The 72,089-nt window shown below is 43.6% G+C and overlaps 2 protein-coding genes across 2 annotated transcripts; one reads left to right on the top strand and one right to left on the bottom strand.

Annotated features, from left to right (window-relative positions):
• The first annotated feature begins 31,035 nt into the window (after positions 1-31,035).
• On the top strand, positions 31,036-33,857 carry LOC136463994 (myb family transcription factor MOF1-like). Its single transcript, XM_066462954.1, has 6 exons — positions 31,036-31,255; positions 31,441-31,517; positions 31,679-31,715; positions 32,097-32,184; positions 32,311-32,566; positions 33,531-33,857. Exons 1-6 carry the CDS (start codon positions 31,120-31,122, stop codon positions 33,855-33,857), a joined length of 921 nt encoding a protein of 306 aa, XP_066319051.1. The 5' UTR covers positions 31,036-31,119.
• Positions 33,858-35,875: 2,018 nt separating this feature from the next.
• On the bottom strand, positions 35,876-40,414 carry LOC136463993 (uncharacterized). The gene is made up of 7 exons (XM_066462953.1): positions 40,014-40,414; positions 39,252-39,298; positions 38,613-38,766; positions 38,303-38,495; positions 37,549-37,675; positions 37,038-37,202; positions 35,876-36,184 (listed from the first exon to the last, which is right to left on the bottom strand). The coding sequence occupies exons 1-7, from the start codon at positions 40,285-40,287 to the stop codon at positions 36,029-36,031; spliced, it is 1,116 nt and encodes a 371-aa protein (XP_066319050.1). The 5' UTR covers positions 40,288-40,414; the 3' UTR covers positions 35,876-36,028.
• Between the last annotated feature and the right edge of the window lie 31,675 nt (positions 40,415-72,089).

Below are 72,089 nucleotides of genomic sequence, written 5' to 3'. Positions count from 1 at the left end.
TATGCTCATCCGAGCTCTAGGTTGAGTCATCGTGGCTTCCACCAGCGTAACACCATTGTCCTGCCCTGCCAAGCCGCCATGGCCGCTGCCATCGTCGCTAGCGCCGACGAGAGGTCCCACCAAGTAGTGCAATCGACACGTTAAGTCACGGGGATCGCCTAGTGAAGATGTCATTACCGGCGAGTTCACCGTTGGCGAGCTTTGGCCGCGCCACCGTCGCGCAGCGTAGCTGCTCTGTTCTCGTCTCACTGACGCGTGGGTCCTCTAACCAGCGGGTCCCACCGGTCAGCGGCAGTGAGAGTATAGGATAGTTCACTTAATTCTAGATTTTGTACTGTTTTGTAATTTTTAGATCTCCAATTTGGTAGCTTCAAAAATTATGAAATAAATTTGGTAATGTTCCCTAGGACGTGTAGTGTTTAGGAAAAATATTATCTTAACACTTACAGTAGAAATTTTGGAAGATTTAAATGTAGATTTGAAATGTGTTTTTGAATGCATGCAAACTTGTTTATTTTATATCTAGAGTTCGTGTGCTCCAAAAATTATGAAATTTTTGTGGTAATCTATTATTGACTTTTATGAGCTCTGATAAAAATTTGATGATCAGTGCATGCATAGATTTATAGTTATAGATTTTTCTTTTATAAATAGGTAATCCTTGTATGAATTTTCATAAATTATTTAGGAATCCAATATTCATGAAATTTGTTGGAGGTTATCCTAGTACCATATGGATGCTAAGAAAAATAGGAAATCTGTTGCTTGACACTTTTTACTAGGGTTTTCTATTTTTGCTATTGTAAGCCTTTTTGTCTTGTCATTTTTTTATAGAATGTTTTACTAAATAAAATGGCATGAAACTTTTACAGTGGTCTTTTGATAGCATTATTAAGGCACTGTAAATTTTTGAGAATTTATGAAGTACATCTGGTATATGTTTATTATTTAACCTAAGTATTTAAATAAAATAATAAAGGCATTTAAAGAAATAGCTTGGGCTTCACCATTATATTTTCTTGAGTGTATTTGGTGTGCTTAAACTATTGGTAGACCTTGTGTTGTAAAAATTTGAATACTCATATGTAGTAGAAGTATGGTTGCGTCATAATGCGAATTAGAATAGTTTCTGGATAGATTCTGGAGTTTGATAAGTTGCATGATAAAAATGATGTTTTCTGTAAAAATGGTTAATAACAAAGTTGTAGGTAATTTTATAAGCTTTCCAGAAAGTCCTGGATCACTACATTTGGATAATTAGAACTCCAGTTATGAATAAAACAAGTAGCTGTTGTTTGTGAAGTAGTAGATGCATTATCGAAGTAATTAATTACATAATCAAGAAGAGATATGCACCTACTCAGTAGAACATGATGCACTTATTAACATATGTGCATTTGCAATATCTTATGCCATATTCATGCATCTAGGATCGGAGGAAGAAATAACGTTGCTGGAATTCGACGAGGTAGAGGAAGGGGACCAGCAGGAGAATCCTCAAGTCTCAGCTCCCGAAGGCGTGGAGCAGAATCCTGAAGAGCTTCTGGAGTGTCCTGACCACCGCCCCACTTTCTTTCTACGAGGCAAGCCCCGAAGCATTCTAAGTCTCCCAGTATTTTACAAAGGATTACTTAAGTACTTATGATTGATGCATTAGGTTATAAGAGTTGAATGTAACCACTTGATGCATATACATTCCTTGTCCAGATATTACACCTTTAATCGGTATAGGTCCAGGATCGAATATATGCTTAGCCATACTTAGACCGGTAGAAGTCGGGTGATGTCCTATCACCTGCGAGATATAGGTGGATACCGAAGCACGGTTGGCTATATTTGCTATCGTGGAACAGAACCATGGAGTAAAAGAAAATTGAGGCCGGGCGGAGTCTATGTGTAGGATGACTTATGTGATTCCATCTATGCCGATCAAGGACCGTACCATTGTTGGAACTTCTAACAAGATTGAACGCATGCCTATCACTTAGCTGGCCGGATAACTCGTTTCGACTGTGAAGCCGAGTAGCTCAACTCAGGCCGGGACCCGTTCTGTTGTGCGCTCCTTCCAGGGGGCGATCAGACTGAGCCCAAGGGCAGGCTAGGCCTGAACGTCCTGGCATCTGGTGTCCTAGATTGTGCGGTGCGGTATGGACCCACGAAATGTAGACCTGAGTTATACCAAAGGTGACCTAAGGCTACCTTCGCGCGGTATGCCTAGGTTTGTGTTAGGAATAAATTCCCAGCTGGTTGAAATCAATTTGAATCGCCGTCTGTCCCGAATAGTGAGAAACTTGGCTAGCTCCAACATCGTAGTAACTGTGTTATGGAACATGATGGTTAGGATGAATATGGAATTACAATACCTGCTATGGTTACTATTGTATGCTTTTAAATCTATATACCATATGTTTGGCATAGGATAGTTGCTAATCTAGAAATGGATAGTTACAATTAACTTGATAAAGGAATCATAATTGTACAACTAAGTCAATTGTTTTTATGCAAAATGTTGTCAAGTTATCTCCACTTATATAGCCTTGCATAATCCTTGGAGTAGATTTATTTCTGGTTTATGACGGGTAAGTCTAGCTAAGTACCTTCTCGTACTTAGGGTTTTATTTCCCTTTGTTGCAGATGGCACTGTGTATCATGGTTATTGCAAGAGTTGCTTCTATCCCACCGTGGATGAGGAGTAAGCCTTAGGCAGGCTTCTTTATTAATTCCTATCTTTGCTTTTGTGGACCATGATCCTACTTGGCACTGTATCAAACTATGTTGGAAACTTTATTTTCAAACTTAATTGCTTCTGCTTTATCTATCAAACTCGGTGTGTAATAACTTTTATCCGTACTCTGATGATGAAAATGTATCTGTGAACTTTATGTAATATGTGGCATGTATGTTGAATCATGTACGATCTTGGTTGTTGTAAATCGTTTATCAAGACCCGTCGTGGTACTCAACAGACTACTGAGTTTATATGGGTTCAAGTATGATAGTGCGACCGCTTGCGGGCTGCCATTATACTTGTACTCTTATAAATTGGTCGATTCTGCAACAGCTGGCATCAGAGCAAGATTCAACGTTAATTGTCACAAGTGTATTTAAAACAAAAGTTTTTGTTTTCCATAACCCCTTCTCTAGCAACTAATAGTTATATTAATAGGTATTTGAAACCTAAAGTGTGCCAATAATCACTTTCCTTATGCCCAAATTAAGGACTATTAGGTGGCTATTTAAGTACTAACATGGGGGTTTTTACTTCATCGTCCATATGGCGTGCTATTGTATGGATGACATTCACTTGAATGGTAATGTATGAATCAAATGCCTCTACACCAAGGTAAGGTGATGAGAGCATGACCGTAGGATGTGAGCGTGCGGTCGGGGAGAGTTAGCTTTGGTACGACTATGTATGCATGCTTGCATGTGTATATGGCACGTATTTAATTATGGGTTTAAATTATTATCGGGTAGCTTGATACGGAAGTATATGTATGGGTATACATATATGGAAGTATTTAAATTATATTCTGCATATTTCATTATGGGTTGGGCTGAAATGAAATTCTTATGCAGGTACACTAACAACAAAACGTGTAGCTCGACTAGTTACGCTATATATGAGAGAATGTATGTATGCCACCGTGTCTACCGTTAGAAATAAATTTTTCCTAAGTTTGTGAGGACGTACAGAATGAGCATGCATCATGATAATTACCATTCATAGAATTAAATTGTTCCTCCCCTTATAAATTTCTTACTCGATTATATAACTCTTATCCATTATGGCCTTATCTCACCAAGTCTACATGTTGATGGTACAGATGGCAACACCTATCGGATGTGAGAATTTCCTAAATGTTTTCAGAACACCTACCCTCTTGTGGAGAGTTCTGCACATCGCAGGGTACCAAGAGCCACCCCTTTACCATTGGATCGAAGAGTACTTGGAAGGACAGTCATGGTACGAGGTGTGGCTCACTATTCTAGCCCACACACAACCGCCCTTCTGGCAGGAGTGGAAGGCAGAATCAGAAGGAAAGACTCCTTAGGAGGCTACCCAAGTTGTGGCCTTTGAGGTTCTGAGGCAAATCTGTCAGCAACATGGAGATGCACTTATCGGCAGTGCAGCGAGTGTATTTCCTTGGGTGGATCCATCCACCACAAATTGGGAACAATGTAGCCAAAATGCTTTGATCAGAGATCAGGATGAGCACGTGAATAGCTCTAGTCCTTCCATGAGTGCAATGTTTGCCGTGATGAAGATGTTTTGTGCACGCCAGGACACTAGGGATTTCTGGCAGGAATCATATGCCACCTGCATGGACAAACTCATGAGAGCTAAAGCCACGCAAAACAAGCTCAAGAAGTGTGTGAGCAAGCAAAAGAAAGCCGCAAGTAAAGCCCGAAGGGAATCTGACCAAGCTTATGAAGCTTTGGGCGCTCTTTATGCCCAAATGGAACATGTGGATCAGTAGAGAGTAGCAGCTCAAGAAGCTAGAGCTAATGATCAAGCTGTACTTGCAGGACTATGGGAGCAGTTGGAGACCACCCATGCAGAGGTGTCCACAGCTAGACGTTAGCGTGATGTAGTAGAAAACCATGTCACTAACATAAGGATAGAGCGAGATAGGCACCGCGACATGAGCCACGCTCAGGATCGTGCTGAAGGGAGCCTATGTCAACAGCTTGCACAAGCTCAACTTCAAGTAATGAATCTTCAGCATGAAGTGCACTATTTGAACAACCAGCTGAACCCTATCCTTGATGGGGAAGAGGATGGTCCAGATATGGAAGAGGATGATGATGAGGAGCCTGAGGAAGGAGATGATCCTATCTCTGACCTCAATAGTGATCATGACAAGGATTAGATCGCGTAGTACTTAGTATAAGTACTTAATGTATCATCGTTGGTTATGTAATGGACTTGTAGTTTGGATTTGGTGTTGGTGATTTGAACTATCATGTAATATGGTTATTTGCATGACTATCGCACGTTCGGTTAAAACCCTAATTCCAATTGAGCTATCTGAGCTCATGATTTGGATATTAACGTGCTATGAGTCTGATGAGCGATCAAATTGGTGGTGTCATGTTGCGAGAATGAATTGGTATGCCTCTGTTTTTATTGTGAATTTGAGAATTTTCTCTAGTAATTTTAGTTTGGCATGATTATGATTCATCTGCAATCTTGTGGCATCAACCAATAATCGCTTATTGTGGCAACTTCGCAGATGACGCACACCCGTGCTGGAGCTAGTGGCAGCCATGATGGCAATAATGATGACTTGCCACCACCACCACCACTGTCTACTCAGGAGTTCTTTACCTAGTTCTTAGGGAGCCAAAGGACAATGGAAGAAGCTCTACACCTCATCGCGCAAAACACTGCTCGTGGCCACCCACATCAACCAGGGGCCGAGCCAAATTAGCACAGTACATTCAAGAAATTTCTGGATACAAAGCCTCCAATCTTCAAGGTGGCTGAGGAACCACTACCGGCTGACGAGTGGCTCAATACCATTGAGCAGAAGTTTCGTCTGCTAAGGGCCATAGAGCATCTAAAAGCTGAGTATGCTTCTCATCAGCTGCAAGGACCAGTAGGGATCTGGTGGACACATTTCCTATCATCTTTGCCTGCTAATGCGCGAGTGACCCGGGAACAGTTTAAGCTGGCTTTTAGGGGACATCATATTCCCCCGGGGCTAATGCACATGAAAGCAGCTAAATTTATGAGGCTCACTCAAGGAACGAAGACCCTCATAGAATATATGCACGCATTCAACAACCTATCTAGATATGCTCCAGGTTTTGTGGATACTAAGGAGAAAAAGATAGAGAGTTTCAAACGGGGTCTGGGTACCAAACTGATGAAGACCATGGCCAATTCTAGGTGTGCCACGTACAATGAGTTTATTAGTGATGCCTTGACCCAAGAAAACCACAATAACATGCATGCCGTTGCTAAGGGTCGCAAGAGGGCATATGAGATAGGTGCCTCCGGATCTTCACAGTCAAAAGCGCCTATCATAGCTAGGCCACAATTCCACCCACCTGCACCCAAGTTTAGGCCTCCACCACCTAAAGCTCAGAATAATAGGCCATAGAAACCATTTCGTAAGGCATTCACTATTGCCTTACCAAAAGGGACTGGCAGTCAGGGGAGCTCCACCGAACCTTAGAATAATCAGCCATGTTTCAACTACAACCAAATGGGTCATTGGGCCAAGGAATGCCCCCACCCCAAGAAGAATGGCAACCCAAATCAGAACAATCAGAGGCAGGCGAACGCAAGGGCATGTCTGGGATACATGCATTATACCGCTGTTGAGGAAGTGCCCGCTAGAGAAGTTGTCACGGCTGGTATGTTTCTCGTCAATAAGCATCCCGCTGTTGTTTTATTTGATTCGGGAGCTTCTCATTCATTTATGAGTCAAGCATTTGCATCTAGACATGATCAAGAAATAATTGAAGTAAACAAAGGGGGCTATAATATAAGTTCAGCAGGGGGTACCATTTCTACCAAAAAGATAGTAAAAAATGTGCTCATCTCTATACAAGGGAGGGAGTACACAACGGATTTGATAATATTACCCGGGTTATCGATAAGTGTAATCTTAGGCATGAATTGGATGAAGGATCATGGTGTTCTTATTGACACCAGCACCCATACTATTATGTTGAGAGAACCCACGGGAGGGAATGCTTTTCTAGTACCACTCTCCCGCAATTTTGAGCTCCAACATTTAGCTTGTGCTATCCAAACCACCACACTTTGTGATATCCCAGTGGTTTGTGAGTTTTTGGATGTATTTCCAGAGGAATTGCTAGGTCTACCACCTGATAGGGATGTGGAATTTAAGATCGAGTTAGTGCTAGGTACGGCACCCATATCAAGAAGGTCTTATAGAATGCCACCCAATGAGTTAGCAGAACTTAAGGTTCAACTACAAGATCTATTGGATAAGGGTCTTATCCAACCTAGCTCATCTCCATGGGGATGTCCAGCCTTGTTTGTGAAAAAGAAGGACAAGTCACTGAGAATGTGTGTAGATTACAGACCACTCAATGCTGTGACCATCAAGAACAAATATCCATTGCCTCGCATCGACATCTTGTTCGATTAGCTTGCGAAGGCAAAGGTATTCTCCAAAATTGACTTGAGATTAGGCTACCATTAGATAAAGATCAGACCGGAGGATATACCTAAAACTGCTTTCTCTACTAGGTATGGCTTATACGAGTATTTGGTTATGTCTTTCAGACTAACAAATGCTCTAGCCTACTTCATATACCTAATGAACTCGGTATTCATGCCTAAACTCGACAAGTTCATAGTCGTGTTTATCGATGATATATTGATTTATTCAGAAAATGAGTCAGATCATGAAGAGCATCTAAGGATTGTTTTATCCAGATTGAGGGTGCATAAGCTATATGTGAAATTTAGCAAGTGTGAATTTTGGTTAAGCAAAGTACCTTTCTTAGGTCACATCTTATCAAGAGATGGAATCTCTGTAGACCCATCAAAAGTACAAGAGGTCATGGATTGGAAAGCCCCAACTTTGGTTCATGAAGTTTGGAGTTTTCTAGGGTTAGTAGGGTATTATCGTTGTTTTATTCTAGATTTCTCAAAGATAGCTAAGCCTATGACCAGACTACTTCAGAAAGATGAGAGGTACAAATGGACACCAGAATGTGAAGCAGCTTTTCACACCCTCAGAACTTTGTTAACTACCGCACCTGTGCTAGCACAACTAGACATTGAAAAGCCTTTCAATGTATTTTGTGATGCATCAAGAATAGGTTTGGGGTGTGTGCATATGCAAAAAGGAAGAGTTTTGCATATGCTTCTCGGCAATTGAGAAAGCATGAAGTCAACTATCCTACACATGATTTAGAACTTGCAGCAGTTGTTCATGCATTAAAGATATGGAGACATTATTTGTTGGGCAATGTATGTCATATATATACTGACCACAAAAGTCTCAAATATATCTTTACCCAACCAGAGCTAAACATGAGACAACGAAGATGGTTAGAGCTAATTAAGGACTACAATTTAGAAGTGCATTACCATCTAGGTAAAGCTAATGTAGTAGCAGGTGCACTCAGTTGAAAGTCCCATTGCAACACTATAGAAGCATTATTGGAAGATGGATTCAACTTGTTACACCCTATGGTACTACATAATATCACGATCAGTTGTTCACTTGAGAGCAAAATCATAGAGCTACAGCAGACAGATGTAGGAATAAGTCACATCAAAAGAAAAATGCAAGAGCAAGAGACCAAGCATTTTAGATTAGACGAAAGAGGTGTTTTATGGTTTGAGGACCGACTTGTGGTACCAAAAGACCGAGAGCTGAGGAATCAAATTTTAGATGAAGCTCACTCATCTAAATTGTCTATCCATCTAGGTAGTAGTAAGATGTACCAAGATTTGAAAACCCATTTTTGGTGGACTAAGATGAAGAAAGAGATTGCAGCCTATGTCGCTAGGTGTGATAACTGCAGTAGAGTAAAAGCTATTCATATGAAATCTACCGGATTACTTCAGCCATTGCCTATTCTAGGTTGGAAATGGAAAGAAATCAGCATGGACTTTATCACAGGCCTTCCAATGATGCCACAAGGTCATGATTCAATATGGGTTATTGTTGATCGTCTCACCAAGTCAGCACATTTTGTCCCAGTTCACACCACATATCACGTGGGGAAGTACACTGAGATGTACGTTTCTCAAATTGTGAGACTACATGGAGTGCCCAGGACCATAATCTCAGATCGAGGACCACAATTCATAGCTCATTTCTGGGAGCACTTACACCAGGCTTTGGGAACCAAGCTAATCAAAAATTCGGCATACCATCTGCAAACTTCAGGACAGACGGAGCGAGTGAACCAAATCCTAGAAGATTTGCTTAGAGCTTGTGTTATATCTTCAAAGGGTTCATGGGAGAAATGGTTACCTTTAGCTGAGTTCTCCTATAACAACAGTTATCAAGCGAGTATCAAGATGGCTCCATTTCAAGCATTGTATGGCAGAAAATGTAGAACTCCATTGAATTGGATTGAGCCCAGTGAAAGGAGATACTTTGGTATTTACTTTGTCAATGAAGCTAAAGAGCAAGTATGTGTCATCCAACAACATATGAAGGCAGCCCAATCAAGACAAAAGAGTTATGCTGATAGAAGAAGAAGACCACTGACTTTTGAAGTGGGTGACTATGTATACTTGAAAGTATCGCCCATGAAAGGTGTGAAGAGATTTGGGATGAAAAAGAAGCTTTCACCTAGATATGTGGGGCCATACAAGATTTTGGAACGAAAGGGAAATGTTGCTTATAAGTTACAACTTCCACCAGAGATGAGTGCAATATTTGATGTCTTCTATATTTCTCAGTTGAAGAAATGTCTTCGAGTACCTAAAGAAGCTATTGCACCCACCAACGTGCAGCTTCAATCGGATTTGACCTATGAAGAAAAGCCAATTTGAGTGTTAGAGGAGATAGAAAGAGTAACATGGAGTAAGATTATTAAGTTCTATAAGGTGGTGTGAAACAATCACAGTGAACAAGATGCTACGTGGGAAAGAGAAGATTATTTACAAGAAGTTTATCCCGCCTTTTTCCAAGAATGGTAGGTCTTGCAAATCTCAGGACGAGATTTTTATAAGGGGGAGGGGTTGTAACACCTCGGGTGTTAGCCTTGCATAACTTGACTTGCATAGCATGAGCATGAGCATCAAGCATTCATAAACAAGCATTTACAATTGAAATATTGGATTGAAACATCTGCAACATTTGCTTGTTATCGCATGTTTCCTTGAACATATGCAACTTTTCTCATTATTTCATGTCTCCATGTGTATATGCATATGATCATGAGGGTACACATGTACTTGGTGGATGTAAGTCACACAAACATGTAGCAACACCTAGGTTAGCAAATAGGACATTGTTCATGGTCACCTTTCATGAACCAACACTTAAGATTTCATGTGATTAAACTAAATAGCACTATGAGTGACTAATACATGAAATAATGGTATGACCTTGCAATTTGCTTAAACATGTTTAGAGTATCATTATGAACAACTTTGATATTCATGCTTAGGGGTAATTAGGTCATTAAGCCATAGTTTGAAGCATACCATTCTTTAAATGTGTCATGTTTGACCAAGTTTGAACTAGGTGTTAGAGACCTTGCATGGAGGTGGTCACTGAAGCAAAGTTGTAGTATTTGATATAAGGAACAATTTTTATTTTTGGGTCATTGAATGATTCAGCTCCTAACATGTTTGAAATTGGATCGCAAGAATCATCAAAACAACAATTTCAACACTTAACAAAAATTTCTAAGTCAAGTTCACCGACAGTGCTGACAGGCCAACCTTGGTCATGATTTTACTCAGTTTTGGTTGCGAATTAGCATGAGTTCATTGAACAAGAATTGTAGATGGTACTTAGGACTACAACTTTTGTTTTGGAATCATTCACTGAATGGCTTTGTATCGGGAGATAATTCAACATGAAAACCCTCTGTTAGACATCCAATTCGGTTTCTGAATCGACTGACCGAACCGTTTCGGTGGCCGACCGGCATAGGGTAGAGCCGCCGTGTGGTGGCCAGCCATGGCCACGCGTCGCTGTTGCCCTGACCACACAGGCCACGATGTGCCTAAGCATGGCATTTGAAGCCCCTACACGCGACCGAGAGCCTCACCTACGCCACATTTCGTTTTGCTTCTCCTGCCTCCCACTCGCTCGCCCACAGCGCCGAAGCAGCAGCGTCGCTCCCCGCCATCGCTGTTGCTAGTCACTGGCTAGCCTCGCCGCTTCTCCATTGCCACAGCAGCTCCACCGCCACCCCAGCAACCCATTGCATCTTCCCCATGCCGCTGATAGCAATCGGTAAGCCACCGCACCACACAACAGCTCGCTGGAGCTCCGCCACCACCTCCGTCACCATGGTCCGACCTAACCCGACCACTACAGGCCACGATAGAGTGCGAGATAGATTCAGCATAGTTCAGTTATGCTCGTCCGAGCTCTAGGTTGAGCCACCGTGGCTTCCACCGGCGTAACGCCATCGTCCCGCCCCGCCGAGCCACCATGGCCACCGCCATCATCGCTAGCGCTGACGAGAGGTCCCACCAAGTAGTCCAATCGACGCGTTAGGTCACGGGGATCGCCTAGTGAAGATGTCATTACCGGCGAGTTCACCGTCAGCGAGCTTTGGCAGCGCCACCATTGCGTAGCGTAGCTGCTCTGTTCTTGTCTCACTGACGCATGGGTCCTCTGACCAGCGGGTCCCACCGGTCAGCGGCAGTGAGAGTATAGGATAGTTCACTTAATTCCAGATTTTGTACTGTTTTGTAATTTTTAGATCTCCAATTTGGTAGCTTCAAAAATTGTGAAATAAATTTGGTAATGTTCCTTAGGAAGTGTAGTGTTTAGGAAAAATATGATCTTGACACTTACAGTAGAAATTTTGGAAGATTTAAATGGAGATTTGAAATGTGTTTTTGAATGCATGCAAACTTGTTTATTTTATATCTAGAGTTCCTGTGCTCCAAAAATTATGAAATTTTTGTGGTAATCTATTCTTGACTTCTATGAGCTCTGATAAAAATTTGATGATCAGTGCATGCATAGATTTGTTGTTATAGATTTTTCTTTTATAAATAGGTAATCCTTGTATGAATTTTCATAAATTATTTAGTAATCCAATATTCATGAAATTTGTTGGAGGTTATCCTAGTACCATATGGATGCTAAGAAAAATAGGAAATCTGTTGCTTGACACTTTTCACTAGGGTTTTCTATTTTTTCTATTGTAAGCCTTTTTGTCTTGTCATTTTTTTATAGAATGTTTTACTAAATAAAATGGCATGAAACTTTTATAGTGATCTTTTGATAGCATTATTAAGGCACTGTAAATTTTTGAGAATTTATGAAGTACATCTGGTATATGTTTATTATTTAACCTAAGTATTTAAATAAAATAATAAAGGCATTTAAAGAAATAGCTTGGGCTTCACCATTATATTTTCTTGAGTGTATTTGGTGTGCTTAAACAGTTGGTCGACCTTGTGTTGTAAAAATTGGAATACTCATATGAAGTAGAAGTATGGTTGCGTCATAATGCGAATTAGAATAGTTTCCGAACAGATTCTGGAGTTTGATAAGTTGCATGATAAAAATGATGTTTGCTGTAAAAATGGTTAATAACATAGTTGTAGGTAATTTTATAAGCTTTCCAGAAAGTCCTAGATCACTGCATTTGGATAATTAGAACTCCAGTTATGAGTAAAATAAATAGCTGCTGTTTGTGAAGTAGTAGATGCATTGTCGAAGTAATTAATTACATAATCAAGAAGAGATATGCACCTACTCAGTAGAACATGATGCACTTGTTAACATATATGCATTTGCAATATCTTATGCCATATTCATGCATCTAGGATCGGAGGAAGAAATAACGTTGCTGGAATTCGACGAGGTAGAGGAAGGGGACCAGTAGGAGAATCCTCAAGTCGCAGCTCCCGAAGGCATGGAGCAGCATCCTGAAGAGCTTATGGAGTGTCCTGACCACTGCCCCACTTCCTTTTTGTGAGGCAAGCCTTGGAGCATTCTAAGTCTCCCAGTATTTTACAAAGGATTACTTAAGTATTTATGATTGATGCATTAGGTTATAAGAGTTGAATGGAACCACTTGATGCATATACATTCCTTGTCCAGATATTACACCTTTAACCGGTATAGGTCTAGGATCGAATATATGCTTAGCCATGCTTAGACCAGTAGAAGTTGGGTGATGTCCTGTCACCTATGAGATATAGGTGGATACCAGAGCACGGTTGGCTATATTTGCTATCATGGAACAGAACCATGGAGTAAAAGAAAATCGAGGTCAGGCGGAGTCTATGCATAGGATGACTCAAGTGATTCTGTCTGTGCCGATCAAGGACCGTACCATTGTTGGAACTTCTGACAAGATTGAACGCATGCCTATCACTTAGCTGACCGGATAACTCATTCCGACCGTGAAGCCGAGTAGCTCAACTTAGGCTGGGACCCGTTCTGTTGTGTGCTCCTTCTAGGGGGCAATCAGACTGAGCCCAAGGTCAGGCTAGGCCTGAATGTCCTGGCATCTGGTGTCCCAGATTGTGTGGCATGGTACGAACCCATGAAATGTAGACCTGAGTTGTACCAAAGGTGGCCTAAGGCTACCTTCGCACGGTATGCCTAGGTTTGTGTTAGGAATAAATTCCCAGCTGGTTGAAATTGTTTCGAATCGTCGTCTCTCCTGGATAGTGAGAAACTTGGCTAGCTCCAACGTTGTAGTAACTATGTTATGGAACATGATGGTTCGGATGAATATGGAATTACAATACCTGCTATGGTTACTATTGTATGCTTTTAAATTGATATACCACATGTTTGGCACAGGATAGTTGCTAATCTAGAAATGGATAGTTACAATTAACTTGATAAAGGAATCGTAATTGTACAACTAAGTCAATTACTTTTATGCAAAATATTGTCAAGTTATCTCCACTTATATAGCCTTGCATAATCCTTGGAGTCGATTTATTTCTGGTTTATGACGTGTAAGTCTAGCTGAGTACCTTCTCGTACTCAGGGTTTTATTTCCCTTTGTTGCAGATGGCACTGTGTATCATGGTTATTGCAAGAGTAGCTTCTATCCCACCGTGGATGAGGAGTAAGCCTTGGGCAGGCTTCTTTATTAATTCCTATCTTTGCTTTTGACCGTGATCCTACTTGGCACTGTATCAAACTATGTTGGAAACTTTATTTTCGAACTTAATTGCTTCCGCTTTATCTATCAAACTCGGTGTGTAATAACTTTTATCCATACTCTGATGATGAAAATATATCTGTGAACTTTATGTAATATGTGGCATGTATGTTGAATCATGTATGATCTTGGTTGTTGTAAATCATTTATCGAGACCCATTGTGGTACTCGACAGACTACCGGGTTTATATGGGTTCAAGTATGACAGTGCGACCGCTTACGGGCTACCATTGTACTTGTACTCTTATAAATTGGTTGGTTCTGTGACAATGAATCACTAAGCACTATGCAAGTGGAGATCACTAAAATGGTGTATCAACACCCTTGATATGTTTTCTCCGCTCCACACACGTCTTTGGCTGATTGGGGGTTGTATTTATAAGCCCCACTGAGAAAGTAGCCGTTGGGGATGAAATCCTGGTTTTTTGCTACTGACCGGATGCTACTGTCATCCTAACCAGACACGTCTAGTCGTCTTGACCATTAGAGCCGTGATCAACTGATCGAACGCTGCCAGCGTCCGATCACTTGCCACCGGACGCGTCTAGTCGTAATTTCACCGCTCTAGAACCTCTCTATACTCGATCGGACACTACTGCCCTACATTCAGTTGATTTGCTGCTAGTGTCCGGTCTAGCATTTGGTCGCTGCTGCTGACGCCTATTGTAGCTGAGTCACTGATCAGAGCGTCTGTTCGATCACCTTCCCGGATCTGGTCCAGCGTCCGATCATTTATGTGAGCTCGTATCTTCGCGATCTTGTGTCCGGCTTGGTTCCTATCTTTATGCTTGGACTTTGCTTGATATCTTAAGTCTTCTCTTGTGCTTCTAGGGTCTTGCTTAAGGTGTTGATCATTGGATCGTCATGTCACCTTCGTCCTAGTCATGTCTTGCACCCTATTGAACTACAAAACAATCACTTGCAAATTCATTAGTCCAATTTGGTTGTGTTGGTCATCAAACACCAAAATCAAAAGTAAATGGGCCTAGGGTCTATTTTCCTTACAGCCACCCCTAGATGGCGTGGTAGGACCCTGGGAAGTCCACTACTTCAAAGGTGAGGACCTCTGAGCAGAAGTTAGCTTGGTCGCCAAACGTGACGGGCAGGTCGATTTGCCCGAGCGGGTATGCCTATGTCCCTAGGATCATGCCGTGGAAGGGAGAGCTCACTGGGTGGAGCTTTGACCGAGGGATGCACATGGCGTTGAGGGTGTCGATGTAGAGGATGTTGAGGCCGCTGCCTCCATCCATCAGCACCTTGGTGAGGTGCTTCTTACGAATAATGGGGTCGATGATGAGTAGGTAGTGACCTAGTCTGACGACGTGGGAAGGATGGTCCCTCTGATCAAAAGTGACTAGAGATTCTGACAAGCTAAGGAAGGAGGGGACGACTGTTTTAGCGATGCATGCTTCTCTATAGCGCACTTTATGCTGGCACTTGGAGTAGATGGGATTGGATCCCCCAAAGATCATGAGGCATTCCTCAGGATTGGGGAAGCCATCCCCATCCTTGTCCATCGTGCCTCCTTTCTTGGCTGTTGGCTCCTTGCCCTTTCCCTCTTTCGGTCTGTCGGCCTATCGCAGAAAGTGCTTGAGGAGCTCATAGTCCTTGTAGAGGTGCTTGACAGGGTAGGCGTGGTTGGTGCATAGGCTATCCATGAGCTTGTCAAAGTGGTCAGGCAGGCCCTACTAGGGCTGCTTGCCCACATGATCAGCTACAACGACCAACATGGAGTTGGCTAGTCAGCACTGATCCTTCTTGTTCTTTTTGCCCCTCTATGTGGAGGGCCCCTTGTCTTGGTCCTCGCGCTTGGCCTTGCCCTTGTCCTAGCCTCCATTGAAGACCGCTTCGACCACCTCCTCATTGGAGGTGTAGTTTGTGGCAACATCGAGCAGGTTGCGGGTGGTACGGGGCTTCAGACAGCCAAGCTTATGGATTAGGGACTCGCAAGTTGTCCCGAAGAGGAATGCGCTGATGACATCTACGTCAACGACATCAGGAAGGGAGTTGCATTGTTTCAAGAATCTATGGATGTAATCCCATAGGAACTCGTTGGGCTCCTACTGGCAGCTCTTGAGGTCCTAGGAGTTCCTAGGGTGGACATATGTCCCCTGGAAAATCCTAACGAAGACCTGGTTGAGGTCCGCCCAGTCACGGATGCTGTCATGTGAGAGAAATTCGAGCCATACTCAAACATGCTCCCCCACGTAGATGGGGAGGTACTGAATGATGAAGTGGTCATCATCCACTCCTCTGGCTAGGCAGGCGAGCCAAAAGTCTTCGAGCCATATACCAAGATTCGTCTCCATGGTATATTTAGCGATGTTGGTAGGCGGTTGGAAGCATTGTGGGAATGACATTCTCTGGATGCTTTGGCCAAATGCCCGTGTGTCATAGAACTGACCAATTTATAAGAGTATAAGTACAATGGCAGCCCGCAAGCAGTTGCACTATCATACTTGAACCCATATAAACCCGGTAGCCCATCGAGTACCACGACGGGTCTCGATAAATGATTTACAACAACCAAGATCATACATGATTCAACATACATGTCACATATTACATAAGGTTCACAGATACATTTTCATCATCAGAGTATGAAACAAAGTTATTACAAACCAAGTTTGATAGATAAAAGTGGAAGCAAAATAAGTTTGAAAGCAGCATTTGCCAACATAGTTTGATATAGAGCCAACATACGATCACAGTCCACAAAAGCATGTAGAAGGATTAAATAAGAAGCCTGCCTAAGGCTTACTCCTCATCCATAGCGGGATAGAAGCAACTCTTGCAATAACCATGATACACAGTGCCATCTATAACAATGGGAAATAAAACCCTGAGTACGAGAAGGTACTCCGCTAGACTTACCTGTCATAAACCAGAAATAAAATGACTCCAAGGATCATGCAAGGCTATATAAGTGGGTATAGCTTGACAACATTTGCACAAAAAGCGATTAACTCAGTTATACAATTATAATTCTGTTATTAAGTTAATTATGACTATCCATCTCTAAATTAGCGAATATCCTATGCCAAACATGTGGTATATCATTTTAAGAGCATACAATAGTAACCATAGCAGGTATTGTAATTCCATGTTTATCTGAACCATCATATTCCATAGTATAGTTACTACGATGTTGGGGCTAGCCAAGTTTCTCACTATCTGGGAGAGACGGCGATTTGAATCGATTTTAACCAGCTGGGAATTTATTCCTAACACAAACCCAGGTAGATCAGATCAACAGTCACCTTAGGTCACCTTTGGTACAACTCAAGTACACATTTCACGGGTTCACCCAGCGCCGCACAATCAGGGACAACCGAATGCCAGGACATCCAGGCCTAGCCTGCCCTTAGGCTTAGTCTGGCTCCCCGCACATCCTTACTACCATCCAGAGTGCACACTCTTATAGAGCAGGGCTTGGCCTAAGTTGAGCTACTCGGCTTCATGGTCGGAACGAGTTATCCGGCCAGCTAAGTGATAGGCATGCGTTCAATCTTGTTAGAAGTGCCAACAACGGTACGGTCCTTAATCAGCACAGACGAAATCACATGAGTCAACCCACCATAGACTCCATCTGGCCTTGATTTACTTTTACCCCGTGGTTCTTTTCCATGATAGCAAATATAGCCAACCATGCTTCGGTATCCACCTATATCTCGCAGGTGACAGGAAATCACCCGACTTCTACCGGTCTAAGCATGGCTAAGCATATACTCGATCCTGGACCTATATAGGGTTAAAGGTAGTATTTCTGGACAAGGAATTAATATGCATCAAGTGGTTCCAATCAACTCTTATAACCTAATGCATCAATCATAAGGACTTGAGTAATATTTTGTGAAAAACTGGGAGACTTAGAATGCTCCGAGGCTTGCCTTTTAGAAAGGAAGTGGGGCGGTGATCAGGGCACTCCGAAAGCTCTTCTGGGGTCTGCTCCTCACCTTCGGGAGCTGTGGCTTGAGGAATCTCCTGCTGGTCCCCTTCCTCTTCTTCGTTGAATTTCAGCAACGTTATCTCCTCTATCGATCCTATATGCATGGATACGGCATAAGATATTGCGAATGCATACATGCTGACAAATATAGTATGATGATACATGATGAATGCATTCTTATAAGTATTCTTAATAGCATGGTGTTAAAGTAATAACAAGTGCATCACATTTTACTGAGTAGGTGCATATCTCTTCTTGATTACTTAATAAAACACTTCAACAATTAATTTACTATACCACAAAACAGCAGCTACTTGTTTTACTCATAACTGAAGTTCTACTTATCCAAATGCGGCGATCTTGGACTTTCTGGAAATCTTATAAAATTATCTACAACTTTCTTTTTAATACTCTCACTGTGATTCAAGAGTTATGTAGGGCAAACAAATCATTCAATCAAATCTGTCCAGAAAGTAAACCTTTCGGACAGCAAACTTGTAACAGCTAGAACTCAAAAACCCTAAGTCCTATGGCAGTGAAAATTTAACACAAAGTAGATTAGTAAGTTATCTACAACTTTGTTATTAACAAGTTTTATAGCAGAGACCATTATCCATATGAAATCACCCACACAATCAAAACTATACATGCAGTCTTGTATTTGAATGATAAAGCGATAATTAGTTATTTGTATACAATCAATGGCTTCTAAGCCTTACCATTGACATCAACAGTTACTATGCATCATAAGAACCATAGAAAACATCATGCTTAATCACAATCTAATTATTTAAATGCCTTTATTAATTTAATTAAATAATTAGGGTAAATAATAAACATATACTAAAGGTGTATCATAAATTCTCAAAAATTTACAGTGGCTTACTAGTGCTACCAATAGACTATTGTAAAAGTTTCATGCCATTTTACCAAGTAAAACATCCTATGCAAAAATGACAAGGCATAAAAGCTTAAAATAGCATAAATAGGAAACCATAGTGAAAAGTGTCAAGCAACAGATTTTATATTTTGATAAAATACTACACTTCCTAAGGAACACTACAAAATTTTGTTCACAAGATTTGGATCTCTACAACCCTACTTATCATTTTTTTCAAAGTTTGCAACAAAACTGAAAACAAATGAACTAGCTTTCTTCATCGAGTCACTGATAACTGGAGCCCTTGGTTCAGTCGACCCCACACGTCAGTTACGGCAATATAGAGCGCAGCGCGGGACAACCGAAGTTCACCGACGGTGACCCTCTCCAGCGATGGCACTGACCCAATGGTGATCCCCATGACCTCCCGCACCTATTGAGCTGATAAGCTGGACCTATTGACGGAGCTAAGCACGGCAGCGGCGTCAATGGCGGCACGGCAGAGTAGGACGACGGTGCTACACCGGCGGTGACCGCTACGACTGGATCTAATGAGTCTACGAGCTGCTGCACACGATGGTGGTTCTAGAGTACCAACCACTATGGTGAAAGGTGGTCGGAGGCGGTGCGGCCACGACGACTTGTCGGGCGTGGTTAGTAAACAAATGTGAGCGCGGTGAGACTCTGGGATGACGGTGGAGTGGCTACGGTGCTCGACGAAGTTGGCACGGTGCTCGGCGGAGTTGGCACGGTGCTCGGCGGAGTTGATGCGATGCTCAGCGAAGTTGATGCGGTGCTCGGTGGAGGTGGCATAGTGCTCGGCGGAGGTGGCGCGGTGCTCAGTGGAGTTGGCGCGGTGCTCGATGGAGGTGGCACGGTGCTGCGGTGGAGTTGCAACGGCACTGCTGCGGTGGTGGAGGAGCGATGTGACGCGGTGCAAGATGAGCGGGGTGGCCGGCAATGGTGATGGCGGCGCTGTCCGCTACTGTGTCTGCTACGGGTGGGCAAAGGAAGAGGTAGAGAACGAAATGGGAGTGCGGGGATGGAGCGGGTGAGTGCTGGGGATGATGAAGGCGCGTTGTGGCTCAACATGGCCTGGCTGCTCAGACTGGCGGTGACGCGCTGCTTCATTCCCTCCATGCGGCAGCCATGCTCTACTGCCAGTCGGCCACTGAAGACCGAACGAGTTGGCCATCAGAGCCTAGAATCGAGCCTGACGACGTGATTTGAAGCAATTAAATCTCTTAATCCGTAGCTTGTTAGTGCAAACGACCTAAACAGAACTCGTAGCCCTAAGTACCAGCTCCAATTACTCTTAAAGAATCATGTGCTAAATCTCAACCAAAACCGAGTAATATCATCACCAATGTGAGCTTGTCAGGACTGTCAGGGTTTATGACTTAGAAAATTTCTCTAAGTGCTGAAAATAGTAAATTGTTGAATCTTGTGAGTCTAATTCAAGCATGTTAGGAGCTAAACCAGTCTATGACCCAAAAATAAAAGGTGTTCCCCTTATCAAATACTACAACTTTGCTTTAGTGACCACATCCATGCAAGGTCTCTATGACATAGTTCAAACTTGGTCAAACACATTACATTCAAAAGATGACTTATACATGAATTATGACTTAGTGACCACTTTAGCCCTAACCGTGAATACCAAAGTTGTTCATAATGATCTTCTAAACATGTTTAAGCTATTTGTAAGGTCACACACTCATTTCATGCATTGGTTACACATAGAGCTATCCAGGTCCACGTGCATAGCATCACTTAAGTACTTGATTAGACAAAATGATCTTCATGAACATTGTTCCACTAGTTATCATAAGTGCAGCTAATATGTTTTAGTGACTCACATCCATCATTTACATGTATTCACTCCTGATCATAGGCATATATACAAGGAAACATAAAATAACAAGCAATGTTGCATGTGTTTCAATCACATGTTTCAATTGTAAAAGCTTTAAATATGAATGATGGATGTTCATGCTCATGCAATGCAAGTCAAATTATGCAAGGCTAACACCTAGGGTGTTACACCATGGTCCCAGGCCATCCGGGCTAGGACTTCAGTCGTTAGGTCGGCAACCATGCCTAGGGTGCGTTTCACCGCTCCCCTCAATGGTCCAGCCAGGACTCGTGCCGCCTACTCTCACCACCGCCCAATGGACATCATTATCATGTTGGGCCTGACACCGGTTGCTGATGACGCTACGAGCGTCTCGGTTCAGCCCGAGGCGTTCGCGCACAGGTGGCCAGTGTGGAACAGGCGCCGGGTCAGGCCGTAGCGTAGCTACGCCCTCCTGTTCCACGCCTGGCGGCCATAATGGTGAGTGGATGGAGCGATTCATCTGGTGCGCTCGCACTCCCCTGGTGGGGAGAGAGCCCGTGAGTCGGTGGTGCAACGTGGAGCTTTCCGCCTATTGAACGGCGGTGGTCTCCACCAGGGCCTGAAGGATCCGATGGACCGCCTGCTCCTATGGGTCCATAGGCTCAGGAAGGTCACACAAAAGCATCGCCACTGATGAGGACATGGCACCTTCGGATAGGAACAATGATTATAAGGTGCGCTCGTTCCTACATTTGCATAGTGGCTTTGGTTATAATTCACTTGGTTCCACATATACATGTTACTATTTGATTGTAGGTTCAAATGTGTTTCATAATGTAAGTTCATCAAAGTTAAACTTTTGGTTCGTCGGCAGCCCGACAGTGCCTCATTGGGAAGGCCATAACTCATCCATCCGGAGTGCGATCGAGGTCAATGAGCACTTGATGGAAAGCTTGTTTGATAAGCTTTCAAATAGATCTGGTTCCATCTCAATATCATATCGGCAAGACCTCCAAATCACCAATATATTCTGTCGCTGTTTCTGCTGGGAGCTACACTGTCGTTATGGGCTTGTTATTCATCCTTGGGACCCTGGCCCAAGTGGGAGCACACCCCAAGGACTTGGAGAACCCACCAAGAAAGCCCTTGGACGTCCTCCTCCTTGGCCACCACCTTAGGAGGCCAGCAAGGACGTCCAAGCCAAGCCAGAGGCCCAGTCCAATCCGAGTTCGAGTCTGCCTCGGCCATCAGGACCAGTCTGCAATAAAACGGACGTCCAGGACACATACGAACTCCGTTTTCGATGATCCACATATGGATGGAAATATAATTTGATAAGGAAGCCAATCCAAGTGGTTTCACATCAAAATCTCTTCGGAATCAACGGGAATCATCGAAACAAGTCAGCATCCAGAATCTGTCAGGGTGCTGCGACACCTTCTTTTGGGCCGTTGGGCCTTGTAACGTGTTGGGACACCTTTAGGACGTGAAGAGGGATCCTTGGACGTCCCTTAGGCTATATAATCAGTAGCCACCACCTACTTTAGGGTTTGAGGGTTTTGCTTAGATTATTCTGTCAAGAAACAGTTTCGCCGTTCTTCGGTTTGTGAGACCCCAACTCGTGAGATTAATCATACATCTGCAATTTGGTTGCGATCTTTCTTGTTCTTGCTTGTGTTCTTCGTTGCGCAGGCAGGGATTAGCCTTCTTGGCAAGGTCAATCTGGTCCGTGACTCGGTTGATAACCAGAGGAGCTGTGGTGCTAAGATTGCAGGGTTCGATCTTTCGATCTGAAGCCGGATCGGTGTGTCATTCTCCGCCACAACGATAGTTACCATCACCTGACGGAAGATCGGGATCCCCGTCCCCATCAAGTGGTATCAGAGCTAAGGTATACCATCAAGTTCACATTTATTCCCTCGTTTGAGTGTTTTTGCTTTTATCCCATAGTCCAATGCCATATTTATTTCCTATCCTATAACCATCCGCGCCATAGCCTTTGCATGATTCAGTTTCAGAGTCCGCTTTGTTGAGTTTGTGTCCTAGGTCAAAGTCTTGTTGCTGGTTTAGATTGTGTTCTTTTCTAGTTTGTGTTGATCCCTTCACCCGCCGCTATTCCGTATCAGCATCGGTTTGCATCTTGTGTCCACTAAATCCCTGATTCGAGCAGCTTCCTTAAAACAGTCATAACTTTTGCATCCGAACTCGAAACGGGACAAATTTTATATCTACGGAGAACGCCAGAAAATTTTAGATCTATTTCATCCCAGCTTTGCTGGGTTCGCAAAAATTAGATTTGCGAAATTCGATTAGGAAAATTGAGTTTCTGAGCCCACAAGTTTTGGTATGCTTTTTAGAGCACAGTTCTAATTTTCTATAGGCCACATCTTTTATTCAATTGAGCTCAAATTTTTTGTGGTTTATTCTTGTGTGCTCCTTGCTGAGAAAAAATATCAAAAGAGCAAAAGCAAGAAAAAAAAAGATTGGACAAAAAAATAAAATAAAAAATAGTAAAAGAGAATAGAAGATATCGAAAAGGAGCACATAAGGAACACTCAATAGCTCTATTGTTTGTGGTACCTTTTGCCTTATTTATATCCGTTGCTACCTTTAATACTTGTTTTCTTTCATCCTTGTTTTCTCTCTTGTTTATCACAACTGGTGATAGGAACACGTATAGGCCAGCAACTAGGACAAGTGCTCTGGACATTTATTCAATATTGCTGTCTGTCACTGACTTGTGTGCCATATATATATATTTGTTCTTTTTCGTGCCTCCCAAGCTCCACATATACTTCAGATCGGTACAGAAAAAGACCCTTGCAATCTCGGTACCACTGCCTCACAGGTATCACGAACCAGCCGCCGGTTGTACCGCCACTGCTTGCGTTGGTAAGAACTTTGTAAGAGCTTGGTAAGACGCTTCCACTTGTTGTGAAAAGTGACACCACTGCAACTACGTAGTCATTTGGTAGGGATAACTTTCACCGTTTGTTCCTTGTTTTTGTGTTTACAATGACAGGTTGTTCGTATCCACCGACTTATGATGGCATAGGTGCTGATGAGTACATGGAGTGGGAAATTGCCATCGATAACATATTTGCTACTCGCTTTATGTGTCCAAGGAGAAAGGTAAAAAATGCAGCTAGTGTTTTGCGACATTCTGCTTTATCTTGGTGGGAGTCTTTAGATCCTTCTGATAAGCCTCAAACTTGGAATGATATGAAACTTCTTATGCGAGAAACCTTTGTTAATCCACCTCCTGTTTTGACTTCATATGATGAGGTGCACCATTTAAAGGAAGAGTCTGTTGTTATTCCTCCTACTATGCCTAACCTTTTACAGGACAATGTAGAAAAGAGCAAGGATGACGTGACAGAAAATGAGAAGCTCACAGCCTCATGTGAACATTCAGAACCATCAACTATTACCCCTGCTGAACATGAGAGCAAAGGTAATGCCCATGATGCTAAACTCACAGAAGGTGAGAGTTCTCTTGATGTGCTGAATTTTTCCACCAATCATGCTATGATAGAGCAAATTTTAGTGGAGCATTCGCTTGATTTACCTTTGCCACAAGATAATTTGCTTGATGTTTCTTATGACAAAGATGACTTGCATGATGATATTTATGTTATACCCATGCAATCATTGAAGAATGATCATGCTATATGTGTGCTGAAAATGAGTACTTGTGCTAAAAATAGACTTGTTATTCATAATGCTAGTGAAGTTAATGAGCTAAAATTATTGTCTTCTTTAAATACTTTGGGTTACATTGAATTTGATGTTCCGTGTAATCTTAGTTCTTTAGAGGAGAAACTTTATGCATATGCTGATTTGCCATGGTTCTCTAGACATACATATCATTTTATTGGAAAATATAATTGCAAAGGAGAGTATATGGTGCATCGTGTCTATATTTGTTCAAATATGAAATCTCCTTATATTGTGCAAAAGTATGATCAACCAAAGGATTGCAATTGCTATAATCTTGTCATGTTGAGTTCCCCTAGTTTTGTTATAAAGAAACATATTAAATTTCAAGAAGGGGAGCAATATTGGCTACTACCAACAATGTTTTCTTCATCTAATCCCAAACCGAGGACGGTTTGTTGTCAAGAAGGGGAGGATGATGAGGACATGGCACCTTCGGATAGGAACAATGATTATAAGGTGCGCTCGTTCCTACATTTGCATAGTGGCTTTGGTTATAATTCACTTGGTTCCACATATACATGTTACTATTTGATTGTAGGTTCAAATGTGTTTCATAATGTAAGTTCATCAAAGTTAAACTTTCGGTTCATCGGTAGCCCGACAGTGCCTCATTGGGAAGGCCATAACTCATCCATTCGGAGTGCGATCGAGGTCAATGAGCACTTGATGGAAATCTTGTTTGATAAGCTTTCAAATAGATCTGGTTCCATCTCAATATCATATCGGCAAGACCTCCAAATCACCAATATATTCTGTCGATGTTTCTGCTGGGAGCTACACTATCGTTATGGGCTTGTTATTCATCCTTGGGACCCTGGCCCAAGTGGGAGCACACCCCAAGGACTTGGAGAACCCACCAAGAAAGCCCTTGGACGTCCTCCTCCTTGGCCACCACCTTAGGAGGCCAGCAAGGACGTCCAAGCCAAGCCAGAGGTCCAGTCCAATCCGAGTTCGAGTCTGCCTCGGCCATCAGGACCAGTCTGCAATAAAACGGACGCCCAGGACACATACGAACTCCGTTTTTGATGATCCACATATGGATGGAAAGATAATTTGATAAGGAAGCCAATCCAAGTGGTTTCATATCAAAATCTCTTCGGAATCAATGGGAATCGTCGAAATAAGTCAGCATCCAGAATCTATCAGGATGCTGTGACACCTTCTTTTGGGCCGTTGGGCCTTGTAATGTGTTGGGACACCTTTAGGATGTGAAGAGGGATCCTTGGATGTCCCTTAGGCTATATAATCAGTAGCCACCACCTACTTTAGGGTTTGAGGGTTTTGCTTAGATTATTCTGTCAAGAAACAGTTTCGCCGTTCTTCGGTTTGTGAGACCCCAACTCGTGAGATTAATCATACATCTGCAATTTGGTTGCGATCTTTCTTGTTCTTGCTTGTGTTCTTCGTTGCGCAGGCAGGGATTAGCCTTCTTGGCAAGGTCAATCTGGTCCGTGACTCGGTTGATAACCAGAGGAGCTGTGGTGCTAAGATTGCAGGGTTCGATCTTTCGATCTGAAGCCGGATCGGTGTGTCATTCTCCGCCACAACAATAGTTACCATCACCTGACGGAAGATCGGGATCCCCGTCCCCATCAGCCACTGCGGTGATGTTCTGTCTAGCCCGAGCGAACTATGGAGGATCGTTCCCCCCGTCGAGGGCAAGCGCGACCCCGGGCGCCGCTCGCCGGGTTATGCGCATGGGGCACAACGTGGTGTGCCGAGCGCGTCGACGTAGGTGGTGGCTGGTTCAGCCGCCTTTGTCATAGCTCCTCACCGTGCTCCTGTGCACACGCGGAGGCCTCCACATGAGGGTCTGGAGGGGTGTGGGTCTATAGAGACTCTGCTACCACCGACGGCTGTCTTAGGGCATCCGCCATAGCGTACTCCTGGGATAGAGGGTGGCTGGGCACCACGATGTCACCGATGCTAGAGCCATCGCTCTCAACATTGTCATCCATGAGGCCATGGAAAGAGGCGGGAGCATAGCCCACCATCCCCACAAATTCGGATGTGAGAGGGGGCGGCGTCAGTATCTTTTGGATACCCTGTGTGTACGCGTCCGTGGGGGATGCGAGGCCGTAGGGGAACCGGTTACATGACGGTTGTGGCAAGGACAATGGATACCCTAAGTGCTAACCTAGTTTATCAAAGTAATTATGAGATAGGTAGCACTACTCTAAGTGATGAAGCAATGGCGAAGATCATGACGATGGTGATGGCATGGTGATGATCAAATGCTTGAACTTGGAAAAGAAGAAAGAGAAAAATAAAACGCTCAAGGCAAAGGTATAAATAGTAGGAGCCATTTTGTTTTCGTGATCAAGACACTTAGCAAGTGTGGTCACATTTAGGTTAGATAGACGTACTATTAAGAGGGGTGAAACTCGTATTAAAATGCGGTTATCAAAGTGCCACTAGATGCTCTAACTCATTGCATATGCATTTAGGATCTAGTAGAGTGCTAACACCCTTGAAAATGCTTGTGAAAATATGCTAACACATATGCACAAGGTGATACACTTGGTGGTTGGCACATTTGAGCAAGGGTTAGAAACTTCACTGGCGAAGTGTCCACCCATAGAGTGCGGATAGTCCGACGGTGCCACCGGCGCCCTATATAGAAAAGACAGGGGTTCACAGAGTGACCGAACGCTGGTGGAGCAGTGATCGGACGCTGGGTTTAGAGTCTAGTCAGTAGCAGCAGTAAGCACATGTCTTGGTCTTGTGACCGGACACTGGTGCGAAGAGTGATCGGACGCTGGCTGGGTGCGTTCGGTTAGTGTTGACATACGCTGACGTGAGGCGCACAAAGGAAACGTTGAGTGACTGGACGCCGGGTGAGTCCAGTCGAGCATGACCGGACGCGTCCGGTCGTGAAAATTCGCATTTGGAACCTTACTGGAAACGACCGAACGCTAGGGTCCTGCATCCAGTCACTTTCTAACTGATGCGTCCGGTCATCACTTGACCGTTGAGATCGGGTGATCGGCATTTGAAGCTGATGACACGTGGCAAGCATCGGGCGACCGGACGCTGCGGTCCTATGTCCGATCGAACTGTCCGGAGCGTCCGGTCACCTCGTGTTGTGCCTAGTGAAGGGGTACAATGGCTCTATTTCATGGGGGCTTCTATTTAAGCCCCATGGCCGGCTCAAGCTCACTCTCTTGGCCATTTGCATTGACATAGCAACCTTGTGAGCTTAGCCAAAGTCCTCCCACTCATCTCCATCATTGTTTCATCATCATTGTGAGATTGGGAGAGAATCCAAGCGCATTGCTTGAGTGATTGCATCTAGTGGCACTTGGCATTCATGTTTCGCTGCAGGATTCACTAGTTACTCTTGGTGGTTGCCGCCACCTAGACAGCTTGCAGTAGCGAGGATCATTGAGCGAAGGTTGGTGATTGTCTCCGACTCCGATCGTGGTGATTGTGAGGGGTCTTGTGCCTTCCCCGGTGGAGAGCCGAAAGGTAACTCTAGTGGATTGCTCGTGTCATTGAGTTACCTTACTAGTGGGTAGGTTCTTGCGGTGTCCAATTGTGTGGACGAGGTTTGTGCAACACCTCTTAGCCGCCGAACCACCAAGTGTTGGTCGACACAATTGAGACTAGCGTGTCGGCAAGCACATGAACCTCGGGAGAAAAATTGGTTGTCTCTTGCCCTTTGGTATTCTCCCGGTGTTTGATTTAGTATTCATCTTGTGATTGGTTCACTCCTCTACATGGCGGTATAATCACCCTACTCACTCATTTATATTCTTGCAAATTAGTTGTGGTAAGCTCTTTAGTGTAATTAGAATTGAGAGCTTGCTTTGTTATTTTAAGTTCATCTAGTGGAGCTCTTTAGAGTAGCAAGATTGAGAGCTCTTAGTGAGTAGTAACATTGCAAGTTGTGTGCCTAGTAATCATTGCAACTAGAATTGTTGGATAGGTGGCTTGCAACCTTTGTAGAGCTAGAGCAAGTTTGCATTTCGCTATTTGTCATACTAATCAAATTGCTCTAGTTGATTTATAGATTTTTAAATAGGCTATTCACCCCCCCTTCATCTAGTGTATGCTCCATCTAGCTTTAGAGTTATAGAGCCAAGCAGAGAGAATCGGAATCAACTGTCTCAATCCCCCTCTTTTTGGAGAGAGCACACCCCCTTTTATAGATGAAGGGGGTGGCTTTACAAGAGAGAGAGAGTGTGAGAGAAAGAGAGTGTGCGTGCTACCTAGTCTTGTTGCCCACGCTGTCGGGTACAAGGTGGTTTGTCAGCGCCCACAACACCGTTGATGGTTGGATGCATGTGGTTGGTTCCATCGTGTTCTTCTGGTATGGCAAATGTCGACGCCTACCATACTGTAGGTCAAATGTTGGCGCCCACAACACTGTTTATGTTCTGATATTTCTGGAAGGTTGCAGAGCACCATTCTGATATGGCCTGATAGTATTGCCCTGCAGGTGTGCAGGGTACGACCCTCGGTATTGCGGTTGACTTGAGAGCCCTATCTTACTTGCTCCGCCTAATTCTTTAGGTCCTTACCGAGCGGGCGTCCCCATTCGGTCACTTCCCAGTTGTCTCCGACCGCGCTGGTTGGAGAAGAGCTGTAAGTAGAGGTTCGCTGGCCTTCCGGTCGGAGAGGCGGGTCGGAGTTGGAAGCGAGCACCGTTCCTCCTTGGCTAGGCCTTCCGGTCGGAGAGGCGAGCCGGGGTCGGAAGCGAGCACCGTTTCTCCTTGACCAGGCCTTCTGGTCGGAGAGGTGGGGTTAGAGTCGAAAGCGAGCATCGTTCCTCCTTGGGCAAGCCTTCTGGTCAGAGACTGGGTCACCCTTCTGGCCTGTCGTTAGGTATTTGGGCTGGCCCAGGAGTTGCGCGTTGTTTGCAACATCGTCTGCTAGGCCGAGCTTTTTGTTGGGAAGCAGGTCCATGAGGGACCCCGGGTTTATGAACTCGACACCTAGGGTGATCAGCTACACAATCCTAGATATCAAGTGAAGCAACTTAGGAACTGTAAAGCTAATTAGGTAAATTAGGTAAAAACCTTGGCTATGTTCGGCTGCTTATATAAGCCGGCTTATCAGCCATGGTATAATATTTTTCTCTCCCAACAAATCAGTCATACAAATCAGCACAAACGGCTTATAGACCAGCCGAACAAGGCCCCTAGGATGACCAGTCCTACTATCTCTACTTCTAGGAATTGAAAGGCACACATAAAAAGCACAAGTAGAGAGCGATCAAATCACATAAATGGACACACAAAGATATATGTACGTGGTTTTGTGGCTTTTCGGCCCTCTTGAAGTCGATCGGTCCAAGGATTGACGTCCCTCTACAAGCTCAATGACCCCTCAAGGTCATCTTCGACATGAGCGCTTTTGTATGAGGTGACTCAATCACAAGGTACCCCAACAAGCCTCGGTATCCAATTGCTCTTTGTCTTTCCGACAAAAAATGAGCACAAAAGACCCTCACAATATTCCTCTGGAGCTCCTCAACAATCTCCAATGAGTGCTGAACGTAGTGGCGGATGCACGTTCAACCTGTGGGGCTGGCCCCCATAGGTTTTGATGCAACAAATAGACCCCCCTGAAGCATATATGGCTTGGTCCCACAGCTCCTACTAGTTGGCCCCACAAGTTTTGATTGCTGGATCCACCACTGGCTCAAAGAAAGTCCCCTGCCTGTAAGTCAGACATATTGTTGTTAGGGTCAGGCTTCCCAGGACACCAACTAAACAAGCTCTTATTTTGGTCTCGATCTCAAATGAGGAACCCAGTGGTAGCAAAATTTGGTCGCCGCTCCAGCCGCCCGGAGAGAGGGCCGTGTGTCCTCCCGTCTTTATTGCTCTAGACCTTTTTTCTGAAAAAAAAGATAAGCCGTTTGTTGCTCTAGACCTGCGTTATAAACAACAGGATTTTCGAAAACTTGGAGGCTCGGAGCTACCATTAGGCATTTAGGCTATGATATGAACAACACCTGACCTGACGCCTAGAAGGCATCTCCATATGTGTTCTTTTTGCCGAATGCGGCGTGTACACTTTTCATGCAAGTGCAAGTGCGCAACGTTCAAATTCCTGTCAAAGCTGTAGAGGTGTAGGATGCGTGGGTGCCTCAGCTCGGTTGGATGCTCGCCCTGCCATTGCCCATTGCACTGGCGGTCTGGTGCACAGCTATCCGTTCCAGCTCTGTTGGGCTGTTGCTCACCACCGCGCCTCTTGTTTTTCTCCCTTGGCTGCAGCTGAAAATGGATATGTAGACAGTAGTAGCTTGGCAAAGCTAGCCAAAGAATGTGCAGGAACGTGCCGCCTGTGACCTGTGACTGTGATAGCGGCATGTACACTGAGCTGAGAAAAGGCTGCGACGGAATCGAGTAAAAGACCCTGCAGCGTGCCGTTTGTTTCGAACGAGACACGACAGGATTCGAGTTCGTCGTCGTCCTACTTGATTGTAGGAGTACTACGTAGGTACCATTGTCATACAACGAGTAATCAATGTTGCAACTAGGTAGGTGGCATTGCTAGCTTAGCTTGCAACACCACTGTCCACTGTACCTTACTCTTCTGCGATACCCCTGAAACTCAATGAATCCTGCTAATGATGGCTCTCTCTCGTGACGCGTGGGATCACTATTCAGTATTCACTTGGGGGCCGATGGACCGCCTGCTCCGCTAGCCGCTGGTCCTCTTGTAATCTACAGTCTAGAGGGTAGACACGCCCTGAACGCCCAACGATATATAGACAAGCAACCCGGCCGGCCGCAAGCCCGGGAGGAGAGCGATGCAGTGGAGAACAGGAGCTATCTAGCAGCGACCGAGGCTGGCCGCCAGCGCGCTACCACACGGTGGCACCACGGGAGAGAGGCGGCGACTGATAAGGAAGAAGCAGGTCGAAGGCGCTGCCAGCAGCCGAGCGTGAGGAAGATGGGTAGCGCCGCCGGTGGTAGGAACGGGGCGGCGACGAGGCGGTACAACAGGTCCAAGGTGCCCAGGCTCAGGTGGACCAGCGAGCTCCATCGCAACTTCGTCCGAGCCGTCGACTGCCTCGGTGGCCAGGACAGTACGTTCACTTCTGTCTGTGTTCTCACGATAGCATGCATACATACACGATACATGTCTTTGTTTTGGTGTTCTTCATTTATGGTGTGGATGCGTTCTGATATGAGACCTCTCTCTCTCTCTCTTTCCTCGCCAAAATGGCCTCGTTCATGTGCGCTCTTGGTGATCGATGCTGACTGCCTGCAGAAGCTACTCCTAAGCTAATTCTTCAGCTCATGGATGTCAGAGGGCTTACCATTGCTCATGTCAAGAGCCACCTTCAGGTTAGTTAGTTTCTTCTCATGCTAACTCAGTAGTACGATATATCATGATGATACGCACGAATTGAATACAATCATGATCAGGAGCTCTTGTTACATATGGCTAAGAACTAATGTGCATTTGCGTTATGCTAACTCGGTTCCTTTTGCTCTCGGTATAACAGATGTACAGAAGTTCAGGACATGACATTAGAAAGAGAGGTGAGAGATACTGCCTTTGTCTTTATTTGTTCCTCTTACAGTCTTACTCCCTGCTCAATTTCTTTATTAGAGCAATCTTCTTAGTTTTTCCCGGTGATGGAGCCTCTTTCTTGGGATTTGGGATTAAGATCCTTAGCTAAACATAGACCATCCTGATACTACTAGTAAACAGCAATCAGTAGTTGCAGGATTGCTCGGCACGTGCCATGCATGCATATGTTCTGTTGTCTTGCACTTGCACTTGCACATGTGTGGTGCTAATGGGAACTGGAAAGCCAAACCACTTTGTAGTGCCCTAGCTAATTCTGCACATGAATGCTGTTAATGGAAAGCCAAACCACCTTTATTTCTTACCTCTTCTTTTTTTCATGTTACCATTAGATGTGCAACCACGGCTAGGACATCTGAAGCACTCATTCACCATTGATGAGGGAGGCCCCAAGGAATTCATCTGCCCACCCATGAAAAGGTTTTTCCACCTCTCTGCTGCCGCTTTTATTCATCTCTACCATTCCAACAGAATGATAAAAATCCCTAACCTTTGGCACACACAAACACCTTTGCCATGCCATCTTTTGCCTGCTTGGATGAACAGGGCAGAGGCAGGGTCAGAAGCTGCAGCCACGGCCACGCACGAAAGCATGCAGGGGAACAGTGACATGGGGGCTCCTGGCATCACCCGGCGCTGCGGCGATGATTACACGCGAGCGATTCCCATGGGCAGCAGCAGGAGGATAACCGAGGGCCTCGGCGGATGGCAGTGGCAGAGGGATGCCGCTCGTGCTGCCACAGCCGCTTCCACCCTGCGAGAGCTGGGATTTTGGGTGCGACGAACCGAGGAGCCCTTCAAGGTACGGCAGGTAAAAGAAATAAAAAAGAAAAGCTACTGAAAAGAAGCATTGGGGGGAAAAGAGGGTTATCAAAAGAAGATATCTCTCTCTTGTCTTAACTGCTTTTGCACGCTGATCTTTCTCTTCACATGTCTCTCAAATCGTCTCATCTGCATGCCTTGCTTTATAATTATAATGGAGTACGTACGTGCTTCTGCAACATGGTCATCGTGTTCAGTATCAGGACTCACGTTAGCTGAAATGCATTATGCATACAGCATACGTACATCCCTAAGCTAGTAGTTTTCATTAGCCTCAGCTGTTGCTCTTGAGAAGAATTCTTGGCTTGAAGTAGGCCAGCCAGAAAATGGAGGTAAATAAAGCCGGTGATGCAGCAATGCATGAGTGGGTGCTGTTGCCTGTTGCTAGTAGTAGCAGAGGAGTGCCAGAAATGGCTCTTGAGAACCTGAGCCCTCAGGCATTTGCTTCGAACACGTCGACAATGATATGCCAAAAGAAGGGGCTTTTGCAGCACTCGATCTGTTCCCGTTCCACTCCAACCCCTTGCAGCTGCATGCACAAGCAGCGTTGCCATGATGACGGGCGATGTTGCAGACGTGCAGTACAGATGCAGATGCAGATTCAGAAAGAACAAGCCCATTAAAGCTTCTCTGGTGCTTTGCTCCGGCCGACGAGAAAAGGGGAGATGCAAAGGCCAGCGTACCGGCCGTTTGCTTCTGAATTATCATGAAGCACACGAGCACACTGTAGTTCCTTGTCGATAACTGTTGATCCTTGCAGCTTCAGTGCTTCACTGCAAAGAAACGGTCTCAATCAAGCAGGACCAAATTCAAATACGAACTAGTTGCATTCAATTGCAGTAAATAAATAAGAAACAAAAAAAAGACAGTACATTTTGTTTTCTATTTACTTAACAAATTTAACGACTTGGTCCTTCTGACTGCTGCTGTGTTTTATTCTACAGAGTGGCAGGCCCATAGCGAATCGTCTCAGCCCTGTGGTGAGGCAGCTATATTCCAAGGAGATCATGTGCGACAACGGACGCTTCTTGTGTGGCACTGCTGCGACTAGAGACGAAGCGGCCAGGAGACGTTCACCGTCGCGACCGCCAGCCTCCTCCATTGACCCAAAAGCTGTGGCCGCTGTCTCCTGGTCCAGGGAAGAAGGCGGCTGCGTTCTCCCGCCGGTGTCGTCGACCAGCTTGAGTGCATGCTCAGGGCCGTCAGGCAGCTGCATATTCGCCAGGCAGAGAGTTAACTTGGACCTTTCCCTGTCCATATGTGGATCATAGCTTAATCACCGTGCTGAATTTTGTACATCAATGTTCCATGATGCATTGCATGCCGATGTAGTTCCGTTTGGATATCAATGGTAGCGTGCATGCCACAGGTTTGCGGTGATTAGTTGTCAGTCTTTTGGCCCCGCTTTTATTTAACATAACTGGTTGTCTAGAACTAAGTGTGTTGATGAAGATCTGAGGAATGACAGTCCACATGTTCCGTTTTATGTTAGTGGTAAAGGAAAAACTGTCAGCTGGAAATGACCACCAAAGTGGACCTTGTTTAAGACAGATCCTCCCACAAACTTGGGAGGTGTTTGTATCCTAGCTGCTAATGGTTAGAGCAACTCTAAGAGACTCTATATCCTTCCTAATCTATAGGAATAGAGATTTTGGTGAAAAAAAGACCCTCAAATATAATTGGATCGCCAAACATAGATGTCTTATATTTTGTATTTCTCGCTAGCCAAAGATAGAGAGCAAGAATGACTCTCTAGAGTGCACACAATATATAGAAAAGCTATAGAAGGTACAAAGATATAGAAAACAATTTTTACACAAACGACTCTCTCCATAATGATTTAGAGAGTACATTTTAGAAATACTCTGGAAGGTGCTCGCAACTAAAATTAGCATAAGTAGATCCAAGATGTCCTAGTTAATAGCCCAACTAATAGCTTAAAATGAACTACCTAGCTAATAAAAAGCTAGCAATTGACTTTCATAGGCTAAATACTACTGACTATTAGCCGAAGGATCCAAACGACGCTTAGCTGATAGGTGAGTTAATAACACCGCTAATAAAAAGCTATTAGCTGGCTTGCTCATGCTAGCAGCTAATAATTAACGGCCCCGATCCAAACAGGGTCTTAGGACACTTTCAGTGATCCATGTAGGTGAAATGTAGGTGCCCTATTAGGAATACAGTGCGGCTGTCAGCCTGTCCTTACTCTTCCTCCCATTCTGCCCCTTACTTTGGCTGGCAGCTCCTGTACCTGCAGGGATTTCCTGAACAAAGGAGATTCTCCATGTCCTTAAAATGTTTCTACTTTCTTGCAAGCATTCAAATCAAGGATTATGTGTCAATGTTCTTTCAGAAAGTACACCAAGAATTTAGGGGTAAATTGAGGTTACCTAATGCACAATGTCTGGTCATGTTGCATGCCTCTTTGTAATTTTCGTATCAGATATATGTCTCAGCATAGATTCAACAGAAGAGATGACTAATTCAGGCCTGCGTATGTACAACTATACAAGCAATGTACTCATGAGCCGTGACTACGCAAGTATGCATGATGTCCTTCTCACCCTCCCCGCTGAAACGAAAGAAACAGAATGATTAAAACATCAGTCATCTCATATGCGTGCGTGTGTTGTCCATGTCTACTCCATTTGAGCTGGTGTTTGTCAAAAGCCTAAGCGCCAGGAGCAAAGCTAGTTTGATGCAGACCACTGATCTGCTGCCTCAAGGATTGACAAATCCCATCCTGCGTCTCGTCCAAAAATACACTCGTCAGTTTCCGTGTTCGCCTTTGATGCTGGGTAAAAGGAAACGGCATCAATCCTTTTGTCAAAATCACACGGCCATTTACCACTTCCCCAAAAGCCTGAAAACTGACGGCATCTCGCCTCAAGTACAAATTATTACCATGATGAGCGGCACAGTAGATTACAGGGGAAAAGCACGGTGGCCGGAACAAATGCCGTCGCAGAGGCTGGTTTCTTCAGCAACATGCATCATGCTTTGTGGCTGGACACGATGGACAAAGTTCTGAAACAAACAGTGGCGAAACCATCATGGCCGGCCAGTTTCGACATTTCGGCACGCTGGTAAAAAGGACGAGAAGCTAGCCTCCAAGAAGGCAAGAACTGGATGAACTCCCTGCTATGCTGCTACGAAACACAAATTGACCTCCCCAAAGGCAGACAGACGACTATTTGTAGGGGGGGGGGGGGGGGGGGGGGGGGGGGGGGGGGGGCGCAAAGGATTATACATTTGTCGAAGGCATGCCAGTGTCTTCTATGCTTGTTAAAAGCTCGCCTTGATCATGGTTTCACGTCCTGATAAACAAACAAGCCTTAAGGTGATAGCACTCTAGTACAAATAGGCAGGTGAAAAACTGCATCCACAGTTTCCCATTACAGCTACTCTGGTTGGCGAGAGGCGCCACAGCCACAGGATTTCACTTCTTTTTTGTTGCTTTTGCATCAAGCACCAAAGACCTGACACAAAGGCGAGGTTTGGTTGAGATGAGTTCGGCTGGGAGAACGGACACCCCAGCCAACGAAGATCCAAGAGGTACCCCGGAAACCGGGAGCATCTCAATGAGTACCGCAACCTGGACATTAGGAACATGTCATTCACTTTACCAAACCATAAAGCTAGAAAAAATTAATGAGAATTAATGCAAAAGCAAACTTGACATAGCCCATAAATTATCCCAAAGTCCTAGTCACCCCATATAAGTTAAGGTAAGAGCATCTCCAAGAATCCTTCTTAAACTCACTCTTTATCCTTATTTGGAGAACGACTTGAATAAAAATTGCTCTCTTTCAACCCTGCAATGGTTTCTCTATATCTTGTGCACATTCTAGATAGCCAGCTCCGCCATCTTTGACTAGCAACAAATCAGGAATAGAGGACAGCAATATTTGGAGATCTAATTAAAGAAGATGTTGGAGGACATTTTTTTTCATTAAAGTCTCTATTCCTATCAATACGGAAGGAACATAAATCTTAAAGTCTAGTTATCGTCTAATGTATATTGCAGATTGGAAAGAACAGTAGGTGAAATATTTCAAACTACTATAAGCAAACCGGAGGAATACAAGTACATATTTTCAAGTAGATATAATAAAATTTGCGGGTTAGTCTTAAGTTTGGTAACTTCAATGAACAAACAGTTAGATTAGTAGCTGCTAGAGAAATCTGAAAGGGTCTTCTGACTCTCTGACATATGCCCAGAAACAGAAAGTAAACATGCTGCAGCTGCAGTATGTCAGATGTCAACACCTGACCAAACTTATAGCAGTTTTCATCATGATGGCATGGAAAATAAGACCTTAGATTCACTAGTCAGCATTCAAAACTTTGTTGTTTTCCAATTTGGATCTTAACAAGTATGATGTTGTTTGTCATCCAACCAGCATCGAGTAACTATGCAAGCCGTTACAATTGTCGGTCAAGGTTACCTCAGGAGATCTAAGATCAACCACTGAGTTCTCAGCAACGGATTTGACAGCAGCAGCTACCACTTTGAAACATTGCTCCCTGTCCATCAAAGCCTGCTGATTTGAACCTTCATTACTGTTCTTCTCTGTCTCATCGATGCCCCTTCTATTATAGGCAACCGCAAACTGTAAAAATATGTCAAAACTTATTCAGTATAAAATGTTTTCATGAGACAGTGCAGAGTGTACTACAGCTAGTGATGCTCTTTAAGTGCAAAAGTGAAATTTCGATCATTAACAAAAGAATGCAGTAATTTTGATGCATAATAATGAAGGTAATAGAGCAAGTGCTAGTAGAGCCTGGCATTAAAATGTAGGAGACAACTTGAATACATGAATCATTGTATGAGACCCGATAGCAAGGATATCTATACAAATGCTGCATAATACATTGCAGTAGAAAATAGTATGAATTTGACTCCATTACACATTAACAAAATGGTTAAACGAAGATAAATGACGCAATTTCTACCTTTATAGGCTTGTCCTTGTTAGTCTTGCTCCTCGAGAAGTCAAGGAATAACTTTGACACAGTGGCATGCAGGTCTTCTTCTGATAGAATGCAAGTTTCTTGAATAGGAAATATGCGGTGGCACCATCTGTCAATTCAGAGTTTAATTTAGACGATGTAACAACCTAACAATCCAAGGAGAACCTTAGATTGATTCTGAAACTGACTCTAAACACCAAATCTTTAAGCCTTTAACTGTATGAAGTAGGAGTAGCTTATAATCAGCGGTTGTCCCTGTATTTTACATATGCAACTTGGTCGGAAGAAAGAAAATCATATTGCTGTTCGACTTTATTGAAAAGAAGAGTGGTAACACAGGTTGCACAAATCAAACTGCTACAATGAAAATCTAGCAACATAAATAATGGCATGTTTAGCCCCAAATCGACATCTTATTTAGCCAGGGCGTTTCTAGGACACCATTCAACACTAGTCTCATTCAGCCAATAAGCAGAAAAAGATAGGCAAGAACAGCATGCTGTGTAGAATCACTAAGAAAAGAAAAAAAATGCAGAATGAATACTGAACCAAGGCTGGCAACTTTTTCATTAAAGTACTGTAGACGAAGTGTCATGGGCTATTTTTTCAGTTCCAGAAAACTTAGATAATGCATAGTACTGGTCATTTAGACATTTCTAAATGGCAGCAGCAGCATCTCAACTTCTAATGTCAGCACTTCAGAAGATGAGTTCTTACAATGAAGTTGGAACCTTACTGTGGAGATTTGAGTTTCCCAGATCTGAGTGAATGAAGTATTTCTGTAAGCATCTCAACAACATGAAGGCCTCCACTAGGAAATTTAAAGAAGAGCAAGCCACTTCTTGATAGCTTAACCAGTGAGAGATTTGAAGCCCTGTCAACGTTGTCATTCATCTTGGACTGGGGTGAGCTTGAGTTTACAGTGCCTCCTACCATGGCGCCAAGAAGTGCACAAGATCAGAAAATAACATACGGAAAGCCTTTCTGGATCTATAATAGCTATAAATAACTAAGTATAAGGATACAATCAGATAACCTATACTAACCAATTGATTCTGAAACACTATTACTATTCCCATTCATTACTGCCTCTTCTAAACTTCCTGATGCCTCCGAGCACAGTTTTCTTTTCTTCACTGCATTTTCCACATCACATGGTTCTGTGTGTTCGGAAACACAGCAATTTGCATGACCAATGTACTGAACAAAAAACAAAATGAAGCTTTCACATCAGTATATTTTAACATGGACTGTGTGGAAGCTAGAGTTGAAAAGAGTTTCAAACAAAAGATGTAAAACTGAATTTGCAAATGTCCCTTAAACTGCTGGTGCTAATAGTCATAGCTAAGCTATTCAGTCGTTGGAGAAAAGACTACAGAATGAAGTTGCAAACAGTGCAACTCAAAAAAAAAAAAAGCCTACACACTCAAGCATAGCATGAGAAAGTCATATGAACAGAGGATGGAACAGTTAAGTACTATTAGGTGGGAAAATATAAAACTTCCTCTACATGTAGGTTTGAGAGCGTTGATCAAATAGTGAATGAAATGCAACATAATTTTGGTATATTGCAAAATAAAAACACAGACTGAAATAGCGACATTCTCTAAGATAGAATTCATGCACTAGAATAATCTACTGGGAAAGACAATTAAATACTATGGAGCAACATGATGAGCGATGACCTCCTCAAGAATGGAAATGGCTTCCCTGGTTGCACTTTTCTCACGCTCTGTAAGAAAATGAAAAGCACATCAAGTTCGTAACAATGCCTACATGCCATCAATACTGAATCAAACTCTTCTTTAGTAGTCAAAATTTCATAAATGGTACTGCAAGTGAATGATACATTAAAATTTTCCCTGTAGAATTCTCATCTACTCGCATTGCACTTTTTATTTGAGATTGTGCTGCAAGCATGCAATAACCAAGAGCACAGAGCTAAGTTCACTGAACAGAAGTTATAGGTGACCCACCAACTAAAATTATTTTGACGACACTTGTGAATTCGATTACTTAACAGTATCAACTCTTGGGGTAATAAATTGATATACCTGAAATCATGGGAATGCTCACTGGCCAATGTATGTTATTATGCTTATTGATTATGCCCACCACTCCCACCAGTATGGATCTTACTAGTGCAGAATGGAAATTTCACTGCGAGCATGTCAAAATTCGTCTAATATCGTAGTTCAACGCTTTTGTATGATAGACCAAAGCTTAAGTCTTTACAATATGTATCCCCGATCATAGGAACTCGAACACAAACGCTAAAATAAAGACAGAAGCTAGTTTGGGGCATCCATTGTCCAGAACTAAATTCTACTAATTGCAGTTGTAGCCAAAAAAATAAAAAAGACCTCACAAGACATTAATCCACGAATAAATCCAACAACAGAAGCTTCAATGAGTAAATAATCTCTATAATTGGAGAGGGAACGCACTGATGGGGCAGGTGATGAGGAAGCCGGAGTGCGAGCGGAGGAGGAGGGACCCTGATGCGCGGTAGTCGTAGCGCGGGAGGTTGATCACCGCGGCGTGCTGCTCCCACGGCTTTAGCTCCTGGCTGCCAGTTGAGGCAGGGGCGTCGGATTCAGACTCCGGTAGCGGCTCGCGGCCAGTGGAGGCAGGGGTGTCGGATTCAGACTCCGGTAGCGGCTCGCGGGAGAGAGATGGGGTTACGTCTTCCAGCTTGGCCTCCGGTTCCGGCGCCGCCATGGGGGGCCGAGAGCACTGGGACCCTGGAGCTGTTGGAGGTACGGGGAGGCGGAGGGTTCTGACTAGCAGCACGCCAGCACTGAGCCTGAAAGGCGTACGTACTTCTCAGATTCAGGCTAATCAGCCGTCAAATCATCAAGGGCCAAGGGGCAAGGGCAAGGGGTCCCGGAGGAAATCAGGGGCGGAGGAGGTTTTCAAAAAAAAAAAAATCAGGGGCAGAGGCAGGAGGCTGGGATGAAAACGGTACGGGTATTTTCGGACCGTATTCGAAACCAAATCTGTTTAGAGGAGTTGAGATCTGTTCGTATCTGAGTCTGGATATCCAACATCCGATACCGTATCCGTATCCGAATACTCAAATCGCATATTTACAATGTCGATATCCAATCGTATCCTATGCGACATAGTTGACACTATCCGTATTCGAATTCAAATCCGAACAAAAATATGAAAACAAATGTAATATAGGTGATATCCGTCCGTATCCGATCCATTTTTATCCCAAGGTAGGAGGCACCGCCCGGCCACCCTGACTCCCCTAGCGCTGTCTTGGCTCGTTAACGAAGTTGAGAGGAAACAAATTATGAGAGTGTTCAGCACGTCTCAGCTTCATCAGTAGGTAGGGATGAAAACGGTACGGATATTTTCCGACCGTATTCGAAACCGAATCTGTTTAGAGGGGTTGAGATCTGTCCGTATCCAAGTCCGGATATCCAACATCCGATACCGTATCCGTATCTGAATACTCAAATCGCATATTTATGATGTCGATATCCAATCGTATCATATCCGACATAGTTGACACTATCCGTATTCGAATCCGAATCCGGATGGAAATATGAAAACAAATGTAATATCGGTGATATCCGTCCGTATCCAATCCGTTTTCATCCCTATCAGTAAGGCTGTTTTTTTTTAAACAGCTTCACGAATAACTTTACATGTGAAGCTGAGCTGTTTTGGAAAAATTATTTAGCAAAACAGCTTCATGTATAGATGAGAGAGAGAAATGAGGGAGAGAGCCGGAAGAAGCTACTTTTTTCAGCTTTATCTCAACTCATGTCTTTGTGAGAGGGAGAGAAAAAACAATTTCATGGATAAAGTTGTTTTAAAAATGAGTGTTTAACAAATAAAACAGCTCACAACACTCATGAAGCTATTGTGAGCTGTGCTAAACAGGCCCTATATATATCAAATACAAATTATATAAAAATATGTGATTTTCTAGGTAAATACTAATCTACCATATTTCCGTAACGTTGTATACCAAATCTAACAGCTGCTTCTTCCACGTCACCTCTTAACTGTGTCCGTCCAATCAAATCAGCGCTTCATCGTGCCCGTCCGTTATGCTCACCGCCGCCCTCTACTCGAACCTTCTAGGCTTCCACTCACATCGCGCACGCCCTCCCCCACGAAAAAAAGAATGACCCCTCCCAAAAACCACATCGCAGCAGAGCACGCACAGCCGCGCCACCCCGGTCCCCTTCGACGCCGCAACTTCGATCGTCGTTAGCCGCCTCCTCCCGCCTCCAGCACTGCTCCTGACGAGGCTGCACTTTTGGGGGCCGTCGGCCCCCTCCTCTCTATGATTGTGACGTCGCTGCTGGTGGTCGTGACGCCGCCGGCGCCACCAAGCTGTTGCTTCGCCATCGCCGGTTTCGACTCGCACCGTGGTCCGCACGCCATAACCTCCACAACTCCCTCTTCCAGGCTCCGGCGTCCCAACCCTGTGCCACGCCAGCACGGGAGCCCTAGCATCGCCAAACCTTAGCGCCACCACCTGCGCCCCACCCTTGCCGCCTAGGATTCATGATGCTCTCAGCCCTTCCTCTTCCTGGTTCTAGCGGCCCGAGGTTGTGTCGATCCAGCACGGGAGCCCCGGCACTGCCAGACCATAGCGGCGCGGCCCGGCTGGAGAATGGTTTAAGGTTATGTGTTTTTTCTTTCTGTTTTTCCCTCCCAACTACTGTATAGTGTGACAACGATTAAGTGTTTATCCATGATTCGATCAGGGGCTTCTCAACCTCCAACTACATCGAGCCTATGGCTGCCCTCAACAAAAAAAATGGTTTGCTGGGGTGCTGACGGTAGTTAACACTCATCATAAACCATCAATATAACTTGTATAAATGGCTAAAAAGGATCACTAATGTAGACTTAGGGATTTAAATTGACAAATTTCACGAGTTTTGGTGAATCTGTGCTTTCAGCAGGATTTAATCAAAAAACGTCAAGGAGGACCTATTCGTAAAAAGAAATCATAGAATTCTATCATGCAATCAACGTGGGAAGACTCTAGAAGACCCCAGAAGGCGAATCACCAAAGCGTAGCCCTGCCCCTAACATGTGGGGCCGGCCGGCCTGTGGGCCCCCTATCAGCCTCTCCATTGTTACGTCGATTCTCCACCGCCTTAAGGATTGCATCTCCACCGTTTATTCACGGCAGATTGATTCAAGGGCTCAAGATTGATGCTCCAGCCTATATATACCAGCCTGCACCCCCCCCTCTAGGGCATATATATTGGCATTTGATCCTGAGAGCTGAGAAGCCAGAAACCCTAATTCATATGTCTACCAAGATCAGGACTAATAATCAAGCGATGATTAGTCCTCAATAGGATCTAGTCTTATATTAGAGATAGTGAGATAGAGTGAGAGGGAGGAGTCTCGGCCTATCGATGCTCTCTCTACTGTACCCTAGCGGAATCAAGTTCTTCTTGATCTTGCTTCTGAGATTTCTCTGGTAATCGACTTCTAATTCAAGTAAGCATCTTGTTCATATTATTCTTTAGGTTTGTTACTCTCCTTTGAGTACTTTAATCCCTATAGCTCCTAGGTTAAAGTAGTATTCATAGTGTAAGCGTGGTGCTTAGATTCGGTTACTTGTGGATGTGCCCTATTTTCTGGATCGATGGTAGCTCGCGAGGGTGACTCTTATAGTCTCGTTGAATCCTTTATAGTCCACCTTCCGTTAGTAGGCCTAATAGGACTTTGTTGCTATAGGAAACATACTTTGCCTGTGTTTTCTCTAGTAATATGATAATATCTCTAGAATTGAACAATAGAAGACAAAGCTTACCGAAGTTAGAACTAGAAGACCTTAGCAATCTCATCTAAGCTCCTATTATCTAGCATTGATTGTGAAGTTGGGTTAAGTTAGATTTGGTTATTCTCACATACATTTTCTCGAGTTCGATATAAAACTGGGTACTACCGGTGAAGTGCTACATCGGTATATTATCCGTGCGCTTGTAGATTATTCTGTGTGCATTAATTTATACCAACAAGCATTTCTAGCGCCGTTATCGGGGAAACGGTTGCTAAGTGAACTTTGAACCTAGATTATCCTTGTATCATTATTCTTTTATCTTTTCTTTTCCTTTTTACCATAGATCTAGAATCCACCCCTATCTACCAATATGGTGCACCCACGAGCGCAAGTCTACAGCCCAAAGAGTCATGAAAGCCTATCCTAACATCTGGCTATGAGCTGCGCCTGTGTTTAATCAATATGGTTCAGGATCAACCCTTTTTAGGCAAAGATGATGAAAACCCCTATTCCCACCTAAATAAGTTTGAGCAAACCTATGCATGCCTACTCATTGTGGGCATGTCAGACGAAACCTTACGATGGAAGATTTTTTCTTTCTCTTTGACGGGAAAAGCTAAACGTTGGTACAATCTCACCATATGGAGTAGACAGGGAGATTGGGAAGCCCTGTGTTCTAGCTTTTGCTTTGTCATACCCGATTTTAAGGATAAAATGTGATGCATAATTTTATGTGTGCTCAGAGATCAGTCACACACATAAGCCGACAAATTATAGATAGTACCTGAAAGGATCAAGATGCCCAAGAGGGGGGTGAATTGGGCTAATTCTAAAATTCTTTGCAATAATTAAACCCTACACTTAGCCCACTTCACCCCTTGTGCCTAGAATGTGAAGCTATTGATCTACCGCTCAAAAGTTTAGCACCCTAAGTTACAATCCTACTCTAGCATGGCAATTCTAGGAATGTAAAGACAAGAATTGAATTGCTTAAATGTAAATGCTTAAAGTAAAGAGAGGAGAAGAAACACAGTGATATTTTGCCAAGTTATCGAAGAGTCGCCACTCCCCACTAGTCCTTGTTAGAGCACCCGTGCAAGGGTGTAGCTCCCCCTTGATCCACGCAAGGATCAAGTGCTCTCTACATGTTGATTCTTCAACACTCCATCGTGGTAAATCACCCACAACCGCTCATAACTTGAGTTGGGTCATCCACAAGCTCCGCCGGATGATCACCAAACTCCCAATCACCACCAAGCCATCTAGGTGATGGCGATCACCAAGAGTAACAAGCAAGAACTCTTACTTGACCACAACAAGCCTAATGAGAATGGTGGATGCACACTTGCTACTCTTCTTGCACTAATGAGGCCTTAATCTTGGATTCTCAAATCTCAATCACCTCACTGGGTTCTTGCTCTCCTAAGCACTCTCAAGGGTGTCTCTCAGCTATTGAAATGGGCAACATACCTCCCTTGGATGAATAGAGGAAGTATTTATACCCCTCATTCAAAATAAACCGTTAGGAGGTGGAAACACCACTCTACGGGGTGACCGGACACTCCGGTCAAGGTGACCAGACGCTCCAGTCAGTTCTTCCAGCCATAGAGTCGTTAAGTTGTGATTGGACTCTGACCAGTGTCTGGTCATCACTGACCGGACGCGTTCAGTCATGAAAACTACTCTCTAAAACCTTACTGATGTTGACCGGACTCTAGAACCCAGAGTCCAGTCACTTCGCTGCTCAGCGTCCAGTCAGTAGACGGAACCTGACAAGCGTCCAGTTAGTATTGACTGGACACGTCCGATCAGGATTCTCCCTCTCTAGAGTTGATCGGACTCTGGCACCCAGCGTCCAGTCACATGTCACTTAGCGTCCAGTCGCAACCAGACGACTTCACCTTGATCAAGTGAACTGACCAGACTCTACTACCAGCGTCTAGTCACACCGGAACCAACGTTCGATCAACATTTGACCCTCCATTCACTTCTAACTCGAAATCATATGTGAATGAAGTTTTATCCAATTGATCTTAGGGCTACTTAGGATCTACCTAGTGCTAGAGTTAACAAGTGTGCATGTTTACACCAAAATTTGGAAGGAGAGTCACAGAGACCCAGAAGCTCCTAGGATCGTATCATCAAGGGATCAGTTGCGGGCGGATTAGAAACAGCTGATTCAGACATGAAATCTAGGAATTGGCTTTCTTCGGACAGCGCTAGCAGATAACGACAAGGCTACGATCAACGCCAGGACGAAAACATGTTGGACTCTACAAAAAGGGAAAGATTAGAGTCCAAGTTATCTTAAATTAGGAATATTTTCATTTTTATGCCAAAGTCTGTAACAAATCGTGCTCAAATAGAATTCATGTTTAGGCTCCGGGTATAAATACCAAACTCTGGCTATTGTAAGAAACAACCAATCAATCAAATACAAGTCAATTACTTTTTTGGCTCTGGCCACCCCTTAGAAGTAGGAGTAGATCTCGGCGAGTTCTTCAGCAAGTACGGCTGCATCGATCCGGTCGACTTCCACTGCTTGTTGTAAGTACTGTCATGGTTTATACCTCTGTTCGTATGGCTGCATCGATCCGGTCGACCCCCACTGTGGCTCTGGTATAAGCTAGTTATCGACTCTTGCCTAATTCAAGTATGGTCTGTGTGATTCTGCCTCACACCCCACTGCTTGAATTAGATCAAGGTCAAGTTATCGTCTCTACCTTTGAATGACAGTCTTTGGTAGATTCATTAAGTTACCGATATTGTTTATTGCTTTCATTGTTTATCTAATTACAGCAATATCACTCTGCCCGATTGAGATTGATCTAGATCAGCCTTATATCTTATTTAACCCATCCTTTGCTAATCTTAAACTGATCTAATCTATATCTTAAACAATAAGTTATGTTTTTATTAATTGTTTTATATCAATCTTAATCGTGCATAGCGTGCGGTTAAGGCATGTTCGATCTTAAGTAGATCTATTGGTTAGCGAGAACCGTTCCATGGCCCATCATCACGGCCTGTGGGATTCTGCCTCTCACCCCACTATTGGCACCATGGAGTGAGGATCATTAGTTGGTAGATCTGTTCCTGAGAAGGCATGACCTTAACTATGCGCTATTCCTGATGTTGACACCGTTTTTTGCACGTGTCAAAATGATCAGAGTGGGCTAATCGGCAGAGGAAAGTTACTGTATACGCTGACAGCCGATGAAAATCAGCTTGTAAAGATGGTTGCCGATGAATGGTGGTGATCGATGGAAAGGTTGATTTAGACTCGGGCGTTGCCAATAAGGTTGGAGATGTTATTGTCGATGTCGATGAAGGAAGGCTTGAAGACTACTGCCGATGAAACAGGAAGTATGCCGATGGAAAGGAGGTCGGTGAGATTTCCATCGTAATTGAGGTGGATAGGGAAATAGATAGGAGTTGATTTCCTTTTCTATATTTGTTAGAGTATGATTCATGTAAGAGTCACGTGTTTCCTTAGATATGGACTTGGTGTCCTAGTTGTGTTTGGTTATGTCTCTTTAGATCAGGGTATAAATATAGAGTGAGGGGCAATGTAATAAAAAAAGGAATCAATATCAAAACCAATTTTTACTCCTATTTGCATCTACTTACTTTTCGGCGACTTCGTCAATTTGCATATTTTTCTTTTTTACGAGTTCTCATTGATTCGGCGAGTTGCATAGCTTCAGTGCGACCTTCGACGATTCTCGAGTTCCATGTGAGTACCTCTTGGCCGTGACTTTTGGGCGTATCGCTGTTGTCAGGACCAAAGTGCTCGTATCTTCATCCTTGTCGATTAACAGGTCAAATCGACTGGCACGCTTTGGATATCAATTCGGGTATTAGCCCTTTGTGTTTGCAGATCCACTTTTGCATCAACACATCTTTTGGCACGCCCAATGGGACCAATCAATCCGATCAATATGTTCAATTCCGAAATCGATTCAGGGAACATTATCGCGGTATCAAAAGAAGATCTTAAGGAAGAGCAGAGGCAGGCTATGGAAAAGGCTGTAGAAGAATACATGCAGCTTTGTCTAAAATCGTTTAGCCTGAACAAGAGTGGACAAGTCATCCAGAAGTAAGATTTGCTGTTGCCTCAGCAGGTTACCTTTGACTCCAATCCTGGTAAACTTCAAGAGATGGTTCATTCTGCAGTAAATCATGCTTTGATTAATCATTCCAATGTGTTGTCCAATACTGTTCATAATGCTGTGGTTCAAACTCTCAAAGAAGGACAAGCATCACCGCATTACGTTGGGCCTGCCTATCACCAACCAGAGCCGGCATCTGTCAAAACTCCATCGGCTCCCTCGGCCGTTGTGGGTACAGAAGTTACTTCTCCTCCAGTATCGGCAGGCTTACCTAATATTCAATCTACACCGATACGATCAGATCCGGTACTACCAGGAGGACGAGTTCAGCTTAATACAGATCTATCGGCATCAGCTATGTTAGGCCCTGTGTCTCAGAATAGCTAGATTCCTGCTAATTGGTGGGGATATGGTATGCCTCTGGAGTCATCTGCTTTCAATCCTGGGTTACCTCAAGTGTTTGATGTAGTAGGAAAAGCTCCTATATCATCGGCTGTTTCACCGATGGCTCAAGTGCCTCAATATGCCACAGCAACTACTGTGCAACCAACTCCAGGAGGTTTCCAGATGCCTTTGGTTCAAACACCCAATTCAAGTCCATCGGCAAGCTTACTGCCGATGTAGCAGAAAGCCCCTGCTATGAGTCAAACTGGGGTTTAGTTCATGCCTCAAGCTGGCTATAATTATCCAACAATGTCAGCAAATTACCAGCCATCGGTAAGTTTTGTACCGATGAGTTCTAATAATGGTTGGTCAGGACAGTTACCTGTTCAACATATAGTTCAGCAAAATCAGCAGGTTGCAGGGATTCAACAAGGTCATATGCAAGTTGGTTTCCAGAATCAAGCATCGGTAGCTCAGCCGATGAATCCTTTCCAACAGGTTAATGGACCACAAGTAACGGCAAATATGTCGATTGCTGGAGATCGTGGGCCACAAAGATATGTGGAGGGATATCAGCAGGCACCTCCTGTAGAAATTCAGTCAGTTCGTCAGCAGGAGGCTGATGCTTTTTGGGCCGATAAGATAGCAGAAATTATGAAGGATCAGTTTGGGATAAAGCCCAAGGTCAATACTTATTCTTATCGAACTTCATACCCTCCTGCATATGATTTAATTCCTCTCCCAAATTGGTACAAGGTACCAGATTTCACTAAATTCTCTGGGCAAGATGATACATCAACAATGGAACACATCAATTGCTTCATTATTCAATGTGGAGAGGCAGCTAGTAGAGATGAATTAAGAGTTCGATTATTTTCATCATCTTTGTCTGGATCGGCATTTACATGGTTCATTTCATTACCACCAAATTCTATTATTACTTGGGTTGATCTAGAAAAACAATTTCATAAGTATTTCTTTGCTGGAATCCATGAAAAGAAGCTTACCGATTTAGTAAAATTGAAACAGCGTAATGATGAATCGGTAGAAAGCTTTGTGTAAAGGCTACGAGACGTAAAAAATAAGTGCTACAGTCTGGTGCTGGATGATCGGCAGATTACCGATCTAGCTTTCCAAGGGTTATTACCACATCTTAAAGACAGATATGCTTCTCAGGAGTTTGAAAGCCTCAGTCATCTTGTGCAAAGGATCTCTGATCAAGATACTAGGGTTTTTGAGCCTAAAAAGAATTGGAGTAAAAAGTATCATTTGTTGAAGAAGTAGGAGATTCTGATTCTGATGAAAAACCAGTTATCGGCTTAGCTGAGTGGGTTAAGAATAAAAAGCCGATATCTTGTCCCTTTGGTCAGAAAGAACCAGAAAAGTTTACCTTTGATATCACCAAGGCCGACAAGATATTCGATCTTCTGCTTCAAGAGGGCCAAATTAAGCTATCTCCTAATCATATGATCCCATCGGTAGAAGAGTTGAAGAAGATCTTGTACTGCAAATGGCATAATGCAACTTCACACAGTACAAATGAGTGCAAGGTGTTCAGGTAACAGTTACAATCGGCTATTGAATCTGGAAGAATTAAGTTTGGTACTTCCAAGGCCCAGAAGCCGATGAAAATTGATCAACACCCTTTTCCAGCAAATATGTTGGAGGCCAAAGGGAAGACCAAGGTATTGACGTCAGAAGCTGCTGAGAAAAACGCATCAGTGGATCCCCAACATCGGATAACTACCGATGATGCAAAAAGTAAGGGTTTGCTGGGAGAAAGCAGTAATTTCAAAAACCCTCCTCGACCTAGCATTGTGATTACCCATCGAAGGCAGCAAGAGGATTGGCGTCAGCGTAAGGACCGATATCAACAACAGCAAGAAGAGAGACGTCGGGAAAAATGGTATCGGCATAAAAATCATTGGTGGTGCCCGTTTTTCATTCATTGTTGGGAAGAAGGTATTAAATTGCCAACTGTTGAAAATTGCCCTGAGTGCAATGGTTATTATGGGGTCAATCGGTCAGAAAGGAGGTTTCAACCTAGCAATCCTAGCAATCAGGGTTTATTTATCAATGAGCCAATCAGAGGCAGAGCATCAGTGCATGATCGGCTGGGGGCAGACTTAGTGTACATGAAAGGCTTGGCAAACGCGCTGGATATTTTCTAAGGAATCAAGAGGAGCTTGAGGAGATGGCAAATGCAAGAGTTCCCGATGAAGAATTATTCTACAGGGACCCTAATATACGCCGTGTAGAATCAAATGGGACCTATTATCAGCCGGTTTGGAAGACCAAGTTTCCTCGATGGTGCCCGGAGGGTCTGACAAAGACACAGAAAAGAAGGATGCAACGTGAGCATCAGGAGGATTTATATCGAGAGGAAAATTCCTCCAATGAGAGGTCCGGTCATCAGCAGTGGCAAGTAAAACACAAAAATAAGGGTCCATTGGTGGATGTTAATATGGTATTCATGTTGTCGATGGAGTTTTTGGCACTATCTGATATGAGGAAGAAGTTGTTCTCTCTGATCAAGTAGCTCAGTTGACACTAGATCCAATGATGGCTGTTTTTAAGAAACCTGCTGATGATGAGAGACAGCATCTTAAGGCTTTGTTTGTGAAAGGCAGAGTTGATGGGCAGCCTGTATCTAAGATACTTATCGACGGAGGGGCTGCGATTAATATTATGTCTTATGTGATGTATCGGAAACTTGGTAAGGGAGATCAAGACTTGACCAAAACCGATATGATGCTGAAGGATTTTGAAGGCAATGTGTCACCGGCTAAAGGGGTAGTATGTGTTGAATTGACCATCGGCAGCAAAACCTTGCCGATGACGTTCTTTGTTATTAATGGCAAGGGTGCATATAATCTGCTTCTAGGGAGGGATTGGATTCATGCTAATTGTTGTGTTCCTTCTACAATGCATCAATGCCTCGTACAGTGGATTGGGGATAAGATTGAGGTTGTTCCTGGTAATTCTTCTTATATCATCGCATCGGCAGAATTAGATACTTATGAGCGAACTAAATGCATATCAAGAGAAGTTTGGGAAAAAGAATTCCTTAGAGTGGCTGATTATGAAATTCCACCGATCTAAGTAGTCGGTTCTGAAGAAGAGTTTTAATGGATAGGTTTGCCGATGATGGAAAATTAGGTCAAGGGTTCACATCGGCAGATAATTTAGTAGAAGTAGATATTGGTGATGGCGATAGGCCAAGACCTACTTTTATTAGTGCTAAGTTAGATTCTAAGTGTAAGCAGCAAATAACTGATTTGTTAAAAGAGTATAAAGATTGTTTTGCTTGGGATTATACTGAGATGCCTGGATTAGACCGATCGATAGTTGAACATCGGTTGCCTATCAAATCTGGATTTCGGCCACATCAGCAGCCAGCGCGCAGATGCAACCCTAATATACTTCCTGACATTAAGGCCAAAATAACTAAATTAATTGAGGCAAAGTTTATTCGGTAGTGTCGATATGCAGAATGGATCTCTAATGTAGTTCCTGTTTATAAGAAAAATGGAAAACTTTGTATTTGTATTGATTTCAGGAATCTTAACAAAGCCACACCGATGGATGGCTATCTAATGCTGATTGCTGATTTGTTGATTGATGCTGCAGCCGGACATCAAATTATTAGCTTCATGGATGGTAATGCAGGTTACAATCAAATATTCATGGCTGAAGAAGATATTCCCAAGACTGCTTTCAGATGTCCAGGTCATGTAGGGTTGTTTGAGTGAGTAGTCATGACGTTTGGTTTGAAAAATGCTGGCGCTACTTATCAAAGAGCTATGAACTTTATTTTTCATGAATACATCGGCACATTAGTGGAGATCTACATTGATGATGTAGTGATTAAGTCTGGAGATATCACAAAACATCTAGCCGATTTATGAAAGATACTGGAGTGCACAAGGAAGCATGGATTGAAGATGAATCCTAATAAATGTGCATTTAGTGTATCGGTAGGTCAATTTTTGGGTTTTATGGTGCATCAGCGGGGCATCGAAATCAGTAGAAAGTCTATTGATGCAATTAACAAGGTGGTTGCTCCTACCAATAAAACTGAATTGCAATCTTTGATCGGTAAGATTAATTTTATTAGAAGATTCATATCTAATCTGTTGGGAAGGATCAAGACTTTCAGTCCATTACTTAAATTGAAGGCCAATCAGAAATTTGTATGGGGAGCTGAGCAGCAGTTAGCCCTAGATGAAATTAAGAAATATTTAACAAATCCTCTAGTGCTAGTTCCACCTCAACACGGGAAGCCTTTCAGGTTATATTTGTCAACTGATGATACCGTTATCGGTTCAGCTCTTATTCAAGAATTTGAAGGGAAAGAACGTGTTATTTATTATTTGAGCAGAAGATTAGTGGATGCTAAGACAAGGTATTTGGCTATCGAAAAATTATGTCTGTGTTTATACTTTTCTTGTGTTAAATTAAGACATTATTTGTTATCTGCCGAATGTACGGTCATATGCAAAGACGACGTAGTCAAGTATATGCTGTCGATGCCGATATTAAGTGGTAGAATCGGCAAGTGGATTTTGGCATTATCAGAATTTGAACTACATTACGAATCGATAAAGGCAGTTAAGGGGCAGGTTATGGCTGATTTTATCACTCAGCATTGTAATACAGTGGACTCTATGGAGATTGCTCCTTGGACACTTTTCTTCGATGGGTCCACATATGGTGAAGGAGCAGGTATCGGCATTGTGTTGATTTCACCTCAAGGAAGGAAGTATGAGTTTTCATTGCTGATTGTTGCTACGTCGACAAACAATCAGACTAAATACCAAGCCTTGATGAAAGGGTTAGAATTGCTGAAGGAGATACGTGCCGATGCTGTTGAAATCTTTGGTGATTCTATGCTAGTTATAAATCAATTGGCTAAGATTTATGAATGTCAAAGTGAAGTTTTAATTTCGTATTATGAAAAATGTTTGCAATTGTTGAAAGGGTTTAGAGATTTTCGTCTTGAACATATTTCTCGACTGCATAATGAAGAGGCTAATCGACTGGCTCAGCACGCTTCAGGGTATCAGCCTATTCAGGAAGTGCTAACATCGGTGGTCGATACCGATGACTGGAGAAAGAAGATTGTCGATTATTTAAAGGATCCATATAAAAAGGTTGAAAGACATATAAGGTTCCAAGCTACCAAGTATGTGCTCCTCGATGATGAATTATATTATCAAACTATAGATGGAGTTTTACTCAGATGTGTTAGCAGTGATGAATCGAAAAACTTGATGGGTGAAATTCATGAAGGAGTGTGTGGAGCGCATCAATCGACTTTCAAGATGAAGTGGATGATCAGAAGAAATGGATACTATTGGCCGACTATTCTTGAAGATTGTTTTAAGTATTTTAAAGGATGTTAGGGGTGTCAAAAGTTTGGTAATGTTCAAAGAGCGTCTGCATCGGCTATGAACCCTATAATTAAACCTTGGCCGTTCCGGGGATGGGCTATCGATCTCATCGATCAGATTTATCCGCCAACAAGCAAAGGACATAAATTTATTCTGGTTGCTACCGATTATTTCACAAAATGGGTTGAGGCAATTCCTTTAAAAAAGGTGACATCAGCTAATATGATCGATTTTGTGAAAGAGCATATTGTTTACCGATTTGGTATTCCTCAAACTATCACTACCGATCAGGGTACTATGTTTACATCGGTAGAATTTGATGAGTTTGCTGTAGGTATGGGAATTAAAGTTTTAAATTCTTCTCCATATTATGCTCAAGCTAATGGTCAGGCTGAGGCTTCTAACAAAGGGATCATCAAACTCATTAAGCGCAAAATTAAAGAAAATCCTAAGATGTGGCATACAGTATTAAATGAAGCCTTGTGGTCATATCGGATGTCATGTCATGGTGCAACCAAAGTGACGCCTTATCAGTTAGTATATGGACACGACGTAGTATTACTTTGGGAAATTAAAATTGGCTCTAGGCGAATACGTTCTCAAAATCAGCTAACAACCGATGATTATGATACTCTTATGAAGGATGAGTTGGAAGATATGGCAGGTCATCGGTTAAGGGCTTTAGTTAGCATCGAAGAAAAAAAGAAAAGAGTAGCCAGATGGTATGACAAGAAGGTGAAGGTAAAGGAGTTTACCGATGGAGATCTGGTCTGAAAATTGATTTTACCGATTGGGACTAAAAGTTCAAAGTTTGGAAAGTGGTCTCCTAATTGGGAAGATCCATATCAGATAAATCAGTCTGTTCCTGGTAACGCATATATTCTAGAAACCCTTGAAGGGGTCGTATTTCCCAGAGCATTAAATGGAAAATATTTAAAGAAATATTACCCTAGTATCTAGATGGATACATAAAAGTATAAGTGCCAATAACAGTCCTATCGGCTAGAATTATACAAGGATGTTAATGTCTCATAAAGTGCCGATGCAATAGACAAGATTTACAAGTTTAACAGGGATTGGATAGCCAATATCGCACGCAGGCGAATCTGGTCGGCTTCCTTCATTTCTTTGATGTCTTCATCGGCAGCACCCTCCACAGGCTTGAGTCTTTTCTTCATGGCTAAGGCTTTACGAGCCTGGATGTCTCTTTCTTGCTGAAGGGCCTTGATGGCATTGGGTAGTTGGCTTTTTTCTTATTGAGCATGAGTTAAGGCTGCCTCGACTTCTTTCAATTCAGCCAACAAAGCCATCTTCTTTGCTGATAAATCTAAGATTTTCTGCTTAAGTTCAACGCCCGAAGTCTGCAAGTTGTCGATGCCCTTGTGCTTCTCATTGGCAATTTGTTTCAGTTGTAGCATCTCTTCTTTGAGTTGAGCCTGAGCTGCTCTATCAGCAATGCATTGAGCAACCCATTGATATTGCAGTTGGCGGCTTTCTAAATGGGCTGTTGGGAAGAGTACTTCTTCAACATCGGCAGAGACCTGGCCACGGATTGTTTTAAAAATTGCCTTTGCGGGGTCCGAATCATCTACCAGTTGGGCGGTATCCTGCTGTAACAAGTTTAGGAGAGCTTCCAACTTGGACTTAATTTCTACCGATATTGTTCCTAGTGCAAGGGAAGAACTTGTTTCCTCTCCATCATCATCAGAAACGTCAATGGCAAAGGAAAATAGGCTGTTTGGGGAGTCTTATTCCTGAGGAAAAGAAAAAGAGGTCAGTTAAGGATAAGTATGAATATTATAAATTGACTAGGTCAATCGGCTTACCTGTTTCAAGGCAATTTCCTATACTTGGCTGGAGGAAGCAGCCTGGAGTATGCCATGTGGAGGATCGACTGAGCTTGCAGATGGGATATCCTCTGTGGCCTCATCGGTGGTTGACTCCTGGGGTATGATGACCGATGGTGTGTCCTGTATAGGAGGATTAACTGCTTGCTCAGTTGCATCGACTGATTCTGGCCGAATTGCAGACATTGGGGCAGATGTGGGGATCGGCATGGACTTCTATCGTTTTGGCTGTGCCTCGGCATCTGTTAAGGCTTTGCGCTTTGCTTGAGCCTCAGCAATGGTTGGTTGGGGGGCATTGGCACTTGTTGGTTGTGGAGCTTGGACATCTGGTACGCTTGCTGATGTACCCATTTGTTGCTGCAAAACAAGTGTAAGGTATGATATTTAACAGATAAAATGTAAAATCAAAGGAATACCTCTGAAGGTTTGTCAGAAGTAGTGGTACTTGATATTGGAGGAATTGCCGATGACGATCCAGCAGCGGCTCTTACACCCTGATGATTAATGTTAATACAGTTTATGATCGACATAAGTAGAAATAAACAGGGTTGTTACCTTGAATGCCTTGGTTAGGGTTGTAGCAGCAGTCAATGGAGTGGCCCTAGCTGTAGCCAATTTGGACTTGGAGGTGATGGTCTTGGCACGAGTCTTTTGGTGAGTCAAAGCAGCTAAGGTAGGGGTGTTGTAGCCGATCGGTGATATCGGGGAAACAGGCTGAAGATCGAAGGGTTTTCCACTTTTGCTCATAGATGGTGCTGGGTTGTTAACCTGTCATGAGAAAGTTAGTTACCGATATATGAAAGGAAAAAGCAGAAGGGAGTTAAAATAAACTTACTGCGTCATCGAGAATGGCGTATTCAGGGTCGATCATGTGCCGATATGTGTGAGCAGATGTTGCAAACAGTTGTTCCCTCCACTCTCACCACCATTGCTTATATGATTCGGTGATGAAAGATACTGGCGTCCAGACGGATATGTCGACATCTGTAGTATCAGCATCGGGGGAGAGTCGCACTACCCTGCTCCAATCTGTTCCATAGGTGATTGTTTCTTTGGGTTTGATCACATCGGCAAAACAAAGTTTGATTGGTAGTTGCCCAAAAGCCAATTGACAGGATACTGCCGATGGGTTGTAAAATTCATACGTGATGTTGGTGTTTTTCCCGCTACCGAATGTGTTTACTGGAATTGCCCTAGGAGTAATGATGGCCATCATGAGTTCATTATCCTAATTCAGAGTGTCATCGGCAAAGTTGAAAAGAAGGGGGAATCTGTTTTCTTCGTCAATATAAGGTACCCAGGCCCTATGATCACGAGAAAGACCATTGTAGAAGCTTTGGAAGAATCTATCGATCTGGTCTTCATTAGCCTCTGTTCCAGGAAGGACAATTATGGCTTCACCAAAATTGAGGGGTGAGCATGTTACCGATTCCTTGTCCCCAAGCACGTGGTCTTCAGCAATTTCTCATGAGAATTATTGGGCAAAGAAGTCCCATTGCAAACGTTTGTGCATATGGGCATTCAGCCACATGTTGATAAACCACCATGGGCCTCCTAAGTTGCCGATGGGTTCACAAAGCAAAAGTTTCTGAGACACTTGATGAAGAAGATGATAAGTGGAGCTCAGAAGGTATCGGCCAAGAGGGAACCTTACACCATTGGCCAAGAGTTCAGCTGTAGGGAGGAAGGCGTTGGTTGGTCCTACTAATCGACCACAGAAGATAAATTTTTCTAACCACATATTCAAGAATGTGGCATGTTCCCTCTGGTTAACTGTCCCGGTCTTCTGGCATTCTTAAATGTATCCCGTCCAACCGCCGATGTTGTGGGTATTCACCCTATATTCAGATTTTCTGCCATAGATGGAGCCTTCATCGGCAGTTGAAATATCCAAGCCAGTGAGCATGTAGACATCGGCAAGTGTGGGAGTAGCTGGGCCATGTCCAAACATAAAAGTGTTTGTTGTGTCTGACCAGAAGTAAGCAGCTGCAATCATCATTGACTCGTTCTTTTGCATATCGGCAATAGATAGCCTAATGCATTGGTCTAGCTTCCGTTCTGCCCAGTGTACTTGCATCGACCTATTAACCCTTAAGTACCAATCTTTCCACCCTTTGGTGGTTTTGGGCCAAGATCGGAATGTATCTTTCCATAAATTCAGAGAGAAATTTTGGGCTCTAAAGGGGATTCTATTGACCTCTGCATTAATCAGATCAGTTGGATCTGGGTTGTCCATTGGTCCTAGGCATTGGACATGTGGCTGATCAGTTGGAATAACTAATTTGTTGCGCAGTTCCTAAGTTTAGAGGATCCGAAGAACAAAAGAAAAGAAAAAATTACCAATTGTATGAACTCGCAAAGACCAGAGGAATCGAGGTAAAAGGTAACGGAAGTGGAACGAACCGCAGGGACGTCGAAGTTGATTGCCATTATCTTGAGGTAGATGGGGGCACGAGCCAGAGACTCGAGGTTGACGCTGGAAAAAAGTTCTTGTTGGTTGAGGTCGCGCAGTTGTTCATTGGAGTCGCCACCGGAAAGAGAGAATGTCAAAGATTGGAGTATGAGGGTAGAAGACGAGCGTTCCGGAGAAATCTATTTATAAGCCGCTTGGAGTAGGGGTATTTTGGACTTATCTCTATACCGCGCGCATGTAGGTCGAGGTGGTTCAGATGGATATGGTAACTGTTTGCACGATAATCAAGGGATTTTACAGATGATTTGATGGCAAGTAATCATGACTTGGAAAAGATATCGGTACAGGATATTTTAATTCTGAAAGTGGCGGCATTATTATGTTAGGATCTTGCTGATGGATTATTGTTTTAATATCTTAACCATAATCAAGGCAAGAGTGGTTGGCAATTGTGCGATATTTACTGAGGTGCGTGAATCAGGATTAGATTTAATTAGATTTGATAACAGATCAAGTTTTGGCTTGAAGGATGAGTTACGGTAATTGGGCAAAGGCAAACGTTATCTGGAGTAAATTTTGGAGCATTAATAGTTTTATACTCTGAAATTGGGGGGCATGTGTTGACACCGTTTTTTGCATGTGTCAAAATGATCAGAGTGGGCTAATCGGCAGAGGAAAGTTACTGTATACGCTGACAGCCGATGAAAATCAGCTTGTAAAGATGGTTGCCGATGAATGGTGGTGATCGATGGAAAGGTTGATTTAGACTCAGACGTTGCCGATAAGGTTGGAGATGTTATTGTCGATCCCGATGAAGGAAGGCTTGAAGACTACTGCCGATGAAACAGGAAGTATGCCGATGGAAAGGAGGTCGGTGAGATTTCCATCGTAATTGAGGCGGACAGGGAAATAGATAGGAGTTGATTTCCTTTTCTATATTTGTTAGAGTATGATTCATGTAAGAGTCACGTGTTTCCTTAGATATGGACTTGGTGTCCTAGTTGTGTTTGGTTATGTCTCTTTAGATCAGGGTATAAATATAGAGTGAGGGGCAATGTAATAAAAAAAGGAATCAATATCAAAACCAATTTTTACTCCTATTTGCATCTACTTACTTTTCGGCGACTTCGTCAATTTGCATATTTTTCTTTTTTACGAGTTCTCATTGATTCGGTGAGTTGCATAGCTTCAATGCGACCTTCGACGATTCTCGAGTTCTGCGTGAGTACCTCTTGGCCGTGACTTCTGGGCGTATCGCTGTTGTCAGGACCAAAGTGCTCGTATCTTCATCCTTGTCGATTAACAGGTCAAATCGACTGGCACGCTTTGGATATCGATTCGGGTATTAGCCCTTTGTGTTTGCAGATCCACTTTTGCATCAACACCTGAATCATCTGTTTAGCTGATATCGAATGCTTTCACGAACAGTTCACATCATGAGATCGTTGAAGTAGAGATAAGTTGAAAGATGTGTTAGCCCCATGATCTTGTTATTATATTACGGCCTGCATGATTCTGCCTTATGCCCCACTGATATTAGTAATGAGTTAGGATCGTCGAGTCTATTGTTGTTTCTACGGCCTGCATGATTCTGCCTCATACCCCACTGGTCATGGCAATAGATGAGATCTAACATGTTCATTAGATTTATCTTTATTAGATGGTTGAGCGGTGTTGAATTATTTCTTTACATAAATAGGAGTTCGGTTACTTGTAATCATTGGCTCAGTATAAACCAATCATCATCGATATCTTATTGCCATTAATTAATGTTTGCTTAAATGATATTTATTCTGAATGATAACCGATTCTTCTTCACACGACCCCATGAGATCTAACTGACTTATTCTCATGAATATACTGGGATCGGCTATTTAGCCGATTTCCTTCCACATCCGCTCTCATAGCCATACTTTCGGAACTGTCTGGCAATACCGGCAAGTTCCGCCCTTAATTACTGATGAACTTTCTCTCCTTGTCAATTATAGGGTCAAATTGACTATCACGCCTCGGGAGGATTGCACAGGATCGACCACCCCTACATTGAAGCTAGGCGGATCTGCTCCATCGAGCAGACCCTTCCGGCTTGCTGCGTGTGTCCTCGGCACGGGACAAAATTCTATGTCGACACACATTTCTGGCACGCCCGGTGGGACACCACAATCATCATGGTAGTTCACAACAATGACAACATCCTTATGGTACATTATGAAGACCTACTTGATGAAGATAGGGATACCATCAACAAAGCTATGGAAGAATTTTAGAAGAAGTATTTGCTATCCAACACCAAAACGCGTGATAGCACAATTATTCAAAAAAAATCCACTACCAAGAGTTCTACTACACGGACAGACAGATATAATCGAAGCTAAAGAAAGGCATTTCTTTATGGAAGCCATAGACAAATCTGTTCGTGATGCCCTATCAAGCCGTAATAAAGCTTTCGTTGACGCATTTCACAACGCCATGAAAGAGGCGATTCATGGAATTCCAGTTAGTCAGGTTGGATCGACTTGTTACAACATTCCAGATCCATTGACCTAAGGGACTAATCAAGTCAGCACCAACCATCATCAGCTGGTAATGGTGAAGTCTAGGCACTTCAAGGTTCATCTGAACAAACTATAGATGATACTACGAATCAGATACAGTACAATTCTGGACCATCAATATAGCATGTGCAACAGCCAACGGGGAAAAGTCAGAACCAGATGATCAATTTTGGCACATCAGGCCATATACCATCATCGGCTCAAAAGGTAGCACCATCTGTTTAGAAGATTCGTAGAGATATAGATCCTTATGTCTATAATCAGAGACTTCAAGCAGCAAGCCAGCAAAGGACCCAATAGATTGAGATTCCACAAGGCTATCATTATGGCATAGATTATAACACCCTCCACATGATACCAAATCCAGGATATCAAGGCATGCAGGATTTCAATCCACAGATGGGTCAGCAAGTACCGAGAAATCCAAATGCGCAAGCTGACGAGTTGCTGCTGAAGGTGACCGAGATGATGAAGAATCAGTTTGGCCTAAAGCCAAAAGGGCTGACCTTTTTGTACAAACGCCCATATCCAGAGTGGTATGATTTGGTCGCTCTTCCTACAAATTATAGGCTCCCAGAATTCACCAAGTTCACTAGTCAAGACGGTACAAGCATAATAGAACATGTTAGTCGGTATCTTACATAATTGGGCAAAGCGTCAGTTGAGGATGCCCATCAAGTTCATTTCTTCTCCTTGTCCCTGTCAGGGCTGACCTTCACTTGGTTCTCATCACTACCAGTCAGCTCCATTGCCAATTGGGCTGACCTGGAGAAGAAGTTTCATACATATTTCTACACTGGGACTAGAGAGAAGAAAATAACTGATTTGACAACCATGAAATAGAGGACTAATGAATCAGGCACTGAGTTTCTTCAGAGATTCTGAGAGACTAAGAATCTATGTTTCTCATTGAGCTTGGCCGATGATCAGTTAGCTGCTTTAGCCGTCCAAGGAATGCTGCTGATGTAGAAAGAGAAACTGCTGGGACAGGAATTTGACAACTTGGGTCAATTGGCTCAATGAGTGGCATCACTTAATAGCCAATTCCAGAGCATATGTAGAGATACCCGATTCCAGAAGAGTACCTCAGTGGCCAAAGCTTACGATCCATATTCAGTCGATGATGGCTATGAAGATGAAGAAGAAAAGGTTGCTGCAGCTGAATGGAATTGGGGCAAGAAGATAGTGATGGTGCCAAATCCTTGGGGAAGAGGAGTTGAGGAGAGTTATGACTTTGATGTTACCAAATTAGACAAACTCTTTGATTTCTTGCTTGAGAAGGGGCAGATCAAGTTGCCTAATGGTCATGTCATGTTGCCCCCTGATCAGTTGAAGAATAAGAAGTTCTGCAAATTCCATAACGCTACTTCTCATTCCACTAATGAATGTAGAATCTTTAGGCAGCATATACAGAGGGCTATTTAGCAAGGGAGGCTCAAATTTGATACACAATAGAAGACGAAAATCGATGATATTCCTTTCCTAGGAGATCAGAACATGGTTGATGCTGGGCTGTTCAAAGAAAAAACTACAGTTCTAACATCGGCCAAATCAAAAGAAGCTGGAACAGTTGATCCAAAGATGCAAATATCAGCTGATGAGTACAGAGAGATTAGAAGACGCCATGCCAAACAAAAGAGCCGATACGAGCAGGGGAAGACGTCAAAAGCAGCGACATTAAAGCCATGGGTCACATCTCGGATTCTATTGAATAAACGGCAGCGGCAGAAGGAAAAGGATTATCTGCATTGGTTAAAAGATCAAGCATACCAGCATCAATTAGAAGAAGAGAAGTATGAAAGGGAACAAGCTGAATTACATTGGAATTGTCCCTTCTTTAGACATTGCTGGAATGAAGGTTTGAAGTTGCCTACCAGACACGACTGTTCAGAATATAGCAATCAATATCGGGAGTATAGGCAATCTCGAACCAACCGCCGGTCTATCCATGCTCAAAATGCATATCATTATAACAACATGGATTGGCACTTAAAAAAACAAAAGTGTTCATGATTGGTTGGGGAAAAGAGTCATTAGATAGAACTGGGCTGATCATGAAGAGGAAGGCGCTGAAAGAATATACACGTGGCAGGAAGGCTAGTGGTGCCCAGGAGATTTGACGAGAAGCCAAAAGAGAAGGGTGCAGCGCCTAAGGAATAAAGAGTTGGAATAGGTTTGAGTATCCGATAAAACTCAAGTCTAGCGTACCAAGCAGATAGCTGATAAGAGGCAACCATCGGCTAATATCCAAATAGCTTTTCTATTGCCATCAGAGTTTAGAGCTCCGGCAAATCAAGAAGTTTATTCAGATTTCGATGAATCAAAGTATGAAGAGATGGTTGCCAAGTTGACAGTCTGCAGCAAGCGATATTTGATAGACCAGTCAAACATCAACACTTGAAGGCATTGTATATGAAAGGTTTTGTTGATGGGAAGCCGAGAACAAGATGTTGGTGGACGGAGGTGCATCTGTCAATCTTATGCCTTATACTACTTTTCGTAAGCTTGGCAAAGGACCAGAAGATCTATTGGAAACTGACATGATGCTTAGAGACTTCGGAGGTAACACGTCTAAGACCCAGGGGGCAATAAACATCGAACTGATAATCGGGAGTAAAACTCTGCTCACCACATTCTTCGTTGTCGATGGAAAAGGATCATACAGTTTACTCCTCGATCATGATTGGATTCATGCGAATTGTTGCATACCGTCAACCATGCATCAGTGTTTGATTCAATGGCATGGAGATGATGTCAAACTAGTTCGTGCTGATGAGTCCATAAGCATCGCGACAGCCGATCCAGTCTTTTGGGAACTAGGAGATTTCGAGTGTTTTTCTTGCAAGACATGGGAAGGAGGCTTCATTAAAATCAACAATGAAAGCCAACAGCCGATGCAAGCGATCGGCTCTGAGAGTTTGTTTTAGTAGATAAGTCACACCTTCATGTCGGCCATTGGATCAAAGGAAAATGAGTATTAAGTCATGGAGATGGGTTTAGGCCGACGTATGTGAAGGCTGAGTTAAAGTGTAAGTGCGATTCAGAGTTAATGGATTTCTTAAGAGAAGTTCTATTTCACTTAATAGGATGCTTGACCTGGGTTGATTACTTGTCTGACCTTTTATATTGAAAATTCTACTAGATGTTATCCTAGCGTCTGAGCAACATTCGATAGCCAATTCATTCTCGGCTCTAATAGCCGGTACCATAAGGGTATCGCCTCTAGTTCAAAAATGAAAATCTTCAAAGGCAATAAAAGCCGATATGATATGTATCACCTATAGAGCAAAAAACAAAAGATAGAAACATTCACAGTCATACACGAAGGCATTGCATTGAAACATAATCATAAAGGAATAGGAGTCTACATTCATTGGTTTATCCTAAATGCAAACTAATCGAAGACCTTGTACACCACATCTTGAGCGGGTGTAATGTCCACGATGGCCTCTGCCGCTGTGGTGAAATCTTCTATCAGATCTTCATGTCCCTCAGGGCCATCGTGCCGGGAAGCCAACCTCCATGGTATGGAGATCATGCCCGGTTTGGACCTACGCCGTAGTTAGCGCCACCGCCGTGCCATGACGAACGCCATGGAGAGCAATCTCTTGGACGCGGGCCGGAATGTCTTGGAGACGAACATTAATGGGGGAGCCCCTTGCATTGATGACGTCCATGGCCGCATTCACCGCCGATTGAAGAGAATCTAGTTACATCATTTGAGCTGGCAATTGTAGAAGAATATCAAGGCAAAGGCAATGGAAACTAGGCTAAAAAACATTCATGAAGCTCATCTTACCTGCTACCCACGGCGTCAGACTCTGCCAGCTACGCTCGAACAGCGTTGGTCTCCTCCTCCGCCGCATTAAGAGCAGCCTGGAGGACTCCCAAACGAATCTCCAGCTAACCATTGTTCAAAATCACCTTGGAATAGCAGTCCTCGGCTGCCCTCCATTCTCGGAAGAAGCGCCGGGCATCATCACCGTCATATGAGTTGGAAGAACCCAATGATGAAGCCAGCACAGAAGATGCAGCGTTAGTGGGATTATCAGTCCTAGAAAAGGAGTGAAGGCTGTCATTCACAATGAGCTTATAGGCAAGTTAGAGTAGACCATCATCATGAACAAGGGTTGCTAATCTTACCTTATGCGCTGGGAATGTTGGTTCATCGGCATGTCTTCCGTCGGGATTTCCTCTGCCACGCGCTTGCCTTGATTACCTTCGCTGGCCATGAGGAATGAGTGAATCTATAGAAAAGAGGAGTGGAACTGCTACAAGGTTTTGGCAGACGGAAGGAAGCAAAGGAACGGTTGTAGATAGAGAGGCATTTGAAGCCGAAGCCCTCGGTTGGTATTTGAAGACATGAAGCGAAGAGGCGGACGCCTCGGGACATGTAAAAGGCAACAACAATTAATGGAAGGCGAAGCACCACTTCACTAGTGTTGATGGAAATACAGCACTGAGCAACTAAAAGGCAGGAAATCGAAGGGTTCTCTTAATAAAAGTCGTGTTTTCAGACTTGGTTAAACCGAAGGGCCTAGATCGGCTATATCAAATCGGCTCTTTAGCCGAAAAAGCAAGCATAAGCAAAAGTAATGCGCATAGTGCCAAGACAGGAAAATTATCTGCTAAATGTCGCCTATTACAAACTATGGGCCGAGGAAAACCCTACCTACTATGTCATCGGCCAAGGTATTAGAAGCTACAGAATTGGTAGCACTCATGAAATCCTCAACCAAGCGCTCCTGCTCCCCAGGGTATGCTACGTCTGGAAAACCATGGGGAAGAAGCTGAAGATTTTGGCCCGAATGGGCTTGGGTGGCAGCCAACGCCATGGCAGCGCCATGATAGACACCATGGAGAGCAACCTCCCTGACACGATTCGGAATGTCATGCAAACAAACCACCGAAATGGCGCCCCTAGCATTGACAAATCCCACCGCATGATCCATAGCTGATCGAAGGCTCTCTAGTTGAGCAGATAGATCTAAAAGATTCAAAGGGGAGGTGATTAGAGTCTCGGAGACAAAATTGAAAAGAAACAGAGGTTACGATAGGTATCTCACCTGCAATTCTGGCCTCGGCCTTAGCCAACCTATCCTCCACTAAATCGACCACAAGAGGTGATCGACATCGAACCATGGCCAAGGCCGATTCTGCGAGGGATAGACACTCAACGAGACTCTAGCCATGTTGATCAATGGAGGCAAGCAGATCATCATTATCAATCCGCCTCATCTGATGCAAGGGGGCTAGTGGCAAGTCATTGACAAGGAAGGCCTTGAAGGCTGAACGGAGTTGGTCCTGTTCCCTGAGGCAGCGGAGGCATCGTAGGATATACCCTCCTGACGATGAAGGCGCTGACATGATGATGCAGATCCGATGAAGACCTTCTCAGGAAACCTCTTGCTATTCTCCATGATCTCTGACCTATGGGAAAGCAGGAACTATGCTAAGGGTGCAGAAGGTTTAGAGAAAGTGAGTTATCCTTAGATCAATTGCCGAGACCCGTTTATATAGCCCAGGAAGGTGAGAAGATAGATTTCACCAGGGGTGTGAGTTTGGAATCAGAGACGGAAGCGGAACGGCACTCCGGAAGTTCAGGAGATGGATAACGGAAGGGTAACAAATTCGAACTTATCGTTTCCCAAACTACGAAGCATCGTGGGACGGATACAAAGAATCTACATTGACTAGAGATCTACCCACCAAGGCCTCTTTGGATTGAAGGGAGTCTGGATCCCCATCAGGCCAAGGGTCATCGTGAACCAAGTCACATCGGCCCATTGATAAGATTGTGCAAGAGAAAGGGAAGAGCCGCCTGCCTAACAGATACCAAGCTAATTCCTCGGTGATTGGGAAACCACTGAAAAGAAGCTTGTGGCTTTCCTGATAGGCATTTGATGGAACAAACAAGGGGAAGATGTCCACATATTCTAGCCTTCACAAAACACAAAAACAGTTTTGTGAGCATGGAGAGAAGACTCAGGTGATATCACAAGAATTCTTCTAACCGCGATGACTGGTCTTCTTGCTCAACGAAATGCTAGAATAAGTGACACAATTACCCCATGCACAAGAATTCTTCTAACCGCTCAAGATCTGCATAGCAAAGGGATAAACCATGGAGGATCCAGCGGAAAAGGAGACACCCGAGGAAGGAGATAAAAGCGAAACATGGCTGAATTATTGAATTTGCTCTGACCAGGGTCGGATAGCCATTTTATAGCCGGCTTGGAAGGATGAGTCCAAACGCCCGTGAAGCAATAATGCTCTAAAAAAGTTTTGAAGCATGGGCTCATGGTTTGATATGGATGGCGATGAATAGTAGACCCCAAAATTCCTTACCGTGACTACGGGCCTATCAGGAGCACGGACATGGTAATTTTGGAACAAAATTTCTTTTGTCCCAAAATTGGGGGGCATGTGTTTACACCAAAATTTGGAAGGAGAGTCATAGAGACCTAGAAGCTCCTGGGATTGTATCATCAAGGGATCAGTTATGGGTGGATTAGAAACAGCTGATTCAGACGTGAAATCTTGGAATCGGCTTTCTTCGGACAGCGCCAGCAGATAACGACAAGGCTACGATCAACGCCAGGATGAAAACATGTTGGACTCTACAAAAAGGGAAAGATTAGAGTCCAAGTTATCTTAAATTAGGAATATTTTCATTTTTATGCCAAAGTCTGTAACAAATTGTGCTCAAATAGGATTCATGTTTAGGCTCCGGGTATAAATACCAAACCCTGGCTATTGTAAGAAACAACCAATCAATCAAATACAAGTCAATTACTTTTTTCAGCTCCGGCCACCCCTTAGGAGTAGGAGTAGAGTAGATCTTGGCAAGTTCTTCAGCAAGTACGGCTGCATCGATCTAGTTGACCTCCACTACTTGTTGTAAGTACTGTCATGGTTTATACCTCTGTTTGTATGGCTGCATCGATCTGGTCAACCCCCACTATGGCTCTGGTATAAGCTAGTTATCGACTCTTGCCTAATTCAAGTATGGCCTATGTGATTCTTCCTCACATCCTACTGCTTGAATTAGATCAAGGTCAAGTTATCGGCTCTACCTTTGAATGGTAGTCTTTGGTAGATTCATTAAGTTATTGATATTGCTTATTGCTTTCATTGTTTATCTAATTACAACAATATCACTCTGCCATATTGAGATTGATCTGGATCGGCCTTATATCTTATTTAACCCATCATTTGCTAATCTTAAACTAATCTAATCTACATCTTAAATGATGAGTTATGTTTTTATTGGCTGTTTTATATCAATCTTAATCATGCATAGCGTGCGGTTAAGGCATGTTCGATCTTGAGTAGATCTATTGGTTAGCGAGAACCGTTCCATGGCCCGTTATCACAGCCTATGGGATTCTGCCTCTCACCCCACTATTGGCACTATGGAGTGGGGATCGTTAGTTGGTAGATCCGTTCCTGAGAAGGCATGACCTTAACTATGCGCTATGCCTGAATCGGCTGTTTAGCCGATATTGAATGCTTTCACAAATAGTTCACATCACAAGATCGTTGAAGTAGAGATAAGTTGAAAGATGTGTTAGCCCCATGATCTTGTTATTGTATTATGGCCTACATGATTCTACCTCATGCCCCACTGATATTAGTAATGAGTTAGGGTCGTCGAGTCTATTGTTGTTTCTATGGCCTGCATGATTCTGCCTCATGCCCCACTGGTCATGGCGATAGATGAGATCTAACATGTTCATTAGATTTATCTTTATTAGATGGTTGAGTGGTGTTGAATTGTTTCTTTACATAAACAGGAGTTCGGTTACTTGTAATCATTGGCTCAGTATAAACCAATCATCATCGATATCTTATTGCCATTGATTAATGTTTGCTTAAATGATATTCATTCTGAATGATAACCGATTCTTCTTCACACGACCCCATGAGCTCTAACTGACTTATTCTCATGAATATACTGGGATCAGCTATTTAGTCGATTTCCTTCTATATTGGCTCTCATAGCCGTACTTTCGGAACTATCTAGCAACACCGGCAAGTTTCGCCCTTAATTACTGATGAACTTTCTCTCCTTGTCAATTGTAGGGTCAAATTGACTGGCATGCCTTAGGAGGATTGCGCAGGATCGACCACCCCTACGCTGAAGCTAGGCGGATCTGCTCCATCGAGCGGACCCTTCTAGCTTGCTGCGTGTGTCCTCGGCATAGGACGAAATTCTGTGTCGACAGTGCACTACACCTAACCCACTAGACTCACCTAGTTCAAGATACTAGTTCATACCCTCCTTAATAGTATGACCAAAGGAAAAACAAAGACCTAAATTACTCTAAGTGTCTCTTCAACACCAAATGACACTTAGAACTAGTCCATCCTTTGAAAACCGAAAGGATTTCCATCATAGGGGCATGACAACTATGGTTGCCCAATCAATTGCCATTACCATGACCTCACTTAATTGCCTCTGCAAAACACACGTTAGTCATAGTAATCATATATTGTCATTAATCACTGAAACCCAACTAGGGGCCTAGATGCTTTCAATCTCCCCCTTTTTGGTGATTGATGACAATACAACCTCGAGTATGTAAAAGAGATAAGGTTTTCAACATGCTTGATTCATATAAGCTTTTAACAATAAGAACAAAAGAGTTAGGTAAGCTTATATGACCCAAGCCAACATGATGTACTCGATAGATATGAAATAAGCATGAGTACAAGAAATAAAGCTCATTTGCATCGGAGTAAGAACGCAGAAGCAAACCAAATGAGCATAATGAAGTGACATGACATATATAAAGATCAAAGTAGAGAGCACACATGTCACATAACACATCAGTCTCACACTCATACGTATATAGTTCAATGCATGAAAGTAAACATGAATGCATAAAAATGTCTCACACATAAAAAGCTAGATGTAATAAATAGGCTAAATCATAAAGCTCCACCTAGATATAATGCTCCCCCTATATCTATCATACTCAATCCCTCTCCCCCTTTGGCGTCAAGCACCAAAATCTAAGGGTCGGTCGGTGGGGCTAGAGCATATGAGTTGGGCGCTAAGGTGCGATAAGCGGTCTAGAACTAGGTAGCATCATCCTCTGATCCGAAGCTCTGAGCTATCTAACCCTCTATCACTGGAAGTGATGCTGAAGCGGTCTGGGTCTGCTCTAGAACTGGTGCGGCCTGTGACTCAGTAGGTATGACTGTAGCAAGTGGCTCTAATGATGCAACTGATGATGGGAGCATCTATGTAGTCCCAGTGACTAGAGCAATGGTGGAAGGTCCAGGAACATGTAGCTCTAGCGGTGTAGGCTGCCATGTCAAATTGCTGAATGTAGCACCAAGGCTCCTGGAGACTGGGGTGTCTATCACAAGCATCGAGGAACTTTGTGCCGGTGTGAATCCCATAACAAGAGGTGTGAAGGATGGACCCTAGGCTAGCACTGGTGAGGCAAACCACTAGGACACCTGCTCTATAGGTGAAGCAAACTATGTAGCTGGTTGTCCCTGACTCTGAAGCCCACTAGGCTAAAAAGCTAGAGTCACTGTAGTGGTGGCAGGCTGGCCGAGCTGAGTTGTAAGCTATGGTGGTGGAGCTCCAATAGCATTAATGACATGCTGCATGAACCCAAGTAACTGCTGTTGAATGAGGAGCTCTACTACTGCATAGCCTGCTGCTGTTGCTGGATGGCCTGTTGCTATCTCTGGAACTCGTCCTATCTGGCCTAAACCTATGCTAGTGCAGCTGTGGTCTCCTAGGCCTGGTGAGCCTGATCCTACCTCATCCGCTCAAGAATAGCAAGTAGAGCAGGGTCTGTCTATGGTGGCTGTGGTGGAGCTAAGCTAGAGCCACCAGCCTCACTGTCATGTTGTCAAGGAGGCATCTGAGGGATATCCTGGTAGTCATCATCTAAACTATCACTAGGGTCACTCTCTACCATACCCTCCTGCTGAGCATCTAGCTCCTCCTCCTCTATCGCTGCAATGCCCCTAATAATCTCATCCTATTGGGCGGCAGTCTCTGGCACCTCTAGGCGATGGCATGGCTAGCTAGGTGTCCTCGCTGCATTATGGCGAAGCATCTAAGTCATGTTATATGCTGGAAACTCTATAGTAGCTCCTGAATACTCTGCCAACATCTCAGGAGGCCTCACTGTAACTGCCTTGTGAATCAGAAATGTGATCTAGTGAGCATACAACAGCTGTATGTGACCTCTAAAACCCTCTGCAAGTGTATCCTCCATCTCATAAAGAATGAGATCCCATATATCAAATAATGTCTCTTGGATCAGGGAGTTCAGTAGCCATAATTGAATGCGAGTCAATCCCTCATGATATCCCATCCTCGATAGCAGGGTCCTCCTCATGATAGCACCAAGCAGTCTAGTTGTAGGAGTAAGATCTTTGGGTGTCCTACTTGACCCCTTGCTGAATGGCTCTATGAAGCAAGGTCGGATGAGATCTGTGGGAGGCACAAAACCACCATGAGGGCATCTAGGAGGATCTATGTGACCATAGCAAACCTCATGAAGGCGGATGGGTGACTCCTGTAACCTGAGGATCTCTCTAACCCTGAAGCTCATCAGCCTATAGTCACAGCCTTTGAATGCAAAGTGTATGAACCTATGAGCTAGGTCAATCCAAAGTGTAGCATAGAACTCACGGACCCATGATGGAACTTATCTACCTGTCCATCCAAGTAAGTCTGTTGGCCCTGGCAAGTAAGAGAGGTGAGGGCAGATCTGCTCTCCAGCTACTGCTACAATGGCATCAATGGAACAAACCCTCTGTGATCTGAAAGCTACACCATTGTTTAGATAAGTAATGTAGAAGTCCTCCTCTAGTGGTGTATAGAAACCCTTTGAAGCACGCTTATCCCTCCTCGGCAAGAACCAGTCCTCGAACTGAACAAACCTGAGAACTATTGCACCTGCTTGGCTGTGGCGGCCCTCAAATCTAGATGAGTCACTAGAGGTGGACCCTGTGGTCTAGGAGGTAGACGAGAACCCCTCCTCTGTGTCTCTTGCCTTGGTGTCACCTAGGTACGAGTGCGACTAGAGCGGCATAACGATGGCTAAGGTGCCTGCTCTGTCTCCTCTATCTGCTCTGCCTCTTGAGTCTGCTCTGTCTACTGGGTTCCCTTGGACTGCTCTACTAGCTGTGGCACCCCCTGACCAGATGGATAAGGAAAGGGAAAGAATCCTGGAGCCGCATGACTTCGACTGACCAGATGCTTCGGTGGCAACGACCGGACGCTGCCACCTGGAGTCCGGTCGACAACAGAGAGGTCCAAAACCTCCCAAGTCACGACCGGACATGTCCAATCACCACTGACCGAACGCAGCCAGAGTTCGGTCGATCCTTAGATCTTCTTCTTCGCTTGACCGGACATAGGGATGTCATCTGACCAGATGTAGGGAAAGAACTGTTTTAGCATCCGGTCACTTCTTCGTGCTTCTGTTCACTTCTTGCGAACTGACCGGACGCTGGACTCTAGAGTCTGGTGCAGCGTCCGGTCACCTTTTTTAGCAAATCTTTAATGTTCCTTCGCGCTGCCTGTTCTCAATCAAGTCCCAACTTCAATAAGACCTAAATAAACACCAATTGGGATTGATATGAGTGACCTCTCTCAAACCCTCAAATTTTTCAAAGTATTTTGCCTTAGGCTATAATTTTTTTTAAGAAAATAGGCAATAAAAGTGTGATAGAAGAGAAACGACAAAACAAGATACATGCATATGCAATGCAATACTTGAAAGTAATTCTAGTTGCTTGTCAAGTTTGATCCAAGGTTAAGCTTCTTCACACGCTTTTCGGCGGTTATCTTAACCATGTTAGACAAGCCCTGAATGCATTACCAAACATTAAGGATGTTGTATATTACAATGCAATGCAAGGGACAACACAAGCTCATTTTCTAGTGAAGTTGCTAAAATCAAGCACATTGAGCTCATTCCTCAACAGACAAAATGTAGCCACATCTAGTAGTTTAGTGAAGATATCCACCAATTGATCCTCGGTCCTTACACCTTCTAGTGAAATA

Source organism: Miscanthus floridulus, chromosome 7, assembly GCF_019320115.1.
Source record: "Miscanthus floridulus cultivar M001 chromosome 7, ASM1932011v1, whole genome shotgun sequence".
Lineage (NCBI taxonomy): Eukaryota > Viridiplantae > Streptophyta > Magnoliopsida > Poales > Poaceae > Miscanthus > Miscanthus floridulus.
This window is presented reverse-complemented; position numbering and strand designations above follow the sequence as displayed.

What these genes read in the sequence shown, in the direction of transcription:
- LOC136463994 (XM_066462954.1), top strand. Translation starts at nt 31,120, where the DNA reads ATGGGTAGCGCCGCCGGTGGTAGGAACGGGGCGGCGACGAGGCGGTAC. An exon ending in ATGTCAAGAGCCACCTTCAG is followed by an intron (nt 31,518 to 31,678) that starts GTTAGTTAGTTT and finishes TCGGTATAACAG; the next exon opens with ATGTACAGAAGTTCAGGACA. An exon ending in ACATGACATTAGAAAGAGAG is followed by an intron (nt 31,716 to 32,096) that starts GTGAGAGATACT and finishes TGTTACCATTAG; the next exon opens with ATGTGCAACCACGGCTAGGA.
- LOC136463993 (XM_066462953.1), bottom strand. Translation starts at nt 40,287, where the DNA reads ATGGCGGCGCCGGAACCGGAGGCCAAGCTGGAAGACGTAACCCCATCT. An exon ending in CCTCATCACCTGCCCCATCA is followed by an intron (nt 39,299 to 40,013) that starts GTGCGTTCCCTC and finishes ATTTTCTTACAG; the next exon opens with AGCGTGAGAAAAGTGCAACC. An exon ending in TAGTGTTTCAGAATCAATTG is followed by an intron (nt 38,496 to 38,612) that starts GTTAGTATAGGT and finishes GCGCCATGGTAG; the next exon opens with GAGGCACTGTAAACTCAAGC.